Source organism: Pholcus phalangioides, unplaced genomic scaffold (assembly GCF_987345545.1).
Source record: "Pholcus phalangioides strain wild (caught in Gottingen) unplaced genomic scaffold, Ppha-v1.0 ptg000042l_1, whole genome shotgun sequence".
NCBI classification, from domain to species: Eukaryota; Metazoa; Arthropoda; class Arachnida; order Araneae; family Pholcidae; genus Pholcus; species Pholcus phalangioides.
In genome coordinates this window covers 31,656,293-31,717,240 of record NW_028301628.1, presented here as the reverse complement: position 1 = coordinate 31,717,240, position 60,948 = coordinate 31,656,293, and the positions used below count along the sequence as shown (strand labels likewise).

The following is a 60,948-nucleotide window of genomic DNA, read 5'->3' as shown; positions in this document are numbered from 1 at the left end:
AGTAAAATTTATTTGCTTCAATAATTGACGAAAAAAAAAAGTAATAAACATGAAATAATAAACCTGAAGAAGGAAAAAAAAAAAGCATCATTTGCAAACAATTCAATTAAAAAATAGATGTATCTATTTATATCCCTAATAAGGAATGTTTTCAATTTTACTCAAACGAGAAAAAATAATTAACGATTAATTATTTTTTTCTTAAATAATACACAATAAAAAAATTAAATTGAAATATTTTTATTTTAAAATTTATGAACATAAAGGAAACGATTTAGAATTTTTCTACAGCGCAACAAATATTATTCCCCATCAACGTGAATTGGCGGAAAAAATTTCTAAAATATAAAGTCTAATATAACGAGATAAAATTGGTCAAAATTGTTTTTTTTTCCTCTCTTTTGCGGTTTAATGCTATATTTTTTATTAAATTTTTTTTTTCTTTTTGGAGGATGAACTCAAAATTTCTGATCAATTTTTTTTTTTTTTTGGGAGGTTTTTAATACAAAATTCTTAAATTGAAAATTTTTATTTTTGTGAATAAATGCGAAATTTACGATGTTTTTTCGGGCGAATTCGATTTTTTTTTTATTTGCGAAATTTACGTATATCCAACACAATGACATTTCTAGTTTTAAAGATTTAAAGGAAATTTAAAGAAATAATGAACGAAGTTTTGTTTAATTTTTTTCTTTACAAAATAATTTTTAAGAAATTTCCTGTGGAAAGGTGAAATTTAATTCCACTAGTATGTTATTTCTTTCAAGAATACTAAAAATTGCACAAATTTGTGTCAATAATTCATATTTTATTTGGATTAAAAATATTTTGTGTTTTATAAAATTCCATTTGGCTGAATTAAATGAGACAAAATCAGAAATATATGTTTTCCTAGTATTTGCGGATACGCAAACATCAATTTTACATTTAATTCATATTTATTTAATAATGATTATGTCTGAAATTTACGTATGAGGCTATAACTACTTGCTTACTCTTCGTTATCTAACGATAGAAAAATATGTGAATTGCAAAATTTTATCCGAAAATATGCTACAATGTTATAATGCATTAGATTATTTTATTATTGAAAAATGAGGGAGTCTTTAGGTAAGGGGTGCACATCCTTTTCAGTTCGCGGGCCAGATATTCGGTAATTCTGCCGCTCGCGTTCCAGGACATTGTACATGCAGGGTGACCTGTATTTTACGAGATATTTCCGTTATTTGTGTGGTTGTCTCTCAACTTTTTCATAAACTGTCCCGTTTCTTCGCTTTATGTTCAACGAGTACTTTTGAGACCAACAATAAAGATTATATTCATGGCTTATTGTAGATTATTACGTTGGACTAATTTTTTGCAATAGTTTGCAACTTTACTTGCATTAAAGTTTTTTTTTTTGTGAAAATTTATGAGACATCGTTTTAATTGCTATAATTACTTGCTTTTGACAATTGTTTGGGCTGTATATGGTGATTTAGCACGACTTTGAAAAATGTTCTGGCCGTGATTAGAAACTTGACGTGCAGTTTAAATTTTTTTTGTGGAAAATTTGTGAAAGTTCGTATGGAATGGTGCGGTTGACAGTACTGTGCTTTGGAAATTTCTTTGGGCTGGCTGTATTTGGTGAATTTTTACGTGTCATCGAAAATTATTTTGACCGTAATTGACAATTCTGCTTACAATTAATTTTTTTTGTGGATAATTTAAAAAAAAAGTCGTATTGATCGTTATGATTGACAACTCTACTTGCTTTTAAATTTTTTTGCGCTGTGTTTGGCGACTTACATAGCTTTGAAAATTGTTTTGGCAGTAATTGGCAACTCTAATTGCTTTTGAAATTGTTTAATTTGGTGATTTTGGAAATTGTTTTGCCGTAATTGCAACTCTACTTGCATTAAAAAAAAAATTTGCGGCATTTGTAAAAATTTATTCAGATTGTATTTCTCTGAATTTTTATGAAGGAAATATGGTCAGGTTATCATGCAGTGTGTATTAATACTTTTGAACCGGAATGAAACCTCGTGGCAGCCCGCATTTGGCCCGGGGACCGGAGTCTGTGCAGCCCCTGCTTTAGGATCTTTGCAACATTATCACGAAAGCTCGTTTGGGTAGTAAGTTGATTGACAGTCTGATTCATTTTGGAACAGTTTTTTTCCCTTGTACTAATAATACACTCCTCATTTTCTTTGGCTCTTAATTGTCTTTTAAATCGAAAATTTGGTACGGGGCACAGCAAGACCTTTCACCGCCAATTCTCACAGCTCATTCACCTTGGCTACTGCCATGGACTTCGTACATTTCCTCACTACATAGTTAAGACCGACGGAAGCTTCCATAATTTCATTCGACGGCACGTCGACGGTATCTTCCACGTTGAACAAATTGGTGTTGGCTTCGGCTATATCGCTGTCTTCCTCTATCTTGTCCACGAGGTCCAGGGTTTGGATGACGTCGACTTCTTCGGGAACGTATCCGACGACGACGAGGCTGTCCGAGGTCACCGCAGATGGTTCCGTGACCGGCTCCAAATCTGGCTCGGCACTTTCGATAGGAACCGGCTCCTCCCCCGAATAGTAATAGTCATCGACTGGATTTGATTCGAATGAGCCCACTAATGGCTCCGCCTCAGGAATTTCGGGCGGCACGTAGGGTTCCGGTGGTAGTGGCTGTTCCGCCGGCTTTTTCGGCGAGTAATGGTACACGACGGGGCGTAAGACCACGGCTCTGTCTTGGAAAGCCACTGGGTTGTGTATGATTGTCTCCACAGTAGACTGTGCTTCAGGAACAAGACTTACTGGAAGAGTGAAATATAATTATATATAATTAAAGAAAGAATTATATATGATATATATTATATGTATAATATATAACCACTACCGGCATTACAATGCCAATTTAAAATTATCTGTACATATAATGCCAGTATAAAATTCCGACATATTGCTAATATGTAATAGATTTTTCAAAGTAATTTAAATTTATTTTGTGCGCATCTAAATACAAAAACATGAATTTGTGATAAATATGCAAATAATATGCTAATGTAATAACATGCTAGTATTTTTCTTTAATGTAAGAATGTAAAATACTTATTGTAAGCCCCGGAGGCACCAAATTGCTGCTCACGTGATTTTGATCATGCTCCCCAGGGTATGCTGTAATTTTTTTTTTTACATTGAGAAAATAAATACACCCTCCTGGAAACCTCCGTATGACGAATCATATTCGCCTGGCCGGGGTAAGTGACTCATATAACATAACCACTATCACGTGGACCGGTGATTCCACTTTGGTGGGATACCTAACCTTTACTGGTCTGGTCAAACCTGTGGTCTAAGTGACTTGAGCATATGCATATTTTTCTACTGAGCAACCGGGAGTTGAGATTTGGAAACCAACTCTAGGGGTATCCCTGGTCAGAGCGATAGGGAGATATATTATATTTATCATCTGAAGACAGCACCCATAGCGTGCATGATGGATTTCATATTTTTCAGTGTCTGTGCCGTCGTTTTACACCTGTGATTATATCAGGCAAAGGATTATTTACTCTTCCACCGCTAGCGATACAGTGTCGTTCACCCTACTCTCACGAATACAGTGACCTGAAAGTATGAACATTTTTGGTGACCACAGACCTTGTTAACAGTTTCAATAGCAGAGCATTTTATTTCAAATATTTAGGTTCAATAGAGAACACTGGTTACTGATTTTAGTGATTCTTCCCCATTCTACGTGGTTCGTCATCCGCGTTGCCTCAGTTTGTCCAAATTAAGCTTCATATTGTTATCGGCATTTTTTTAAATATTTCTTTTTATATTTAATCGTAGTGAGAGAATTTACACTCACGCGTGTGAAAAATTAAGAGAATTTGCACATTGTGTGCATTTGTGGCATCACGTTGGACGGAAGCACACCCCCCTCCTCCATGTGTTTGACAGAGGGTCCTTGACTGCTAGGAGGAATAGAGAGGAGATCTTAGAGCCGTATGTGTTGACTTTTCAAAGGCGCGGTGGATCCCCGGTTCTGTTGATGGACGACAACGCTCGTCCACATCGGGCTCACCTAGTCAACGATTATCTGGAACGGGAGAATGTTCGGAGCATGGATTGGCCGCCAGATCTCCTGTCCTAAACCCTATAGAACACGTCTGGGACGCTCTTGGGAGGGCAATTGCATCTCGCCATCTCTCTCCGAGAACCATCCCGGAGCTGAAAATTGCGTTACTGCAGGAGTGGGGCAGATTGCTTCAGGGACACCTCAACTGCATAGTGTGCAGTATGCCGTCGCGCTGCGCATACCCCATATGAGACTCATTTTCTGTTTGATCTCGGAACGTGGATTTTGAACATTCCTGCAATGATAAGTTTTACTGACAACCATGCGTGCTTACTATAACTTTTGTATGTGGTAAATCTCTTTCTGTGTTATAACTGTGTATTCATACCAAATTTAATTAAAATATGTCCATTTGTTTTTCATAAATTCGACCTAATGTGCTAGTTCCCTCGATTTTGCACACGAGTGTAGTTCAAAGTACCCGCTGTTTAAATGTAATGCCATTTGTGTGGACCAGTAGAACGTTTCCCACAGTCTTCTAAGTTATTGAAGTTTGCGATAAGATATTTTACTATTTAAAAATGTATTTTGCGAAATGGTTTTTATTTTGTAAATGATAATATTATTATAAAGTAAAAACGATTAAATATAACTTTGAATTCTATACTAATGAATGTATATCCCGGAACCAAATCAAATCATGAAATTCCTTAATGCATTTGATGAAACACGTACACACAACATCTGTTACGTTGATGAAATGGATCTAGAGCCAAATATTCCACCGCATTCATCGGAACGATGTTTTTATCCACGAGCTTATCTCATCAACTGATTCTGTTTGCTCGGATGAATTAGCTCAATATTTATTGCCGTCCCAATATAGGGAATTGTATCTTTCTTTTTCCTTGATATAATACCAGAACAAATAGTAATTTTTTCGATTACTTGACCTTCATGTCCTTGATATGTTTTCGATCCGATTTCATCCGTATCACATTTGGAAATTCCACCTGGAGACACGTATCACGAATGTGCTACCCCTTTTTATGGAGCAAGAATGTATACTAATTTGCTATACGGACTCTATAGCATGCCGTAACCACTATTCGTATGCGGTGAAACATTTGAATTTACAGAATTCAAACTGTATTTGAGAAATTCATTAATAAAATATAAATTTGGACGCTTTTACATTTTTCAAGACTCCTCTTAGACTTTGTTCACAGAAAAATATTTCAAAAAAACAAGTAAAAAACATCGGTATCCTCACTTTCTTGTGCGTGCTCTTTCATCATAGCTACCGGCCGGATCAGTAGTGCTACCTATATCGATTTTGTACTGCGTTTTTTATTGTGCAAATTACTTCCCCCCACATCTTGAGGGAGGAATGTGCAGAAGAATCTAATGCAATGCATTAAAATTTTTAAGGTGTCTGTGGGGGAACATAATTGTATTTTCCATTGGGTAAGGATATGCAAATTTTTCGTAGTTAACGAAATACATAGATAAGATAAATGAAAAATTTGCCAATTTTGATGCTGTTTTAATGATTTGGGTGTAACGTTCCACAGAATTTTTCCATTTCAATCATCATGTCGATCGGAGCTGGACGAATCTATTGCCTGACATGAACGGCACGAAAAAATTTCGACTGGGCATGCGTTTTTTTCGACCATGTGATCGACACACACACGCGGGCATATAAAAAATTAAAAACTTAAAACTAATTATTTTAATTAAACTTTCTTTAATAATCTTCCGTTTTTTTTTTAATTATTCATCGCCGATGATGTAAGTGTTCATGCTCACATACGTGAAATTCCACAGAAGTGCTCTCTTTGGTAGCCATGACGTTGATGTGTAATCGACGTATTTTGATCTCTTTTTTAGGCCCTAATATTTAGCAGTTCAGTGATATCATGGGTCTTCATGTAATGTAATTCATAGGATAAAATCTTTGACCATTTGCCGCGCTTGGCTTTTTTTTATAACTTCAGAGCAGCGATTGTGCGAACGAAAGATGTTTGTTAAACATAATTACTAAACACTTGTGTGTGTCAGAAGGATAAATTATGTTGCCTTGAACATTGATGAATGAGATCGAATTCTAAAAGCTATTTCGTATAGATAAAAGTTTTCCTTATAGAAGAGAAAAAACGCATAAATATTGCTTAAAATAGAAATATTTTGCGCTAGAAATTCTGCTGCCATCTATCGTAAAATTTACACCCGTATGCAGCATATACACTCATGTCCATAAATTAAGGATAATGCCAGCTCCGGCAAATAAAGGTTCAGAAACAAAACAAACGTTACTTATTCATAAAGCCCATTTATTAAACAAAAGATGAAGAACAAAAACGATGGTGTATGTATGATACCATTCATAAAAACTACGATTTTTGCTCCCTGGGGCAATTGTAAAAAATATCTCCTTTACAAAAACTTACTATTACATGGTTGGTATGATGGTTAATACATTGTATGTCTCCCATGCGATGAAATACAGTCCGTACAACGCCTAGGCATGCTGAGTATCAAATTATCGATCTGATCTTAGGGAAGATCACTCCACTCAGCAAGCAATGCTCTCCGAAGTTCCGGTACACATGTAGGAGGTGGTTGACGGGCTACAACTCGTCGGCCAAGCATGTCCCACACATGCTCTATCGGATTCAAGTCAGGGGAGAATGCTGGCCATTCCATACGGGTTATATCCTCAGATTCAAGGCATTCGTTTACGATGTTTGCTCGGTGAGGACGGGCGTTGTCATCCATAAACACAAACTCTGCGCCCATGGCACCCCTAAACAAACGTACATGTTGTTCCACTAATTTTAGATTTTTAATTGGTTGCCACATTATTTTTTAATTATCGTATTTCTTTCAAGTTTCGATTAAAAATAATAATATCACTTCCGAACTTCTCATTCTTCAACAATATCATAATTGAACGCACGCTCGCGAAATTTAAGATTGGAAATTGTTTTATGCGAAATTCACGTATCTCTATCGATTGGTTAGTCTCTAAGACTCAACACATTTGAATTTCAAAAATCATGAAAAACAGAACAATCCTAATTAAGAGTCACCATGAAATATTTTCCAACCATCTGTCGAACTGAATTGATTTTGGTCTATTTGTTATTATTTATATACGGATATAGTTCAAGTCCATTTTTTTTCGAGACCTAATACTAGAAAATACAGTAAAAGTCCGTTATAACGAGCACGGCTTATAACAAGATCCTCGCTGCAACGAGTGATTTGTAAGTGATTGTTAAATAGCTAATGTTAAAGATACAAGAAATATACGGTTATAGTAAGTTTTAAAAATTAAGAATAACGCTCGTTAAAACGTTAAAATGAATCTAAAAAAAAAAAATGTGTTTATTCTGTGCTCTCTCATTTCAAGAATAGAACATATTTGATTCTTATCATGGCACATGCTCTTCGTAAAAAGTAATCTGAGGTACTTCGAACAAAGAATGGACACAGAAAAGTGAAACTTTATTTTTAAAAACTCTTCCTTATTTTTGGGCTTTCTCGCTATACACATGGATTTTTTCGCTAAGCGGGAAAATGTGAACGGATCATAAAAGTGAGCAGCAGAACCGTCCTTGGGGGTAAGCGACCGATCTGTCGCATCGTGCCCCGCGTTTTTTTTGGGGGCCTGCACTTATCGTATATGTAATAATGATTTCTTTTCTAAATTTTCAATTTTCATCCATTCTGGAAATCTGTAATTTCATCTGGAAAGAAATAATTCTATAATTACTGCTTTTGGAAATTGTGAATTTTTTGATCGATTCTGGAATTCAGAATTTTCATAGGTGCTGGAATTATTTCTTTTATTTGTTCTGATTTTTCATGGATGCTGGAATTACCTCTATCGATTATTTTTCTTATTTCCGTTGTATGAATTTTTGGACGCCAACTCCCCTTTCCCGAAGAATACATAAAATTAAGGCTAAGGGGGGGGGGGAAAGCCGAAATTATTAAGATGCCTCTACCCTAGCATTTGGTAAGGGCGGCCCTGGGGAGCAGCGATATACTAACTGATAATTTTAATTTTTCAGTTTATTGATTAATCTTTAAATTAATTGTTAAATCTGTTAAACAATGAAACTCTATGTAAAAGTGTTTTAAACCGGCGTATTGCAGTATAAAAGTTTTATAAAAGACTAGTTATATTACCCGGCGTTGCCCGGGTTTTCCTCAATGAGGCTTTTTTGGATCACGTGATATCTCCCTCTTTCTTTGAGAGACATACAAACTGTGTCCAAGTTAACCAATATGGCAACTTCCCGCGCGACTCATGAAATAAACAAATCTAGATTTAAAGAAACGTAGAAATGAACATTTATTTCCTTTTTTAAAGGGCGCTAGGTAGTTGGTTCGATCCCCCCCCCCTCCCTTTTTGAACTTCAAGTTATCCATCTGCCTGTTTAAGCTTCCAAAAATGCTTAGTTAAAGCTGTGGAATTTTTTCGATGCTTTTTATGGGCCCATAATTAATTTTAAAACAACCTATAAACTATATGAATTTATGCAGTTGAATATTGAAACATTAATTTTCACGCTTGAGAAGATATAAATGAAAAGTTAAAATCAATGTTATTGCATGAATATCCAACTCAAAAGTAGGTCCGTCTAATCACTTCGTATTTAATTTTCTGGGCTTCGTATCTCTAAGCGAACTCAATATTTCAAAAATTGAGAATTCAATGCATTTTTTTTTAAATTATTGATGTGGCGAATAACTCCACTAAATTTCCGCATTTCTACAGTAAAATCGGCAATTTTAACACTGATTTCTATGAGGATCACCCTTTTCCTGGCCCTCAAAGCGATGCTGGTAATGATTACGACGTTATTCAAAAAACCTCATTACTGGGAGAATTGAAAATGTGGCAAACCATTATAAAGGCATAAATATTATACATATATTGACAGCGTTGAAGAAGTGGCAAGCCATTGTAAAGGCATAAACACGTCTGAAACGCATTGCTAGGGAACCACGGTAACCAATGTAAACGTTCGGAAAGTGATTTTTGAGGTCCAAAAACCATTGTTGCCCGACAGTTTTTTGCCCATTTGGGGCACTTGCCCTGCTCTGACGAAATTTTAAAGTAGCCTATCGTTCAAGTCGGGTCCCATTTGGTATATATACAAAATTTGGTGACGATCGATCTAAAATTGTAGATTTGTATAGAGAACATACATACACACACACACACACACACACACACAGACAGAAAATCAATTTTATATATATAGATTTGTATCCAAATTTTGTGGTGTAATCCCGGTTTTGGAGACCAGATCAAAATGAATTTTCTGGATATAGCAGCAATTTTCTACAATTTTATAACCTGAGAGAGAGCGAACTATAGAAATTCGCTTAAAACAAGAAGTCCGTTAAAACGACAATTTTCCTCGTGATTGCGAACTGTCGTGATATAATGGACATCTACTGTATAATATTTATTTTAGAAATTAGGGGGCGTAAATGGTTAGTAAACTTACCTGCTACGAGCCATGCGGCCAGTACTACAGAGGAAAGCACTGTTCTCATTCTGGCAAACTAATACGAGTTCTAGCTTCCTCAGTATTCAGAGCATTGTGGCTCGAGTCTGACAGGCCTGCAACAGAGGTGGTCATAAGCTTCAAAAAGAGGAATGATGCAAGGAATAGAGGGGATTTAGACTTTGGACGAGAAAAACAAAGCTTATAAATTTCACCAGGAGTTTGTTCACTTGCTCATCAATGTTGAAAACAATCTTCTTACTCTGCTTTGTCTCGAGTGCATGATCATGAAAAAAAAACATCCCGAGCACATGGATTAGCTCTTAAGTAATGGGTAACTTGCTGTACACAGACTCATTTCGTTGTACGATCATTTCAGTGTCGAACCGATTAGGGGAGGGGGGGGGGTCCTTGAATCACTTTATTTTGAAGACTCGTTTCCCTTTTTTTTTGTGACTAAAATAAGCCAACCTTAGCATTAATTTCATGTTAGAGCCATGTTTATCTAACTCCGTTGAATAGAATTCTAGGAAACAGAAGTTTACATTCTCTACAGTAGTGGTATATTGGTGATTTTTTTTAGTTGAGACTGGTGAGATGAAACGAAAAGGATAAAAATGGATGACAGCAAATTTGTTTTGATGGTATATATATATTTTGAATAATTCAAACTGTTTTATTTCCATCTTATCTATAATCGATTGTCTCATTGAATAATTCATTAATAATGCCGTCAACCTCTAGGTTCTGGGCGTTTGAAACGTATCTTTCGTCTCGAAACCTCTCTGATATCCAGATGTATTGCTTATAGAATATTTATTCTCCGTGTCTACTGATTTATTATTATATAACTTCCGAGGTATTCGATTATGCGAGGAACAATTCAATTGCCATTTCACACTGTATAGTTTGTACGCTATATTTCCGAAAGTCTGTGTCCTTTTTGGAGTTTAGGCATTTTCTTGAATTTCTGGACACATATTGGGTGAATCGTTCTAAAATTTAGGTTGTGTAAACCTGTGGCTGGTTCTCATAATTTCCAGTGAAAATTTAGTCACGAGTGTATTTTGAAGACCGGAAGAAAATTAAATAAGGGGAAAAAAGGTGTTTGGTCAATACTGTGTGATAAAGTATTAGAAATGATTTCGCAGTTTCAAAAACTATGGTATTGACTTTGCTTAATATTTGTGTGTATTTTCGTGAGAATATCACGCATATTCACAAGGATACAAATGTTTTCTACAAAGATTCCAATCCTTCTTCCAAATGTTTTCTACAAAATTCCATCGCATGTTTTTTTTTGCTTTTAACATGCAAAGTTTTCAACCAATGTTCACATTTTTCAAAATCGTTATAGATTTTCTGTTTTTTGCCTAATCACGAATTCGTTAATTAATGCATTATCGGCACTTTCAACATGAAAACATCGCAAATACAAATCAGTCGACACTGTTGAACGAGATTTTCTCTTCTGTTTTCTTATCCGTTCTTTCGCAAATCTTCTTCAATTTCAACCGAATTGTTTTGAATGCTTGCCACCGGACCTTAAGAAATTACATACTCTATAGCAGGCATCTTCAACCCGTTGCACTTGATCAACGTTCCAATAAAACAGCTTGTACGAATTGCATTCAAGGATTGAAATGATTCTGATTTCATGCATTCGTACGTCAAACTTATCGTAAGGGTGCTCCCCTTTTGATGATGGGTACATAGGCAGTGCTCGCGAGTGAAAAAACGTTGAAGACCACTGCTCAATGGCAATTTCATTTTTAATTATTTTTTGTTGCGTCCAAACATTTTTGAGTTTGTGCAAAAAAAGCCTTGAATTTAAAAAACATTGAACGAGAAAATTGAAAAATTGAGTCTGTGCAACCAATTAATTCTTTTTTTTCTACTTTAAATTTCAAAGCATTTCATGAGGCCATGGCGTTTGTACATATTTTTTGACTTGTGTGTAGAATATACTGGAGACACAACTTAAACAATTCGAGGTTAGTACAGACCTCCAAGTGTCTAAGGTTTTTCAAGATCTTAATTTTTCATAGCTTTTAAACGTTCTATCCAATAAAAATATCATGTCCATGGTGGTTAATACGCATATATTTACAGTTGCCGTGTAAATCTGAATATTCATTAAGACTTAACGATTAAGCCTAGAAATGTTTTTAAAATTATCAACTAGGGGCATCATAAGGGAAAAATCTTTGTTTCAGAGTTTTTTATCCGTACAAGCGTGGTATCCGTTATTCCTTTGCCCGATTAAGCGGAGTTGACTGTATTTTGCTTCTGGAATGACACCATAAAGACCTCATTTATGAAAGAAATGGCACCTTTTACCTCATTTCGTTAATCGGATTAAGTTGCGTTTATTTTTCCATACCTTAGTGTGAATGATAATGGTGGCCATAATATTCGACTAGGCAATAGTATTTTAATGAAAAGTTTGTGTTTTCAAGAAAGCAAATTTTTATCTGTAATTCCTTAAAAACGTAACCTCTCAAAGATCAACAAATCTTTTGGTTGTTTTATTTGTGCGATTATGAGAAAACCATAATTTTTTATGGACGTTATATTTATATTTTATCATAATGATTGGTTTTTTATTGTTCTTATTGGGTTGCTGTATTTTTTATATAGTTTAGATATGCATTCGAAATCCATATCTTTTATGTGAATCATTTTTTCAGCCACCTCGTAGGACATTTTGTATGGGCCACAAGAGATTCTCCGAGGCTTGAATGAGAGCTGATCGCCCCTTTAAAAAGTCTCGCCACAAACAGCGACAAACATACAAATGGAATTCAGTCATTACACTTCACTCAATTCACTTCTGAAATAGATATGACAGCACTGAAAAATCAGTCACAGCACTAGATATGCACACAGACTATTAGGTACTCACACTTACACTTCCGGCACAACTCACTAGGTAGTAAATTGCTCATAGATGGCGATAGACCTGAGTTGTAGTTCGTTTGAAAGAAAAAGATGAACCACATAAACATTAAGTTGATATGAGCGGAATGTTCGAAGTCAGAAGTTTTTGTTATAGAACAGTGTTTTTAATCATTTATGATGTCACGATGCCGGTCAATACTCCGCGGACCCTTTGTAGCGTCAGATGTTCGATTTCGACGCCACCAAAATGTATATTGTTTGTTTTTTTTTTTATAATTTTCATATCAAAAAAATGGAATAGATTACAATTTCACAGCACAAAATGTGTCATTCATGCATTGGTAGTAAATAAAAGTGATCCCGCGGATCAGCTTACACAGTGCTCGCAGACCCACGGACCACAGGTTGGGGAAACACTGCAAAAAGAAGATGAAATTGTGAATCGGACTGGAGTTAAATGAATGCCCAACAGCATCAGAGAGTTGATTATCTCTGGTTATTTTGGAATTAATGATGACGATTCAAAATAAGCAAGAAATACTCATCGATCACTGTGGAAAATCAGAATTCCGGATTAATATTTCGGGGCCGTTCAAGTATTACGTAAGCAAATTTTAGCCATTTCTGACCCCCTCTACCCCCTTGTCAGCAAATCTCTGATCCCCCCTCCCCTTATCAGCAAAATTTCGTCATCACTGCCTATAACCTCCTAACGGATAATGGTGGGATCAGAACGAGGGAAGGGGGCACAAGGGCTCGTGCGCCTCCCGCCAAGACGAAAAAAAATTATTATTTTTTTTAAATTCAAAAAATACTTAAAAAATAAAAATTTTGAAGGAAATACCTTTATATGTTATTATAATCGATTTCTATTAATTTCAATGCTATTTGAAGATGAGAACTCACAATTTCTCTTTAAAAAATCCATTGAGACCTACCCTTTAAGCCATATATGTTAAGCCATTGACCTGAGGATCAATTGTGGCCCTGAAAGTTATCTGATGATTCTTGCCCCCCCCTCAAACCTAATTTTGTGAAAATGAACTAAGCGGCACATTTACAAATCGCTTAAATGACCCGTGGCACAATTCCAGAACATTTAAGTGGGCCGTGGAACATTTTCAGATCACTGAAATAGGCCTCAACGATCATTTTCACATTCAAAGATCACCTAAGTAACCCGCGACACAGTTACGGAACACTTAAACGATCCGTGCCACAATTAGAGATCCCTTGAGTGGCATGTGGCACAGTTTTAGAGCACCTAAGTGGCCCCCAGTGTGGTTCTACATCGCTCAAATTACTCGCGAAACATTCCCAGATTACTTAAGTGATCAGTGGCATAATTACGGATTACTTGAGTTCCACAACACTTAAGCGGTCCAGAATCATTTCTATAGCACTTAAGCAGCCCGGACAATTTCCTGAGCACTTGAAGGATCTGTGAAACATTTACAGACACAAAACTGAAGTGGCTCTGTAAGGAATTTATCATTAGGGAAAATGTTAGTTCAGGTGCCCACAAACTAGCTAAAGTTTTTTTTTCGTTTTTGGCGCACCGAGTAAGATGCCATTAAGAATATTACATACAGTCGTATCCCGTTATAACGAACTCCAAGAGACCGGAGAAATCACTTCGTTATAACGAAATGCCGTTATAAAGGAGTTCCAGGGTTTCCTGCGTTGTTCCTATGTAAACTTATCTGGGGGATTAGAAAAGTGTTCGTTGAAACGAGATTTTCGCTATAACGGTATTCGTTAAAACGGGATTCGACTGTATTTTCATAAAGGGTGGTTTGATGACGTAAGCGTCTTCCAAACCCGCTCCCCCCTTGTCATCAAAAGTCAGCAAATGGGAACCCCACCTCCACTCTCATCGATACTGACGTAATACTTGAATGACCCCTTCAGAAATTTGCGTACATTCAGAATTGTTTTCTTAAATCCACACAAAAGAAAAGAAAAAGGAACTGAACAAACTGAAATTTTGCGCAAAAAAAAGAAGGCAGATGTTTCTCGATATGGAAGTTTCGGGTAAAACATTCCCTACGTAAATCATTATGAAGATTATTTAAAGATTGAAGAGAGAGAAATATTTCGCTGGGTATAAGCCAGGGATTTTCAAGGATGTTCTGATACTATTATCTTTATTCAAACAAAACTATTTGGTAATGAGACGGTCGTTTCGACATAAACATTAGATTAATCGTGAAATTTTCATCCCTTATCTAGAAGGAACAAGGCATATATAAAAAGAAGAATTAGAAAATGGCGACGCGTTTCATCTCTACGGAATTTATCAATGGAAGGGGGGTCTTTTTTCTCCTATTTTTTTCAAGGGCGTAGATAAGGCATCTTCAACCCGTTGCCCACCGTCGCCACAGTGGTGGTCGACTGAAGTTGGTTTTCTGTGGTTCCCAACTTCGAGGCGCAAATGCGAGCCGATCTCCCAATTAAAAAGTCTCGCCACAGAGAGCAACAGGCCTACAAACAGTACAAATATTCAGTCACTACACATCACTCACTTCACTCACATCTGAGATATAGATGGCAGCACTGAAAAATCATACACAACACTAGATACGCACTGACTGTTAGGTACACACATAATTCCGGCACAACTCACTAGGTAGTAAATTGCCTATGGTAATAGACCTGAGTTGTGCTCGGTTTGAAAAAGAAAAAAAAACCCGTTGCCGGCGAGCACCAAGTACCCAGAGTGCTCGATGCTCGTGTACGATTTCGTGCTCGCGAGCACTTGAGCAACGTTGCAATTTTAAACACCTCGGAGAAATTGCGTTCAAGGATTGAAAAAATCATCGTCATTTCATGCACTCGTATGCTAGACTTGTCGTAAGGGTGCTCTACTTTTGATGATGGTTACAGGCAGTGTGCTCACGACTTTAAAAAGTTTGGAAACTTCTGGCGTTATATAGATGCACACACATTTTCCCAAAAAACACCCACATTTTTCAATTTTTAAGTGCAATAAAACTTTTTTGCGTCTAACTGTGTCCGAGTTTTTGTTCTACGTGCATCAGACATCCTACGACAGTGGTGTCGTAGACCATAACACCACTGTATCATGAATAATGAGAAACATACGATAAAGTTTTACTTTTCATTGTCATAGATTCATTAAATCTAGTTTTTTGATCAAATCGAATTAGTTTTCTTCGTTTTGAACTCCTTATTCCTTATTACCCGAAAATTTCTCTTTACCCCCTCCTCCCTCGGGAATTTAAAAAAAACATATTTCTAAATACAAGATTCATCGGAAGACTGGTGATGAAGATTATAAGGAAGAAAATTCATCACTGCCCCCACGGGGACTCGAACCCTGGTTTCTCGCTTGCCGAACGAGTGCTCTACCATCTAAGCTATGGCATCAGATAGAATGTTTCAACCTTGGAGCGTATATATATGTTGAAAGGCACCGTACAAGGACGGCGTCAACAATCAACTAATAGCTCGTGAATTGCATAGGCCAACCAGATGGCCACATGCATATAAAAATATTCTATCTGCTGCCATAGCTTAGATGGTAGAGCACTCGTCCGGCAAGCGAGGCATCGGGGTTCGAGTCCCCGTGGGGGCAGTGATGAATTTTCTTCCTTGTAATCTTCATTTCCACAAATACCAGTCTTTCGATTTATCTTGTATTGACAAGTGGAGAGGACATTTCTATATGCAGATTTTTAAATGCCTTTTTCATATTTATAGTATTTGTTTTTACAAATACAAAGGCCACAACTGGCAAATTACTCAACGAGGTGGCAGAAAAGTCATGTCTATAAAATATATGGATGCCAAATATAACCAAAATGCAGCAACCCAATATAAAAACATATATTACCAAGGAAAAATAATAATTAATAATATTATACACTGCCCAAAAAAGAATGATTTCGGTTGTCTTATCTAAGAATGTCGATTTGTCTCACTGTGTTTATCGTACTTCTTTTTAAAACGTGGCAATTGCGTTAGAAGTCACGATTCCCCGGAAGTAAGCTATTCCATGTATTGACAACACTATTAGCGAAAAACTCCCTGGGGCACCACAACCTGAAATTGTCCCTTACTAAGGATACTGGTTTCTCCCTTGTCGAAGCACTTGACTGAAGGTGTATTAGTAACTCATGGTCCATCCTATCTATTCCGTTGAAAATTTAAAAACTTCGATTATATCCCCCCACGACACCTGCTTTCCTCCAATGTAAACATACTCAAGAAATCAAGTCTTTCTTCATAGCTGAAGCCTTATGTGCCAACAGGAGCAGGCGTAGCTCTTCTCTGCACCCGCCTTAACCAAGTCTTGGTCCAATGTCCCTCTGTAGGCATGGTCTTCAAACCTTACGGCATATTCCAGTGCAGGTCGAGCTAAGAAGAATGACTTTCAGGAGAACGCGAAAAAAAACCTTTTTAAGAATGAAAAAGGTTTTAACGTAAACCTTTTCCATAGAAAGAAAAAAACCTTTTTAAGGTAATGGAACAGAGCACATTCTATTCGATTTTTTTGACCTCCGACAACTTTTCAATGAGAATTCCAAATCTGTAACCCTAGTTGAAACCCGGAGAGTAATACCATTCAACCCGTAACTGAAACATGGATTGTTCGAACCAAAACGAGCGACCATGCACCTATCAACACTATAGGTCTTGTTCCATTCATTAGCTCATGCTGCAATCATATTCAAATTGGCCTGAACATCTCCCTATCGCTTGGATTCCCGACGATCCCCATTAGTTTCACGTCATCTGCGAATTCGCTAAAAATCCCATCGATACTCTGATCAAGTTTATATACAACCTCTGACAATGAAGTTCGGTGAATAGTCCTGTAACATTAACGTAGATGAAATGTTAACGAAAGTTACCTTACTGTCCTTCGAAATAGTCACCTCCCATTACTATGCACCGCTGAGATCTCCTATACATGTCATGGAAACTTTGCAAGAAGTCTTCTTTTGGGATGGAGTTCAAAAGCCTCGTCACGTTTCGTCGGATGCCAGGAATATCGTCAAATCTCTTTCCTTTCAAAGCGAGTTTGAGTCGTGGGAATAGGAAGAAGTCTGGAGGATTGAGATCTGGCGAGTATGGTGGATGTTCAATTTGCACCACGCCCTTTTTCGCCAGGAACTGTTTGACGATATTGGCGGAGGGCAAGCATTGTCATGAACAACAAACCATGAACCTTGTTGTGCGTACTGAGGTCGTACCCTGCGTAGACATTAAACGAGTCAAAATTTCAATGTACCTTGCAGCATTCATCGTCGTTCCCTTAGGTAGAAATTCCTTGTGGATAATGCTTTAACTATCAATGAAGGTGATTAGCATCGTTTTGATGCGTGATTTTTCTGCTCTGACCTTTTTCCGACGAGGTGATGCAGGAGAACGCCATTCCATGCTTTGCCGTTTCGTTTCCAGGATCGTACCTGAGACACCAGGACTCATCCTCAGTGACAATACAGTTCAAGAAATTTGGTGTTGCATCCACCGTTTCGACAAAATCCTGTGAAGCCTGTAAACGTGCCTGATTCTGATCGTCAGTCAAGTGATGTGGCACAAGACGCATCCCTAAATTCTGGGTAACGATTTGTCGCACGGATCCACGGTTAATCTGCAGTTCATCAGCCATCATGCGCACAGTTAATCGACGATCTTTCGTGATCATTTTCATCACTTTCTCAATGTTTTCGTCACTGACGGAGGTCGCCGGTCTTCCGCTACGGGGGTTGTCAGAAACATTTTCCCGGCCTTCTCTAAAACGGGCGAACCACTCGTACACACACTTCATGGACAGTGCTTGATCTTCATAAACACGTACCAGCATTGCGTGAGTTTCTTTCGGTGTCTTGTCAAGCTTAAAACAAAACTTTAAATTGATCTTTTGTTCGTTCATTTTCCTGTTCTCAGTTAAGAGCCAACGCACTGAACAAGCACTTTGTAAAACAAGTCTTTCACGGAACACAAACGGCGCTCAACTGAACAACGGTGGCGGCAGATGGTCAACACCTGCCGTTAGGCATGTGCAGCGTTTTGCTTCGCCAGTGTTGCCAGATCGGCCGTTCTGACTTCATTCACCGAACTTTATTGTCAGAGGTTGTATAAAATGTTCAAAAAGTATAAGCCCAAGGACACTAACTTGAGGAGACACCACTTTTGACACCTGTCCAATCGGAAAATTCTCCGTACATCATAACGCCATTGTGACCTATCTCTGAAATTAAATACGATGCACTTGTCAATGAAAAGACAAAAAGCCAAATTGTTTTGAAATAGAGGTTCAGGTTTCAAATTGGAACAATAAAAAAAAATAAATAAAAGTGGTATATTCCGTATTATTACCCGGATATACGATATGTTTCAAATAAGATATAGAAGCCATGAAACAAGCTGCGACTATCCCATAAAGACCTCTCGAGCCACGAAATCACCCAGAAGACAAAATGCAAATCTTTTCTTTTTTCTAGGCTTTCTTTCAAGATTAAATATTTAATTTTGCATATTTTCCGGACAAATTCATATCAACAGCTAGAGGAGAATATTTATTAAATATTTTGGCAGCTTCCAAACTTTTTTATGTGTGGAAGAAGGAAAAAATTCTATTAAATTTCGACGCAGCGAAACAAAAGTTGAATAACTGGGAGATGAGACTTGCATAATTCATAAAGAAACAAAATAAAATTATTCGTCAAATTGTTAAAAAATAAAAACCCACGTAGAACGGCTTCGGAAATTTTTAGATGGTGTAATGTCTTTCGTGAAAAAAAAAGCATTAAGAGTTTTCATTGTTGGTTCGCCATGTGTCGCAACATTTCGTTTTGATTTTGTGCGAAAGTTTTATCGCTAGTTAATTTGTTTCACGCAATCTGTTATCAGAAAAATTGCAATGAATTACGGGATTGTAATGAAAGAGGAGCGTGTGTTTCTCATAATTTGCATTCGAACAAGGCAGTTTTTTTAACTTACTTAAGGATAAAAAAAAAGAATAATACTGTGTGGAGAGTGCGCGCCACTTCGTTGGTTTGAAAACGCGCCGCGGGCCACTTAAGGGATTTGCAAATGCGCCACATAGTGCTTGCAAGAGAGGCGTATTTGATGATTTTTATTTGAACGAATAGTTTTTTGGACCTACTTCACGATTAAAAAGAATTCACTGCTTGGGCGCTCAATCTGGGGTGCGGGCCACTTCGTTGGTTTGAAAACGCGCCGCGGGCCACTTAAGGGATTTGCAAATGTGCCAAGGAGTGCTTATGAGAGAGGCGTATTTCGTGATTTGTATTTGAACGAATAGTTTTTTGGACCTACTTCAAAAAGAATTCACTGCTACTGCGCTCAATCTAGAGTGCGGGCCACTTCATTGGTTTGAAAACGCACCGCGGGCCACTTAAGTGATTGGCAAATGTGCCACATAGTGCTTGCGAGAGAGACGCATTTCATGATTTTTATTTAAACGAATAGGTTTGTCAACCAACTTCACGACAAAAAAGAATTCACTGCTAGGGTGCTCAACCTAGAAAGCGTGTCACTTCATTGGTATGAAAACAGTCACGGAAGTGGCCCCGGGATCTGTAACTGTGCCACGGAGTGCTTGAGTGATCAGGAACTGTGCCGCGGATTATTTAAGTGTGGATTAGTAAGTGTGGCGCGGACCGATTGAATGATCTTCACCACACACCAACGCCACCTATATAGCTATACTGCACTTTACGGCCATTAACGAGCTGGGGTAGAAAGGAAGACGCCATCTATCGGTGGTCAGTTCAAGCTCGTTTTTTAGGGAACGTTCTTATCAATATGCTTCCCGATTCGAACACCGGAACTCATGGCAAAATTCGAGTAGGTGAACGAGCATATCACTTAAATGCCACTCGGGCGCTCGCTCGGGTGATCTGGTCCCGCTTTAGTGCTATACTGCACGTCACTTTATGATCTGTAAATGTTCCGTGGGGACGCTTGAGTGATCTGGAACAGCATCGCGGGTTATTAAAGTGATATACAGCAAGTCACACACACTCAAGTGATCTGGGAAAATGTGCCGCTTAGTTGCTTTTTACAAAATTAGGTTTGAGGTCGCGGACCACATCAGATGACTCCAAAGGCCACATTTGTTCCGCCGGCCATAGGTTGATCATGTATACGCCATTTTGTATGGTCAAACTGATTTTACTCTTTTTTCCATGAAAAATATAATTTTTTTATATTAAATTTTTGCAATAAAATCTAATATTTTTAAGAAAAAAAGGGAATTTCATAGGGGTTCACAACAGTGTAAACACCGTCAAAAAGCCTCAGAAATTACGCTCTAATAGATCTATAATTTAAAATATATTTTAACTATTGATTTATTTCAAAAAAATTTAATTTACTCATATTTTTCGATTGCATATGCTATGTTATATACAATTTTCTACGACACATGATTCCAATACCTCTTTTTTTGCCAATTTTCAAAAATTATGAATTAAAAAAAATGCAATAATAACTCATCAGCGCAAGATGAAATAGCATAACATCATTGTAATTTAGTGTTTCTCAAAGTGTGCGTCGCTGCTAGTTGTTGGTAATGATGTGTACCTGTATGTCTTGACGTAGTCCTTTGTTGAAGTATTCCAGGTAGCTGCGGACGAGCGTTGACTGAGGCAAGGGAGCTGTGAAAAGGGGGCAGCAAAAGTTCGAGAACCACTGGTATAATTGCATAAAAGCCGATTCAAAATCTCTCGCCAAACGTTATTTATGAGAAATATTTGGTGATTTCGGCGACTGATGGCAATACTAATAACAAGAATTGGTGATATCACCTATTTGTGATCCTCATTTCCCGTATATTTCTCTCTAAAATATAAAGTCACCCCTGATTTTTTTCTATTAATTACACAAATGCACACATATACAATACAAACACTTTGTGTAAAGTTGTTCCGCAGGACTAAAGGAATAAGTAACTGAATATTTCTAATAAAAACTTTATTCATTGTACTTAAATGTATGAGAATGAAAATCCAAATGAATTAGCACAATGAAATGTTAATTATAATAAAAGAAAAACTTTACGCGCAGTATTTGGTAGCGTCTGAATGTATTTTTCCATCTTGAAAGTTCTAGAGAAACCCCGACGCATCGATTATAACACAAAAAAATTCGTAGAATTTCCAACCAAGTTTATCATTGTTTACGCCTATACGAAAATTTGACGTTAATATCAATTTTTTTTTCTTCGGGGAAATTCCTTATTTCAGAGATCCGCTCCAACTATATTACAAATGGAAATTGATGGGAATGAAAATTCGAACATTTTTCCCCATGTTGGAGATTAGTGAAGAAAGGATGTACAAATATCGAATATACATTGTAAATAATAATAACCCTGCGAGATCCGATGTTTCAGAATTCCACATTTTTTTCGGTTATTTTTAAAAGTACACAAATGAAACAAATATATATATCTAAAGATAAAATTATAAATATTTCGAGCAAAAAAGAAAAAGATTTCATAGTTTTTAATATTTTATTTCGCGTGCTTTACTTGAGACTTTACGATCAAATTATTACCCGCGTATTTACTTCGTTTCGTGACGAAAAGCAATAACGATTATTCCCGAAATCATTTTTAGATTACGACTGAAAAATAACAGGAAAACTATCTTTAAAAGCTTAAGATTTCTAAACAAGTTTTTACGCTGGAAAGATGATAAAAAGTCATAAAAAAAGATGCTTCATATTGCATGTCGGACATAACATCGTATGACTTTTTTGTATTCAGCCATTACGTGGATATTCGATTCTTTCAAAGGCCAGATTTTATTATGGAACCACGAGGCATAATAAATCCGTCTCAGTCAGTCAGACGAGACACCAATAATCATTCGGAAAAGGTAATGATAAAACATCTTAATACATTGAACATAAAATTTGAAAAACAAATCAAATTAATATAAAATTTTATTATGCATAAGGTATCCCACAATCTTGTAAAAGTATAAAAATACAGGGGATTTTTCCGGTGCGGAAAAAACTTATTTCGAATTTGTGCTGCACAAAAGGTGATCATGGAATTCTTGAACTGAACCTTCAATCTTTTCCGAGTTTGAAACGTTCAGCCAGTGATTTGTTGCTGGGGTAAAACAACTTCACTAATATATTACTTTATTCACCAATGTCAATATCGCAACGAAAACCTTATGTAAGCGGCAGCAACAGGAAAATTCAGAAATGAGCTGTTAATGTTACATTACCCTACATTTTATAGGACTCCGATTTGCATATCTCCAGTGATTTGCTTTCGTGCTTCCTCTATCGAGAAGAAGTGGAACAAAATTTTATTTTGTGTAGCAAGAAATCTCTTTTTTGTTGTGGGAATAATGTTTTCGCAAACCGTGTTCAAATAAGCGAATTTCCCTTTAATTTTTATGACTTTTTGAACTATTTACGAATTCATGAGACATCGTGTATTTTGTGATTAAAAAAAATATGTATATATATTAGTCCTAATTATTTATAATACTTTAAAAAATTATTTATTGCTAATTTTCTTACTTCTTATGGATTTTTGTCTTTTCTTATGTCATTTGTAGTGTCTAGACAACGGTCGTTATTTACGACGGAAAATTATAGAGTGAAATAAATAGAAGCAATTATTTGAAAAAAAAAAATATTTCCTAAATTCATCAACTAATGCAATACATTTTTTTAAATCAAAAAATTATTTTGTTCTATATTGTTGTACTATTTTGCTTATACTAATTTAGTACAACAATACTATATGCAAAATAGTACTACGATATTAAAAGAAAAATAGTACAGCAATTTATGTATAAAAAATAGTACAGCAATATATGTATACAAAATAGTACAGCAGTATATATATATATAAAATAGTGCAACAAAATTATAAGAAAGATAAGGTAACATTATAATAAGGTAACAACATTTGAAAGTAAAATAGTGGAACAATATTTTAAGAAAAATAGTGCAACAATATTGTAAGAAAAATAGTGCAACAATATACAGGGTGTTCCGTTAATGGACCGACAAACTCAGAGGGTAGGTATCAAGAGGAACAAAAATTGCAATGGAACATGGTGTGGCAAACCACGTTGAGAAGGTGAAAAAACGCATGCAGACTCCGAGTCCAGTGGAGGTCATGGCGGGGATTGTGATCGCTGCGGCAGACATCAAAATCATACCAGTATCTTCGAGCGCGTCGTTGCAGACAGTGACCGCCATTTCCAACAAATCTTGTAATAATTAATCAAATACAGTAAATCTTTTTGTAGTTATTATTGTACTTTCTGTCGTTCCAGTGTGACGTCCATACCTGCATGCGTTTTCCACGATTTTCACCCTCTCAACGTGGTTTGTGAATCCATGTTGCATCGCGATTTCTTTTCCCTCTTGATGTCTACTAACAGCCCTCTGAGTCTGTCGGTCCATTAACAGCAATATAGAACAAAGGAATTTTTCGCTAAAAAGTTTTACTGCTTTTTTTTTTCTGTTTATGATTTTAGGAAATATTTATATTTGAAATAATCACTTTTATTTATTTAATACTAATTTTCGGTTTTAAATATATCCGTACTATTTTTCTTGTCATTATTGAATAGAATTATAAATGTTCCTGTAATCAATTGTGACAATTCATTATTTTTTCCGCGGAGTCTTTAAAAATATTTCCTATTTCACTGAAGAATTTTCAAAGCTTTCTAAAATGAAATAGTTTTTTTCAGGTTTTGGAAAAATAATATATAAATATAAAATATATGCATATGTATATATAAACCAATTAATATTCCCCTTAAAAATGTTTACCATTATTTACATATTTATGGACAGTGATGAATATCGAAAATTACTACTTGATGTGAGTTAAATTATAATTTTTATTATATTTCCAATACAGTTATTTTCCATTATTTTTTAAAACGTAATAATCAGAAAATATATGGTGACTTGACGAATTGAATCACTGAATTATTTTCAGATTTTCAAAGAAAATAATCATTTGATGTTCAAAATGAAGAAAAGAGAATCGAATGAATTTTCCGAGTTCTAGAATCATTACATTTTCTTTTGTCGGTTTTTAGTGGAGTAAGTAAATTTAGATGTTTTAAAAATAAATTAAATCTAGGAACATCATAATATGAGGGTCTTCAACCTTTCGAACAGGAGGCCAACAAGTCATATTGCGGTATCTAGATTCACGCAGTGGCGTTTTAACGGGTAGGCCCAATGGGGCACAGGGCTCTGAGTCAAACAGGGAGCCCACGAAACTTTAAAACATTTGAGAATTTTACATCTTCTGACATTATTATTATTTTTTGTTAAGTATCAATTTTCATAAATTTTGGAATTATTTTTTCATTTGATATAAATTTTTAAAAGAATATGATTTTTCATTTAAATCCTGAAATTATTTTTCGTTGAATATGAGTTTTCATTTAAATCCTGAAATTATTTTTCGTTGAATATGAGTTTTCATTTAAATCCTGAAATTATTTTTCGTTGAATATGAGTTTTCATTTAAATCCTGAAATTATTTTTCGTTGAATATGAGTTTTCATTTAAATCCTGAAATTATTTTTCGTTGAATATGAGTTTTCATTTAAATCCTGAAATTATTTTTCGTTGAATATGAGTTTTCATTTAAATCCTGAAATTATTTTTCGTTGAATATGAGTTTTCATTTAAATCCTGAAATTATTTTTCGTTGAATATGAGTTTTCATTTAAATCCTGAAATTATTTTGTTCTGTTTTGAAAAATTGTTCCATTTTTTTTTATCCGAACAATTTATCTGGAACAATTTTTCCATCGAATATGAATTTTCTTTTATTGTGGATAGGCCTATATACTTGTTCCATTGAAATTTCAAATTTCATTGTGTCCGGAACCATGTTTGTTATCCATTCTGAAGCTACTTTTGTTAATGAATACGGATAATTCTGAAACTATTTTTTCCATTGAATGTGAATTTTCACCAATTCTGAAATATTTTTCCATTAAATATGAATTAATAGCGAAATATTTTTAGTCCCACAAATTTCAAAACAATTTCTTCCACCAATTATTAAATAATTTCTCTCAAACATTCTAAAATCTTTTCGTTTAATAACTGTCAAATTATTTCTCATTAAATCTGAAATGTTTTCTAAAAATGAACTTGAATTTGCTTCTTTCACCCATTCTATATAGAATAAGTTTTTTTTAATATTAGAAATTTTCACAGGCATTTCAATAAATTCTGTAATTATGTAAACCTTCGCTTCAGCGGGCCACTGTAAAAAGCTTCGAGGGTCACATACGTCTCAAGGATCCTGCGTTGAAGATCCCTGTCTTAATACAGCTCATTTTGTCACCGCATGTATGTTATATATTTTTTGTCAGTAATTATGTAATCCTTTTTGTCACCAGGCAACGGCAAAATGCTTGGAGGTCACCCGTGGCCCATGGACAATGTGCGTTGAAGATCTCAAGCTCTACCTTAATACAACTCATTTTGTAATTACATATATGTTATAAATTTTTTCGGTAATTACGCAAACCCTTTCGTCACCGGGCCACGGCAAAAAGCTTCGAGGATTACATGTGGCCCATGGACAATGCGTTGCAGATCCCTGTTTTAATACAACCCATTTTGTAAATATATGCATGTTATATATTTTTGTCGGTAATTATGCAAGCCTTTTCGTCACCGGGCCACGGCAAAAAAGCTTTGAGGGTCACATGGAACTCACGGGCCATGCGTCGAAAACTCCAAGTTATTTCGTAATTACATGCGTACTATATCTATTTTTGTCGTATATAGAAAATATATTTTGTTGCTATATGTTATGAATAAAAATTGGGAACTTGCGTGTGAGAAAGGACAAATCTGTTTTGACTTCGTACCGTTTTTTTTGGCAAAATTTTCTCATGCATCTATAAATACTGAATTTAAAATTTTCCTTCGATCTAAGACTTTCCCATTCGAGTCAAGAAAATTGAAGAATATTTCTGTTATGGATTTTCTCAGTGGTGGGAAATAAATTCTAAAAAATGAAATATATTTATATTTTATTCTTTTTTTAAGTTAATATATTCCTCTGAAATGCTTGAAATTTTTGCTGGGGGAAAATGTAAATCGAATTTTGCAGTACAATGCCAGAGATTGTTGATGAATCCATCGGTCTCAAGTCCTTCTTTCCCTGCCAGCTCTACACAATGAGAATTAAATTTTCGGGAGCTCGAAGTATAAACTATTGCTTCAGAAATCGCAAATGTCAGGAACGTTTCATGACAGTGAACAATGGAAACATTTTCTATGTCACTCTCTCTCTTTCTCTCGCATATGTGAACGTCGGTGCTTTATATTTGTCGTTGAAGAATGGAAATTTTGCTCTACGTGTTCATAGAGATTACTTCTATAAGAATTCTTATTCATCAGTTCCAGTATAACAAAATGTGGCGGAGAAAGTCACGCAAATTCAATTCTGTCAGGTTTGAGTGTTCATTCAATCAATATATACTGGACAGATTTAGTGAGAGTGAATGCGAGGTGGTGGCGGAGAAGTTTTTTTTTCCCGCATCTTATTGCTTGAATAATAATTCAATAATCATTTTTGATAATATTAATAAAGTCACGATCCAATCACAATATATTTATATTCTCAATATAAAGAATAGTTTAGAATCCATACTACAACAATAATGGATCATAAAACAACACAATTAAAATAATTCATTCTAAAAACATCAAAAATATAACCATTCCTGTAATCAATTTAAAAATACATGTGAATACATACTGTGCGTAAATTGTGTGTTCGTCAACTAACTGATTTTATATGTTTGGATTTAAATATATATATGTATATTTTCTTTGTTCAGATTAAAATATCTAAATATATATATATGACATTATAAAATATTAACCAATTAGTAACAAGGTTGTTGCATAATTCAATTAACTCTCTGATTTAACTTATATTGACCCACTGGAAGGACTATCAGTCCCTTGGGGTCACAGAGTGTCTGTATCATCGTAATGTTACTTTTTGTAGAGTTTATTGTTTTGTGTTTTTCTAAGTTTGATTGTATGTTTTATATATTGTGTCAGTCCAATAAAAAAAATGAATTATAATACATATTAAAAAAAAGTCGGCTCCCCTTAGTCGGATAACGGATAAACGGATACCCCTCCTGAAACAGATAAAATCTTCATTATACGGCAGCAAACTTTCTACCATAGAGGCAATGTTAATTTTAACGACATTACCTTGCTCAATGGAATATTACGCTTCACACGTCAATTGTAAATACACATCATCCACTATATACATAATGTTTTTCTTGAATGAAACATTTGATATTAATGGAAAATATGTTGCTAAGTTAATATTATATATATATATATAGTATTTACTGACCTCCAAGTATACAAGTTGTCTTCAACACCTACATTAAATAATTTTATTTAGTGTCATAAATCAGCCTAATTTTTCAGGTTCACGGAAATAGGTCAGACTTTGAATGAAAATAACTCCTGAACAACACTAGCGAAAATAATATTTTGTATCTAGTTGGAAAGACATGAAGATTTATAGTGTTCAGCGGCACATTTGATCTCAGTATGACGTCATCGGATGACGAAATAGTGTCGCAAACATAAATCGGCATATTGTTTGAATGTCACGAAAATAAGTTAGATTTTGAATGTAAATGACTTTCACGCAACACATACACATGCGAAGACACAACGTTTATAATCTCGTTCGGGAGACAAAAACTCAAAATTTATAGTGATAAGTGTTGAGTGTCGGTATGTGATCAACGACAAGTACAATATTGATGCAAATATGAAGTATGGTTTGTTTTAGGGTAGTGAAAATAGCTTAGACATTGAATCCAAATAGCTTCTGGGAAAACATGTGCGAAGACAATGTTGAATATCTAGTTGGAAATATGGAAATTAGAAGTTTCTAGAGTGATGAGAGTTCGATCTCGGTATGCGTCGTATTGGATAACACAACAGTGTCGGGAATATGAAGTACGGAAATTCTCGTATCACACACCGAAAATTGGTATAGCTTGGGACTGTAAGATCAAATTAAAACAAGAAGAGAAAGCGATCTTACTACAGAATATCCTCGACTGCTGTTTCCTATTTTCCTGTTCCTAGTCCCGAAATTGACTTGTCCGTGCCTAAAACGGACATCGTAATCATTTTCCCTAGGGGGTGCTAATGAAAAATAAGCTTCTACCTAAATATGCACAAACGCTATGGCTTCATGCAACCATAATGTATTGATAACTAAATACATAATCTTGTAATCTAATTACACAGATACATAATCTATTTAAGTTATATAATCTTTCTAAAAACTAGATTATTTATATTCCATGAAAAGAATTCAAATATAAGAGATTTTAAATTTTTTTTAATTTAAAAAAAAAAGGGTAATAAGTGAATCAAAATTTTAAATTAAAAACTTTTGTCTGATTTTCTGTAATTATCTGTTATTTCCAGTCACAGACATGAATAGAATGAAAAAAAATCTGACATTTTCTGTGCAGAAAGTTAAATCACTCCTGCTGGACTTAAACCCCTTTTGTTGAATCTCTTCTGCGTACGAAACGTCAGCAAAGCTTCAGCCGGCGATACGTGGCTGTGTTGACCCTTTAAGCGGTTTTTGAAATTTTCGTGATCTAAAAAAAAACTTTAACGCTCGTTTATAAGATGAAATATTTCGGGGTGTCTTAAATAAATCAGATCAAGTTTGACGAGATAGCTCGGAATCGCCATTGAAAGGGTTAAGACGACTTCAACAATTAGCGCTTTCCTCCCCCCCCCCCCCAATGTCAACACAATGAAAACCTTATGCTAGCGTCAGTAACAGGAAAGTTCAAAAATGAGTTGTAAATCATAAATGCTGCGTATTTCTCGTGAACTGCTTTATAGCAGTGTCCTCTATTGACCAAAATTTAAACTGATTTTTGTTTCTATGCAAAAAAAAAAAAATTATTATGTCTGAAAATAAGATTTTCGTAAACCAAATTCTGATAATCATACTAATTTTTTATGTTTTTTATAAATTTGAAAAATGTTTTACTAATTTATAGGACTTACTATGTGTTACTATGTAATAAAGGTATATATAATTATATACATACTTAATTAACTTTCTGAAAAGTAAATGCATATCGACTTTAGTAAATGCTTGTGTAAGTTATTTGGTGGCGAAATACATGTTCTCAGAATTCTTCTGTATATTACTGTATTCTATTTGCTTAAGAGCGATGCCACCAAAACAAGACCGCGCACACACCCCGCTTCCCATGTTAGAGAGATATCGAAGCGTTCCCGAAGGATTGGTGTATCCGAAAAGTTTTATTATAAACAACAAAACATCGTCGCCTCAGGCGAAGGCAATAAAAATGAAAACGATCGTCAATCTGAAATCATATAACGCATAATTAAAATGTAAGCAACAAACGCCAATGAGCAATCAAAATTATAAAGAGGATTATAAGATGATGGCGTATATATATAGGCCATCCGATAAAAGAATCTAGCAATCGGATCTAGTTTATCACACAAACTACCGCAGAAAATACACACACAGGAGAGGGTGATACGCTAACCGCTGGGTCATGTGCGGATTCAGAGGTGGAGGGCAATTGGGGTTTTCGCTCCTCCCGCGGGCCAAAGCATGAGGGAAAAAGTTTATTTGCCCCGTAAAATAATGGGTGATTCAATGAACCTAAACAATAAATCACACCTCGGTACGCATCGCCCTAGACTCGCGCCTGCTTCGGCTTCATTCGCAGACATGACCACCCAGAGTGACCATCTTGGGATGGTTTGCGCTCTTTCCCAAAGGGATGGACGGTCTCGGAGAGTCATTCGCACACAGCTGAGGATGTCAGCCTTCGCAAGTTCCGATGTTGAATATATCTGCCTAGGCTATATTCACAGCTCATGGCGTCAGCCTTTACTTCTTTCGCAGCTGAAGATGCCTGCCTCGACGTTCTTCGCAACTAGAAGTGTTTGTATCCGCTTCATTCACAGCTGAAGATGTCAGCATCCACTCCATTCGCAGCTGAAGATGTCAGCACCCACTCCATTCGCAGCTGATGGTGTCTTCTCTACTCCATTCGAAGCTGAAAATATGTCTGCCTTCACTTCATTCCCAGCTGAAGGTGTCTGCCTCCGCCTCATTCGAAGCTCAAGATGTCTTCCTTTACTCCATTCGCTGCTAAAGATAACTGCCTCTACTTCATTCGCAGCGAAGGTGTCACATCTGCTCCATTCGGAGCTGAAGATGTCTGCTTTCACTTCATTCGCAACTGGAAATATCTGCCTCAGCTTCAATTGCAGCTGACGGTGTCTGCCTCGGATCCATTTGTAAATGAAAATATCTGGATATAGTCTTTCTTCGAAGCTGAATATATCCACCTTGAATCATGCACGGATCCAGAAGAAGTGGAGGCGGGAAACAGGGACAAAATAGCCCCTTCCAAAAACCAAAAACACGAGGAAAAAAAAGTTATCTGCCACGTAATATATAAGATGATTCAACGAACCTAAATAATAAATCGACCCGCCGAACACACCGCCCTAGACCCCGCGCCTTCTCTGGGTATGAGGCATGTGCGAAAGACAAATGACTCGAAATCGACTTCAAACTCGTGTGCCTAAAATGACATAATGATCTCTCGGTTTGTGAAATTCACTCTGGAACGCTCACTCGCTAGCTTATTTCCCAGGCCAATGTTTCAAAATGAAATAGGGAAAAAGTATTTTAGGGTGAATTCAACGAGTTATTCTTCATTCTGTCAATGCTTTCTCTTTTAGTCTAAAAAAAAAAAAAAAAACACGAATTTCCTTTTCTTATCCGTTGAAAAAACAACTTTGTATCTAAAGTGAAATACGGATTTCTTGTTCGTGTACTTGTAGCGAAAAATCCGCCAGCTGCAGCTGATGCACAAAACAGAAGCTTTGCAAATGTTTTGAAAAAAACAGCAACAGCAAAAAACCAAATCTTTTCTCTTTTTTTTTTCAGCTTAGAAACGCAAATACGCTTTTAACAATTTTTCAAACCTTTTAAACATACTTGAATTGATCGTGAACATATTCGAAAACCAATTAGAAACTTGAAAATTGTAGAACACACAACAATACGTTGCTATCACTCACACCGTACGAAATCTTTTGGCCATCTATCTTTTTTCTTACATTTACTTTGAAGGAATATGAAAATTTACTACGTGAGTTCATACGTAATTTAAACAGACTTGCTTATTTATTGTTTAGAGTATCAGTCAATGTCATGAGCACGTGAATCTGTGCACGCATTCTTTCACTTTCTGTTTAAAAGAATGAAGAAATAAATGCATTATATATTTTCTTGAAACAATTAGAATTTACAGAAAACTTCGCTGCGTTTCTGCTTAGTAGGGAAAAACAATATAAGATTCTAAACTCTCTTCTGAACCGTTGTTACAACCAGGTTTCTATTACCGTAAACACGGACAACTTTGGTCCATTTTTTTTTAATTTTCAAATTCACTTTCTAATAAATCCGCTGTGAGTGCTGGGTGAGTGGTCACAGTGACAGACTCTCGTCGTGAGGACCAGGGATTCGAACCCCAACGTCGCCACAGTGGTTGAACGTCGCTGAAGTTGGTTTTCTGTGGTTCCCAACTTCAAGGTGCCAATGCGAACCGATCTCTCTATTGAAAAAATGTCTCGCCACAGATAGAAAAGAACTTTAATCATTACAGTCTTCACTCACAGTTCGAGAAACGGATGGCAGCACTGTAAGGGGGTTCAAAGGTTATACAGAAAAATCATGCCAAGCCGAAACAGCTTGGGGGAATATTTACGAAATTTAGTCGGTGGTTTTATTTTATGATGTAAAGACCGACTCAGAAGGGGTTTTACAAAATTTGACCCGTGAGGAGGGTCATACGAGGGTTCAATGGTTACATAGAGAAATCACGCATAAACGAAACCAGTGAAGCCATATTTATGAAATGTGGTCAGTAGTTTTATTTCATGACATAAAGACTCACTCTAAGAAGGTTTTTTTAAAATTCAACCCTTAAAGGGGTCATAAGCGGGTTCAAATGCTATATAGAGAAATCATGCCGAGTGAAAACTGCTGAAACTGCAAATTTGGAATTTGGTCAGTATCTTCATTATACTTGTATAATGAGACTCGCTAAGAAGGAATTACTCAAAATTCACTCACTAAAGAGGCCTCAAGGAGAAATTTTTGGACTACCAAATTCACGTGAGTGAAGCCGCGGGTAACAGATAGTCATATTATATGATGAATATTCGCAGAATGATATGATTTCAGAGCTCATACCTATCATGGTCGAAAATTATTGCTAATGTTAAGTGGTGACGGTAGCGCAACTGACTCCGTATGAATGAGACGTAGTTTCAGATATACATTACATTTAATTATGATGTATAAAGAATATATTTACATGGTACATATATTAAGAGAGAGAAAGACGACGTGAATGCATCTCGTGTGAGAGCTGGAGCTGATCTGATGTTCTCACACACATGGCCCTTCGGACCCTCCGAAGGGGCATCCGGTCACGTGATCATCTCGTGTTTCAGTACAGAATGTACTGAGATTCTTTCACGTGACCAGAGCGTGCTTGTTAAGAGAGAGCCAATGTGCAAAGTATAATAATAATAATAAAACATAAGAATATTGAGGCTCTACAGTATAAAAAACTATTCCCTTTTCTAGAAATATCATTAAAAGTATTATCAAACCATATATTTGATCTATTTTCATTTGTTTATACACATTTTTCACCGTACGTAATATGCTATACTAAGTCACTAACTACGTTTGGACACTATGAATAATCATCGGTAAAAATTATAAATTTTGCGAAATTAATCAAACTTACCAAAATGCTTGGAGATTACGCATAATAAACGGATATATCACATTTACCGTATAAGATACAGGTTGCATAACAAACAGGGGGATGGCATTTAAAGGTGAACCGTTGATCTTAGAGAAATACTTCCGATTCGAAAAAGTTTACAAATAACGTGTAGTACTCAAATATGTCATTCATGTTGAAATGGGTTGTACAGTTATAAAAAAAACCCTTTTTATAGATTCCCCGTTTGCCGCAAAACTCAATTAAAATGTTGTTGCCCTATCTCGCCTGATGCTAACAAAAGAAATTCCATGTTTCTTAGTGCAATGCTCACTGATAATTCGAAAAAACGGAGGAAGTTAGGGAGAAGACAGCGTTGAATGCGGATGAATCGGTTTTTCCGCATTTAGAACAGCTTTTTTGCCAAAATTTCCTTCGGTTTTTGAATTCTCAGTGAGCATTGCACTTAGACACATGGAATTTCTTTTGTTGGCATCAGGCGAGATAGGGCAACATCATTTTAATTGAATTTTGGGGCAAACAGGGACTGTGTAAAAAGTTTGTTTTTTATAACTGTACAACCCCTTGCAACATGAATCACATATATGAGTACTATACGTTATTTTGAAGCTTTTTCTAACTGGAAGTATACCACTACTAGGATCAATAATGCCTCTAGTTTGCTATGCAACCTGTATAGTACAAAATCTATACTTAAAAGTAGAACTTTTTTGTTCTTTAAATTCTAATAAATTATGTCTCTTTTGAATTGAATACAATCCTTAGAATTTTGATTCATGAATCTGATTGCAACCAACAATAAACGAAAATCTATTTTGATGTACTAGAGATGAGAGTGGCAAAAAAGTGGTTGGAGGACTGTTATGCAAAATTCCTTTTCTATTTCGAAAAATAATTGCCAATTATCCAACGTTATTTGGCTTTGAAATTCCAGAATAACAAGTCCTTATAATTCGCATACAATATGTCTGGACGATGAAAAAAAATCAAAATAAATTTATTGATTCGATTCTTATTGCATCAGAGATTTAAAAAAAAAAATGGTGTTTTTTCTTTATAAAAGAGTTTCAAAGAGAGAAAACACTGAATAGTATTATCTGTCTGTCTTATGTTTTGATGATTCCTGATTTTTTTGTGTTACTTTGTGGGTTGAAAAGACTTTGTGAGTATTTGCTCTACCGAATATTGTGTTTGATTGCGATCGATATCCATAAACATTTTGGGACTGGATGTATGGATATAACTATATAATTTGGAACATTACATTGTTAGGTAATTTAGGACCCAAAAGAAAATGAACCGCTCGCAAATGAAAAATGGAGCTGCAAGAAATACAAAACTATTCGAAAAATGCAGGCTTTGAACAAAGCTTTTCTTTCAATCTTAGGCCGCTGAAATAGCCGGAGAAATAATTCTCTCAAAACGGCAGTGTAAAAAAAAAAAACCCTTTTCTTTAGCTATCTTTTGTGAAAGATAGATGGCAATCAAATTCAATTCATACACTACACTTGCCGTTGCTAGTTGACGCGAAGTACCGAGCACTGAGCTCTCGTCTTCTCCGTCTTGGTTTCTCTACTTAAGGTATATTATATTTATATTCATCACACATTACACTATGGAAGTTAGATATTTACGGCACTTTTAAAAAAAAAACAATAAGCCTACATTCTCTACCTTGATTACATTCGCTCGAATATAACCGATATGCTTATTAGGCGTATCTTGAAAGTTTTACAAAAGAACATTTATCAAAATTTTATTGCGTAATTCCTTCTAAGACGGACGCAGTATGAGACGGAAACCTGTCTAAAATGGAATATCATTTCAGTCTCATGATATTCCATTTCGTACATATTTTACAGTATACTGCAATCGAAAAAAAGCTGCGTTGCAAACAGAGAAGCAGGGTTCGAACCCACAATCATCGACAGAACAGTGATTGGTGGGGGGCAGGCACTCATCTCTAGTCAATAATATACATCCGCCTTTTATTGTTAAAAAGCAAATCTGTCAGAAAATAGAGAAATACAGTAATAAAAAAACAGAACATGCTTACGCCATCTATACGACTACGTCATTTCAATAACCTCATGTCAAAAAAGAAAAAAACAAATTCAAATAATTACTAAAATGATTGAGCAGGCTTCTACACTGATCATCTGTGGATTATAAGAGTATTCTGAGGGTTAAATAAATATATATAGAAAGGTTCCGTGTCAAAGAGCCATGGTTCAGACGAATTTTGACTTTGTAAATGCCCACAAATGCGATAGGGACGGAAAACATTCAAATGCACTCTTCGTTACTGAACATGTACCACGACATTGCAGAGATAGCTTCGGAATAACGTAAATTATGAAAAAGTATCGTAATATTCGTTACACATATTAGATAACCTATTATAGCAATACTCAATTTCTGAATAAAAAAGAGGATTTTAGTTTTAAGGGGGGGGGTGGGGTGGAGCAAATCCTGTTTTAGAACAATTTAAAAAAAAATGCAGGGTTTAACATTTTGAAACTGGTTATGCGTGATAGAAGAACGGAGTTATCCCGATCGATTAAACAGGACATGTATTCAACATACTCACAACCGGGATTTTTCCAGGTATAGTTATCAATCGGTTATTCTCGTTAGTAGAGCCCGGGTTATGTGCACTTAAAAAAGTGTTAAAATATCAACTGAAAATCATGAAATTTATTCTAAAATTGCTGAAATATGCCAGGTATACAGTATCATGAAATCAAAAATATGTGCGGAAAACGAAAACAAATCTACCTATCATATGCGAAATTATAGCACCAAAAATGAAAAGTGTACACAAAAAAAATGCATTTCAAAGTATCGAAAAATGGAAAACAAATGTATAAAAATTGTTAAATATGCATTTAAAAATACCGAAGTATTCATGGAATGAAAAAAAAAAAACCTTAAAAATTCTTCAATATGCCCTATAGTGTATGCACAAGTATACCGAAGAATATACGTGAAATTAGAGAAATATACATATGAATTTAAAACTGCCGAAGTTTTCTTATTGGAAAAATAAGCACGAAAACTAAAAAAATATCCGTATTAAAAGCATTCAAGTATGGCCTAACGTAAGAGAAAAGAAATATTATATATGCCAAACTATGCGTCGCGGCGCCCCCGGTGCTTTCCAACCTTTACAGGGGCGCCAGGGAGCAGTGACTCTGACAAACGTTTTTCGAAAAGACTCTTTGTTAAACAGCTCTGGGGACACGACGGAGCTCGCGGATGAGTATTGAATAGGGAAAGGGGGGGGGGGGCTCCGCGGGTGGAAAATGTTTGAGAACCCCTGCCATGTACAATGAAGCTAAAAAATATGCGCAAAAATGAAGAAAGTGCAAAAATATGTACTAAAATACTCAACAGTGAAATATTTTCTTCAAAAAATTGAAGAAATTTGATGAAATTCGAATTTGATGAAAGAACAAAAAATAAAAAAAAGTAATTCTGAAAATTTTAGTATAATGCGACTATTGGGAAAAAAATTATTATAAAAAAATATATTAGAAAACCTGTGAGAATTTTTGAATTTTCTGGATGTTAATGCCGAAACTGATACTTGGAAAGAAAAGTGATTTGCCTCCTCCGCGAATCGAACCCTGGTCCCCTTGCATACCGGGCAAGTGCGCTAACTAACCATTCTTTCCGATTCCTTTTTGTTTTATTGGTTAGCGCACTTGCCCGGTAGGCAAGTGGACGCGGATTCGATTCCCGGAGGAGGCAAATCAATTTACTTTCCAAATATCAGTTTCGCCATTAACAACCAGAAAAAATTCAAATTCTAAGTATATTTCAGGCCGAACAAAAAAACCATTTCTGCATTAGAAAACCTGTTAAAAATTTTGCCGATTTTATGCATTTGCATACAATAAGTTTAAAAAGTGCTAAAATATTCGATTGCATATGCACTTAGGCACTTGCATATAATCCGGGCTCTAATTATCAGAAACTAGTTCCCATGTGATCCTATTAAGCGGCGCGTGCACTGTATTCTGCATTTATTGTGCCAGAAAGTACGGGAACTCATTTGTTCAGTAATAAACATGGAATTTACTCATCTATGCTTTATGAGACAAAAAAAGATCATTACGTGATCTTCATTATCGAGCAATCATAATCTCTCTGAAATTACGTTTATTTGCTATGTTCCCAAGGTACCTTGAATAACAGTTACTTTTTTTACTAGCTATGTAAATAAATGTCGACATAATAGGATTATATCCGATAACGCGAACATGAATGTTTGTCAGAGGATTATATTCCCACGATTCATTTCTACGTTATGTATAATACAGAATTCATCAGCCGTTACTTATCCAACGAAATTTCTCACTAATCACGACTAATTCTTCTGATCTCTCTCTCTCTCTCTTTCGCTGATCTGATAGCATCAGATGATGTACTGAGTATCGATCAATGTGCCCAGACCGTTACATCAACAGCAAGAAAGCTACAGAACGAGCTTTTGATGCAGCAAATAAAGAGCGTTCATTTCGTGCTTACCTGCTGCCACCAAAGTAATCTTATATACAACGAAGCAAAAAAAAAAAGAAGAGCGATAGAGCTTAAGTGATCTTTTTTCGGAGGGATTTACTTTTCTATTAGAGTCCAAGGTCGGAAATTTTGTTCGTTCTCTGTTACAGAGAGCTCGATAACTCGATTTCATCCGCTGCCATCACGTGGCATGCGATAGATCGCATCGAGTTCTCAACTCCTGAGAAATCTCATCAATCTTCTCGAATCGCGCAATAGTTGCCGAGTATAATCTCTTTACTGACATAAATCCAATTTATAATGGTGCTAAAAAAGAAAATTTTTCATCATCAAGTACACCAGTCACTTTTAGTTATCCGCCCGGTACCGAAACATAGAAATATAAACAAAAATATTCGCCGGAATCAAATCCATATGTCAAAGAAATGGAAACAAAACCCCAACAAAAAATTCATTTTTCGCCACGCGATTGAAATCTATATCGAATTACCCACAAAAAAAACCTTCGAAATCCTCACTAAGGTAAGGTACTCTAGAAAAGAAGCATCGAAAAGTTTACGAAGAGAAATAGTTTATTATTCCTAATCGTAAAAAAAAACCAAATTCCACCGTTTTGGTGAAGATTTATTAAATTTTGATCCTCGTTGTTGCCACGCAGGACTGAAGTTGAATAGGTGCTACGTCTTAAACTTGGGACACTTTTGACAACCGGTGATGTGTTAATTAAATCTGCCAACTCAAGAAAACCAAATAAACATTATAACAAACATAAAGTACTCTCTGCTATAATAGAATCTGAATTCTTTCCTGTATTGATTGACAAAGCTCTCCAGGTTTTAAGGTATATTTCACTCTTGGCCGGAATTTGCAATAACCAAATTCCTCTACTGTAAGTACAAAAAAATGTAAATGAAAACAAAATTGCAATTGATGATGGTCTTATCTCCAGATGGAGTTTACGTACATACAAAAACAGACTCGTACATCAAAAACGCTACTTTAAGTGATTATATGGCATTGATTACATTAAGTGATAGAGATAATTCCTGTAACCACATGAAAATTCAGAGCAGAGGAAGGAAGTAATTTCATTATTCATTAAAATTAAAAATAAATTAAAGAAATAATTGCAGAATTCATAAAAATTCATTGAGAAAAAGTTATGAAAGTTTCGAATTCAAATTCAGAAGAAAGATAATAATTCAAAATTGCAAAAAATTATGAAAGTTCAGAATTTTTTGAAGGGAAAATATTCCAGAATTGGTGGAAATTCATAAAAATAATTCCGGAGTTTTTTTTGTAGATGAAAGAATGCAGAATTCCATAATTATTTCTTTGTAGGTGAAAATTAGGGTTTCCGGAATTGACAATGACTCAGACTTCCAGAATCGATAAAATTCAAAATTTATAAAAGATATTATTATTACCATAAGTGCGGGCCCCGGTGCTACCACAGCTGTCCCCTCCCACCCCTAAAGGGTGGCTCGGGTCATAAATAATTTCTGAAATGAAAGATATGAAAATATGTACCACAATTCTCCTCCTTATTGCTAAAGCTCTCTCCAGTTTTGACGATTTATTTCACTTTTAACCGGACATTGCAATAGCTAAATTCTTCGATTGCCGGAATAGAAACTTTAAGTATGTAAATTAATGACGGATATCTTATTGAGATGGAGTTTATGCAAACGGTATTTTTCTTCTAAAACCCTACTTAAATTGATTACATGAAAGTTACATGAATCCTACCAATGTTGAATGAATCTTGTTTAAAATCAATGTCCGGAATGGATTTGTAGCCGCAAAAAAACATACTTTTCACAAAAAGGTGTGAAATTATAGTAATAATATTCATTCATATATTTCACAAAAATATGTTTCGTATTTTACATGCGTATAATTTTGTGGTTTATATGTTAAAAAAATAAAATTATGTGGATTATTTGCCGTTGTTATTATATGAACCTTTTGTTTTTGTTTCGAGAATAGGAATACATTTTAGATATTTATTTGTGGAAATACATATAATCTTTTTTAAGGTAACAGATGACGTATAGATTGCGATTCGAAAAAAAAAAAATTCTACAGGACACAACATCAACACGTCATTGAAATTTTCCATTATTCGTGAATTCACTTAGATTATACGGATTATACGCAAAAGAATTATGGTGGCTCTGCCCTCCTACGCAAGAAATAGCGAAAAGAACGCAAGGAATTCTATAGCAGAACGGAATTTCCTGCAACATGATGACATAGATGACAAGATTCATGAGTATGCCTTGTCGTTCCAGTCTTGTATAACCTTATGAGGTCATCCGATCCATCATCCCAAGACTTCTTCCATATATAAACGCTGTTTTCCTTTGGAATTGATATTAGCCATATTTTGCACCTCGAATACATAAATGTTGCATAATTCCTAAATGTGTTAAAACCAGCTTTCAAAACTTTTACACTGAATTATATTCATTTTTTTTCGTTGATTTTTTTATAATGTTTGTTAATATTGTTCGTATTTTAGACACGAATGCATTGGGTGTCCAATAAATTCAAAATGAGTTCGAAAATCCATAAAAATTCAAGAAATTGTTATATTTGAATGCGGTTTGAGCATGTTATTCTCACGAAAAAGAATTTTTTCTTATTACACACACACAAAAAAAAAATAATAATAATAATTCAATTTTTTGTCGATAGACGGAGCTGCATGAATGTCCGGCGGGAGGGATTGACCTGGATCTTTCTTTAATCTCTTCTGTGATCGAACTTTTCGTTTGGCTTCAGTCGGTGATTCGTGGCTAAGGTAAAAGGACAATAGTGCTTTATCCATCAATGTGACCATCACAATAAAATCATTCTATGAGCCCAAGAAACAGAAAAATTCAGAAATGAGCTGTACGCCCTGCATTATATAGGACTCTGATTTACATTTCCAGTGATTTGCTTTGAACAGCAATCCAAACTAAAATTTTCTTATGGATGAAAAACTCCAATTCGTGAAAATAATCTCTTTTATTTCAATCCGCATATTCAAATGTACCAATTTCTTCAAATTTTATGACTCTAAACTATTCACGAATTAATTGGACAGCATTTATATTATTCACTGAACTGTAAGATTGCAACTCAGCAATTTCATGAAAACAATTTCTAGCTGTACAAAGGGACTAAAATTATTAAGTACATACACAATTCATTTACGAGGAAATCTTAATTGTATCTCTTGTCTGTAGAAACAACATACAAGATGTACATAATTAAATTTCATCTATTCAGAGCTGTCTGTAGCCCGTAACTATTCATATAAAGGTTATGAAACTTTGCAAATGTCTTAATGAAGGGATTGGGCTGAAATATTGAGAAAAAGAAGAAAAAAAATTCATTCCGATACTCATCATTAGAGGCGTTTTCTATGCCAGCATGCTATGCCCCTGCTTTTTTTGCAAACAGGGGAAACCAAACTGCACACGTTGCATGCCAGGTTATTTGAAAATCTTCAGCTTAACCATTTTGATTATCATTTCTCTACTAAATAGTATGACGTTTGAGTTTACAACAACCGTGGTTTTTTGTGTTATACCAATGTTCTTCCACCTGTTTTACAAATGCGGGATGGTGAAAATTTTCGTGGGCCAGGGAAATGGGAGAAATAATTTTACGGGCAGAAAAAAAAAGGATAATTACATCAGAGATAAACATTTCTGGTCCACAAAAAACGCATAAGAGGGAGAAATAATTTGAGGACGAGCAAAAAAAAAAAAAAATACAGAAACAGGAGGAATAATGTGAAGCCCGGAAAAAACATATATCAAATACAAATACAAATACAAATACAACGCCACAACAGGCAAACCGCCCAACGAGGTGGCTGACTTAAGAACATCATGGATCCCCGAGCCCCTACCTACTACTGCTACACCACACATGCACCCCCCTCCCCCGCGGAACCCCCCAACGAATCGGTACATGCGGGAATGTGCGTGTACGTGTAGTGCAACCTGACGTAAAGTTTGTTTCTGTGTAATGCTTGTTATGTGTAGTGCTGTGATCTGCCCCCAGTTTTACTAACTATGAGTGAAGTGTTATGGTTGAATGATTTACCGTTGTAAGACTGTTGCTCTCTGTGGCGAGACTTTTTAACGGGGAGATCGGCTCGCATTTGCGCCTTGAAGTTGGGAACCACAGAAAACCAACTTCAGCCAACCACCACTGTGGGGTTCGAACCCGGATCCTCGCATCACGAGTCCGGCACTATAACCACTCGACCACCACAGTGGCATATGTGAACAGGTAAGTAATTTGGCACCGGAAAAAAATATGTATATTGATGGAATAATTTGCAGACCAGCAAAAAGAAAGTACAGAAACACGAAAAATAATTTGTGGCCCGGAAAAAAAATATGTAAAAAGGAGAAATAATTCTAGTACCGGCAAAACATATTCACGGAAAGTGAAGGAATTATGAAGGAGTAATAAAGTGAAGGAAGACCAGCAAAAAACACATAAATAGGAAGAATAAAATTCGGACCAGAATATCTAAACCAATCGAAAACATAATTTGCGGACCGGTAAAAGTACAAAAACGGAAGTAATAATTAGTGGAACAGGGGGAAAAGACACATATATGAGAAATAATTTGCTGACCGAAAAAAAAAAAATATGCAGAAACAGGAGGAAAATAATTTGAATAAAGGCAAGAAACTGCAAAAAAATAAAATAATTTACAGACCGGCAAAAGAATGCATGAATTTCAGTAATAACTTGAGGACAAGACCAGACAGAGAAAACCTCTCCATACTTCCATTATAGCTTTCCCAAAGTTTCATAAATTTCTGATGAATAGTTACGGTTGCAGACAGCTCTTGAATAGGCAAACTTTAATTATGAACACCCTGTATGTAAGAAAACAAACACGAACGTGGTTGTCTAAACAGTATACAGTATATTTAAACAGTATATCACTGTGAAGCACATACATAGACGCAAAAAAAAAAAAAGAAAGAAAACGTGGAAGCATTGTTAGGAAAGGAAAACCAGTTACGTTTGAATATCTCATGAATTATGCAATTTCTGGGTTTTCCCGGCTCAAGCCAGCGATAAGCACGGAGAAAATACAGATCTGAGGAGTTGAAATTACGGGGAAGGAGAAGTGAAAACGCTCATAAACCGAAAGTTATGGCTGACACGACCAGAACAATGTACGCAAAAAGTTTTTAAAAGAAAGCGGCAGCTTGCACGTATTTAAAAATATCTAGAGGGAATATCTAGAGGGAATGAGGGAATTCGAAGTTACGTAAGTATATATACAATAGGCGGCATTTCCTCGTATCACATACACTATAATTAGATTCATAACATTATAAAGAGTCGTATTTATCACGCTGTGTCTGAGAATTCATTTCAAGAAATGTTCAAACTTTAACTCGGGAAAATTTTATTAAAGAAATAACTAGATACTATTCATAAGGTATTAAAATTTTTACTTCGAAATAATTGTTAACAACAGCTGCTAAACGTTTAAAAAGAGGAATTGTCTGATGACCGACTCTTTAAACCAACTATAATATTTTGAAAACTTCTTCGCGTTATTCATCATCATACCGTTTTTTAACAAGGCGTATGCGAAAATTACCGCTACAAATTTTGAGTGGTGGTGTGAAACGTGAATATTCATATAGGAAAGCATGAATGGAAGCGCTGTCGGAAAGTGGAACTGTTCACCATGTTTGATCCTTAAACCTTATCCACATCACCAGAATTCTGTAAAATTTTGCCGCGCTAAAAACCCGACTGTGTTATTCGCTCTTCTCGGTATGAAGAGAAGTAATTTCCGACAATGCAGGGGAAAAAAATAGAAACAGAAGGGAAATATATGTTTCTCTTAACTATATCTGAGAGAATAATTTATAATTTTTTACTTATAGTAAATCAGATATTGACATATCATCAGATATAGTACTGTATCTGATCTTACTGAATTTTTCACGTGGTTGTTCACTCATTCATACAGATGAGCAAATGAAGGAATAAGTGAGTGGGTGAGCAAATGAGTGAGTTAGTGAGTGAGTTGGTGAGTGAGCGAGTGAGCAGGTAATCAAATGAGCAAACGAGTGAACACACTAGCAAGTGAGCGAGCAGGTGATCAAATGAGCAAACAGGTGAACACACTAGCAAGTGAGTGAGCAGGTGATCAAATGAGCAAACGAGTGAACAGATTATGAAGTGAGCATACGGGTGAGCAGGTGAGAAAATGAGCAAGTGATTGAGCGAGTTACACCATGTGGCTTTCACTCACCCTCATACGGTTACTTACACACTCACAAGCTTGTTCATTCTACCTTATTCACAACTTGTTCGGTCAGTCAATCACTAGCTTTGTTCACACTTGCTCATTCACCAACATATTCGGTCGCTCACTCACTCACACATTCACTCGCTCGATCACTTGGCCACGCATGCACTAATGACGAACTCTTGCCGATGAATTTTCCATATTTTCTTTTGAAGCCTCGGGGTACCAATAACCTCGATTAAGAAAAAAAAACCTGATCTATTTCTCTTTTCCCCTCTATTATCAAGAGACTTGATAATAAAGGTATAATAATATGTAATCATGAATTACATACTTGGTTTCTACATAATACATGCAAGAGAAACCACGTTTGGTTGGATTCTTCTGCTGCCATCTAACGAATAAATAGTAAACTACTCGTTATAGATCTTCCAAGTGAAGAAAGTTGATAATATAAAACCGGTTCGAGGCATGAAAATAAATGTATTGTATAATTTTATTTATTATTCATTTTCACGCTGTGAACCGGTGTAAATTTATGCGCCGTGCCATTATACCGATCAGCATGATTTCAGATTTCAGAAATAATTTTTTGGTTTGTTGAACATAAAAATAGTTGAAAAAGATATTTTGTATAACCACTACGATTTACATTTTCTGATTTTTTTGGTTCCAATGCAAAAATAGGATATGGATCCTATAGGATATATCCCCCTGCTGTTACCTATCGGATAAAAAAAACAAAAATCTCTTACCATGGTTCGAGTGAACTTGGTTGTTGTTGGTTTTAAATCGGTATTATAGGGATGACAGGATATTCTATTGGCCTGCCGGGGCCCTTTTGTGATACCACAGATAGACCTAGAAATGGTCGCTAAAATTGTCTGATTGTCATTCAATAAGATATTTTGCTGCAGACAACCGACTATGATATGTAGTTTTATTTATGTTTTGTAGATGGCAGTAGGTATTCTAGTGTAACAAGTTGGGACACAATTTCTATTCACATATTCGAGCCCCTATTTCGTCTTGATCATTGATATCTGCTGTCAGATTGAATGAAATCAAAATCTTAACTCTCAAATAAAAGTTCCTGAAAAAATTCGCAGTTTTGCGGACAGTTAAGAGGTGCATTTCAGAGGCAATAACAATTTCGTACGACCCAAGTAGCACAAACATATATAGATCTATATCGTAAAATTTCAGTTTCCAATATTGATCTATATCGGGCCACGATATCGGTCTGGCTAAAAAAGGCATAGTCAGAGATAAATAGATTTATATCAGTAATTTCCAACGTGGGCGTTAATGCCCCCGGGGGGCGATGGAATGTTCCAGGGGGGCGTTGGAAGCTACGGGTATAGCATAGGATTCTATGTGTTAGATTGCGTTGGGGGCGCTGGGAGAAAAAAAATTCTGAAAAAGGGGAGCGATGGGACAAAAAAAGGTTGGGAAACTATGATCTATACCGTGGATGTGATATATGCAAATACTTCAAATTTTGGACGATAGATGGCGCCCTTTCAAAAGAGATAAAAAGAAAGTCTGCAGATATCCTGTGGGTGGGTTTGGACCTATGCACCCTGAAATCTTCTCAACTCTGACTCCGTATCTTACCAACCCACCACCACAGCAACACTGGCTGGAGGCTGCCATTATAACATTAATTCACAAGTAATGGTTTTTACTTGTATTTCCAATCATTTCCATGTATGCACACAAATTACAAAAGAAAAAATGTGAGACATATTTATCATCTAGAGGCAGATAATTGAAAAAATTATATTATAATTAAGGAAATTTTATATATAATACAAAAAAAAAACGCAAGAAAGACAAATTAATATATTGTGCGTGCAATATATTAATTATTTATTTAAAATTATTAATTTTTAAACTAATAGAACAAAAAATACAAAAACAATACGCAACACATAAAAGTTAAAATCCCCAAGGTATGGTAATACCCCAAAGAAAAAATAATAATTTTAAGGAAAACACACATATACAACGAAAACAAGAGCAAATTTTTCTAAATTAAAAATTATGTGCAATTATAAAGTGTCAATTAAATTTACGGTGGATAAGTTCTTGCTCTCCTCCTAAAATACCAACATCTACGAAGCAAAACATACGCAGTAAGGATTCAATTATAACTGATGAAATGATTTTGATGTATCAACATAATTAATGCTATTAAAATCGAAATTTAATATGAACAATTGTTCATTCAAACATTTTTAATTTCCATTCAAACAAAAAATTGTACACTTGACTTTAAATTTTCTCCAAATTTTTATTCGAAGGCAATATTTTTATTTGAAGGCACTCAATATGTTGATACATCAGCACATTGTGTGTCTGATATATCTTTGTCAGGTTCATGATGTAGATGTATGTCATGTTCAGTATATATATCTCAGGTTATAGATCTATATCAGGATATAGATATAGTCTGCTAAGAAACATCTATATCAGGTCTATATCGTAAATCTGATATAGATCTTTGTCAGGTTCACGATATAGATCTATGTACTTCAAACTATATTAAAATAATTTATTGTCCTTCAAAGTAAAGATTATTCACATGGAATCAAATTCATATTCGACTGAAAAATTAAAGACTTGATCAATTAATGTCATAAATAATTTGCACCATATATAGGACGATATCGGTCTATATCATATTTATGACATCTGATATTCCTCTGACATTTCGATATATAACGATATGGTCCAAGTATTGTTCTATATCGTTGTGCTACTGGGGGAATATAATCTTTTTGGATCCTATACACAATAAAGGTCCCAATCACCTATCTGAAACACTGGATTTCTGTTGCTTCTGAAATACACCTCGCGGCAAAAAATCGCCATCCATCATCTTTGCAAGTTCAGAACAGAGCAGACCGAGTATGACCAGGCTCTGTCGCTTACGCGATTGTCGCTGATTACCGTAGAGGGCGCGGTCATGACGAAGAAAATTCTGAAAGACAGAGAGGGAGATCGCTGCCCCCTTCGTAAGGTTATATATTCGTTAATCGTTATACATCGTATAATTCGTTATACATACAATCGGTGCGACAATATACATTCATATTCGAGATTCCAAAATATAATTCACAGTGTGTAAATGCAAAATTAGAAAAAAAAGAAATCGGGAGAACTATCGTGGTCTGAAAGGAGGGGGACTTAACTCATGTCATTAGTGGCTATACGTATGTTCTTCCAGGTCCTATCCTTCTGCGTCCGACTGGATTTCTGTGTAAACCTTATTGTCAGTCTAGCTGATTTCCGGGGAACCACTGAGTATCCGAGCCCACCGTTTTTTCGTCATCGTAGGGGCTCCCCATTGGCTTGGCCTTCTGTGGGTTGTATTGGTGAATAGCGTTCCCTATCGCCTCCAACTTACGTTATACGCCATGTTTTACAGGGAGGAAATACGTTTCAATTTGGTGCTCTATCTATCTTCCCTCGAAATTTTTGCGTGGAGTTTCCAACTACCATTTATAACTCGAAAAATGAATAGCCAATTTTGAAAATATATTTTTAGCGGAAATGAATTCCACTAATTGAACTCGGACCTGGTGCGAGGCAGAAGCAGATTGAACAGGGCAACTAATCGACATCTAGTTTAAGAACAGCGTAATAAATCTTAATATGGAGGGAGACATTAAAAAATAAAGCACTGCTCAACTGCTGGAATTTTAGATCGATTTCGGAATTCCTCTTGAGATTTATGGGTGCCTAAAGGCAACTATTTCTTACGTCCATTGAATCCGAATCGTATCTTTTACTTTTATTGCTTTCGTAATAAGGGTATTTCGCTCGTATTTTTTGATTCCCTAATAAAAAAAAATGTGGGAAAGATGTATTGCATCGGAATAAAAGACTCATTCTTCTATATTGACGTTGCTCCTTTTTTTAAGAACAATTCTTTTCTTTTATTTCGGCTGGTATGCCTCAAAGGAACCAGGCAAAAATGAGCCTTTCTTCTCACGTTAACCGTAATCTTCGAAGTAAGGCCATTTGAGGTCCGTGGAATGGTCAGTTGAGAGCGAAACAGAGAAAATTGGCTTCGCATTTTTTTTTTACTATATATATATATATATATATATATATATATATATATATATATATATATATATATATATATATCCCTATATTTCTCGAAATATTTTCTACTTTGTTCGCAATGTCGAGCTATGTTTCGGATATTTTCAAAATCTTGCAGGTTCGGGAGCAAAATAATGTGGGTGGCTTCTGACAGCTCTACAGAAACGAATGACTTCCCCCCACATACCGATGGCGGTGGAATGTGTGGGTGATGTGATGAAACATCCTAGTTTATCCATTTGTTTGGACGACTTGAAAGAAACAAATGGGTCGTCAAAAATGCGTATTCTTTCCTGTCTGTATCAACACTGCACCATGACACGCGGACTGGTAAAATGAATACTCAAAAGACCGGAACTAACCAACGGCTAGTAATCCTCATCACCTTCCTGAGCGATAACCCAGACAAGGCCATGGGGAGCCCGAATGATGACGAAAAACGGGTGCACTCGGGCACCCCAGTACCTCCCCCGCATTCCGCCCTCAAGCTAGGCTGAGAACACAAGACGTGTTTACACAGAGTCCGACGCAGAAGGATAGGACCTGGAACTTAGGCAGAGCCACTAACGACGTAACTTAGGTTCCCCCTTCGTTGGGTCCCACGATAGGGTACCCGATTTTTCTTTTTGTAATTTTGCATTTGCACACGGTGAATTATATTTTTGAATCTCATATGAATATGCTGTATATTGCCAAAACGATTGTATGTATAACAATTAACGAATGTAGACTTCACCCTACGAAAGGGAGGGGAGGGGGCAGTCTCCCCCCTTGTCTTTCAGATTTTTTCCCGGCGCCTTCCGTGGCAATGAGTTAAAATCCCGAAAGCGGCAAAGCATGGTCGTGCTCGGACTGTTAGGTGTGTTTTAGCAGCACATCCCACCGTCCCACTGTCACCAAAGTTGTGTTCCGCTGATGTTTTTTTGTGATTCCCAACTTCGAGACGCGAAGGTTAATCAACTTCTCCGTTAAAAAGTCTCGCCAGTATTGCTCAAGAGAGCAATAGACCTACAACGATACACATATTCAATCATTACATTTCAGTCATACTTGGAAAAAATTTATGGCAAATGGCAGAACCCTACATAACAAGCATGAAAATAGAAACAAACTTCACGTTAGGTTCACAACACGTACACGCACTTCCGGCATGTAACAATTCGTTAGAAATTCCGTTAAGGAAGGTGCACGAGGTGCATGTGCGGTAGAGTAGTAGTAGTAGCAGCAGCATATCACAACTTGAATAATGTAGACACACTCCGACTCGATGTTTGTGCAACGTACGTTTAGAAAACTTCGGAGCATCTAGATTTTCTTGGATTCCCACCTTCTCGTTATCATTCGCTGGAACATGTCATCCACACCGATTCTCATTCTGCTGGATTGGAATTCCCGGATTTAAAACTTCGGGAATTCGTAGATTTGTTGGTTATGGAGTGAGAGGCTTTTTCGTAAGAGAATTTTTAATTGCTTTCACATGAATTTATAGAGTAGAGAACACTTGATTGCTTCTTTGTTGTGCTTTGTCGATTCACGGCCTGGATGACTTCTTATCTTTGGCGAAAGCCTTTTCAAATTCAAAAATGAAAGAAACCATCATGTTTCTCGTCACAAAAATTCCAAAGCATTAGCGCCTACAGGCCGAAGGACACTACACATTGTGAATATTCTGATTCGTTGGGAGTCACAATGTCTCTGACTTGAAATCACGTCAGTGTAGTGCGCGTTCCGGCCTTTCTACGAAATATTTTCTCACGCTTGGGGTACTTTACCGCACACCAACTCTGGTCATATGTCGCCATACGGTAGAGTTGGGTGGGATATGGGGGTGTCATCTATCTGTGGTCGTCCTAGGGTCTATAGGTAAAGAACTTGTTTCCGATGTTATTCTGTCTTTGCCAGGATTCGAAATCGTGGACCTTGACGGTAACCTTCAGAGTAGAAGACGAGCATCTTACCACTGTGTCACTCGGGCTCACGTTTGGACTCACGTCATTTGATTGATTGCCAAGTTATAGAACAATGAATTGTATTATTTACATATATCATAATAGTCAAACAAACTTATATACTGAGTAATTTTATTCTCCCGTGGAATTACATTACATACGGGGTGTTTCTGTGCGTAATGATTCGGCGTTTAACTCGTCAACTGTTCATCGTAGAGGTATGGTTGCAATTTCGAAAATGCGCAAAGTGAACTACGCAACCATTCTGTGTGTACAAGTTTGTAGCGGAAAAACACAGTAACACATAAAGTAAAAAACGCTAAATTTTTATTCGGTCACCCGTCTTCTATATTCTAATTAGGAAGGTGTTGCCCTAACTCTTGTGAAGCCAACAAAAAAATTACACGTTTTTAAGTGAAATGTTCGTTGGGATATTTGAATTCAAAAAAATATATATATCGATATATATGCTGTCCTTTCTCAACCTTTTCCTCCAAGATTTTTGAATTCAAATATCTCAGTGAATATTGCATTTGGAAGCATAGAGTTTTTTTGCTACAGAAGAGACAAGGCAGTAACTTTTTAATTGAAATTTGGTGGACCGGGGTGACCGTATAAAAATTTAGATTTTCTTTATTTGAGGATACACTATATTTTACTATTTAAACTGGTACAAGGTGATCTCTGAATGCATTTGGAGCATGATATAGACTGAAATCAATGCTCTACAACGTGATGAGACAGAGGTCGAATTACGACATACTGTACACCCTGTATATGAATTATAATTTAAAAAATAATAATTAGAAAATAGCAATGAATTTAATCAAAGTGCTCGAAATCTAGATTAGTTTCGCCCTTCCCGGTGGGAACCCCATTGAGAGTGGGGAGGTGAAACTGTCTCTCTCTTACCCGACCGACCCGAAAATTTAGTTTAAATTTAATGTAATAATATATAATACACATAGACGAGCTTTCCTACCTCGGAGTGCTCCCAAGGGAACACTATAGTGGGTGCCAATGTTTTGTATTTTCAGTGGCTTTTGACGGGGTTATATATTGGTTTTGTGTCAACTTTTATCAAAATTTCTATTTTAAGTGTGGCTTATAAAATCATTTTTGTTTTGTTATGCGGATTTTGGTCTTATTTAAAGTGAATTCCTTCATCGCGGTTGAAGGCACAGTTTAAATGTTAAAAATGGTTCGATTGATGAGTTTGTTAATGTTATTTTTGAAAATGATTTTATGCTTAATAAATGATTAAAGTCAATTGTGGTTGAGAACGGCGTAAGTTTGTTTGTTTTATTTTCATTTTTAATATGCTTATGATCAAGCCTCACGACACACACGTGAAGTACATCTTGACACATTTTGAAAACTCAATAAATCAATACACATTGCAGTGAAACTTCAATTATATGGGAAATTTGAATTCTTACGAGGGAGTTTGGTGAATATACGTGCATTTTGCATCAGATGCTAAGTTTACGGAACAAATTATGTTCATAAAGTGAAGTCCCACAGCATTTAAATTTTTTTTTAATAATTATAACATAAATTGCGTTAAATGCAACTTTTGAACGCGTAAAAATAGAATCAAAAATACGTTATAACAAAAACCGAATAGAACATTTCAGTTGACATTAAACTTTCACGTGTTACAACAAAAATTTCACTTCAAAAAAATTGAAAGGCGCAGCAGCACAGCTGTAACACAAACCCTCTAAAACGCTTTTACCATCGCCGACGACCTAATAATCTGCAATGAGTTTATAATCTTTCTTAACGTTGGAGCTTGTTTCATCTTAAGCAACCGCGCAGAGAAAAAGATACTGAGATTTTTTTTATGCAAAAATTAATTACACAAAAAGCAAATAATTTCTAAGATATAGATAGAAATTCTGTTTATTCGACTTAACAAGGAAAAAATACGTTATAAAAATATCATATTACATGGGACTTGAACGACTACCATCTACACGCTTATAATGGTTATTTCGGGAGTAATATGTCGCAATATTTTTAATGACTTCGATAAGCACAAAAACTTTCAATTAATGAAAATCTAGGATTTCATTTTCCTAATTTTCTTTCATGAATAACTACCAACAAAAAAAATTAAATAAAAATCACATGAAAATTCAATCGTCTCCATTGATTAGTTGACCAATTATTTCTACTCAAGCCCTTTGCAACATTAGAAAGTTGTTGCTTCATTTGGCCTCGTTTTTCGACAACTATTTCTATTTTTAGAAAAATAGTATCAAAATCATGTTTTTATACATATAATTAGGAAATATTGTACATAATGTTTCATATGACGAAAAGCATCCTATTTTTTGTTCTTGTGACTGAAAATAATTAGTTTGCAAGACGCACATATTAATAATTAGCGAGTTTTTTTATGTTAATGAATGGAATATTAATATGTGATTTAATTTTTTTATGATAAACTATTTACTATATGTAGCGGGCTATATATGTTTTTTGAGTATTAAAATGTTCAAAACTGTTTTTTCATGCAATTTTACTTTTATTTGTGAATTTATCTCTGTGTGGGGGGGCATTCGTTGTAACCAATAAATTCGTAAATTTACTCGATACTTTTGCGATTTCACGTTCAAATCAAGAGGACGCGTGTGGCGCTGTCCGATGGTCCGACTCTCGGCTACCATCATAAGGGAAGCATTGAGGTCTGCAGGTTCGATACAAAAATCGGAAAAGAGGAAATCTCTTCTCCTGAGGCGACCGCCGATGGCATACGTCACCAAATGCTGCCGCCGTAAAGTAAAATCTCTCCGTTCACAATGATTGAGAGTTCGGTAAGGCGTGTGGACGGAAGTGAAACTTGACAGGCGTCACTCAATGCGATCGGATGAAGTTGGTTTTCTGTGGTTTCAATCTTTGACTTGCAAATACGGCACGGCCTTTAATTTGAAAACGTCTCGCCACTGAGAGAGTACATTCCCCCTTTCTTCCTCTCCCTTTCTCTGGCAGTACTATAATTACTCTGCCGCACATACACCTTGTAGACCGTCCTTTGTTAATCTTCTACCGATTTGGTGCATGTCTGAACGTGCCGTGTATGTGTCGTGTACCATCTGTGTTCCTAAAGACTGCCATCATATGTTTCAGCGGTGATACTACTACTTTTAACCGTACAAACACCTCGTGGACATTCCTCTGGGGAATTTCTATTGAATCGCTACAACCATGAATGTGTGTGTTCAGGGTGTATGTGAAGCCCTTACGTATTTATAGCATTAGAATAAGTGTTTCGTGTTATGCTACTTTACCGCACACCAACTTTTGCCATATACCGTCATACGGCGATTTCCAACCAGAGGAGTTGGATGGGAAATGAAGGCGTCATCTATCGGTGATCGACCGAGGCTCGCTAGGTAAAAACTTGTGGTGTGCCGGCGCCCTCAGTTCATATTTCACTCGCCAGATGGCGTCGCCATACCATAGTGTACTTCCATACTCAGTACAAATTTTTCCTTCTTGTATGAAGTGTACAACTCCACGATGGCATGTTATTTTTAAATCAGTTGTCTACGCACGCCAGAGACGGAGACACGTTGTTACCTCGGGGTCGCGAAACGATCCTCATGTTGTAAATTATTAAATACGCTTTAATGTAATCATACTTCTGATTCTCTTGGAGTCAATATGCCTTACAGACTTGTTTCTGATGCTTTTGCCCGGATTTGAACCAGCGGACCTTGACTGTAACCTCCATAGTGGAGGAGGAGCACCTTACCACTGCGTCACTCGGGTGATAATTCATGTTATACTGGTACTGGCATCTGTTTTCCAAATTTGAAGAGAATGTTGCGAATGTCTGAATTTTCATGTTGCGTAAGTATCTTGTTGAAAGTCTATCCGCTCACTGCGCAAAAGGCTGTTTTGAATGAGAGATAGGCTCCTCGCATTCCCGTCTTAAAGTTAGGAAGCTGCAGAGAGAACCAACATCAGCCAACAACCACAGTGCCGTCAACGGTGGACCCTCGCATTGAGAGACAAGCACGATGTCGACACGGCTGCACAGCAACTCTCTGGCTATACTGCTACTCTTCAACCATACATGCATAAACATTCTTCTGCTTCCATTGAAATCCCAAGCTGCGGTATCCAGCCCTTATGTGCCCCAGCACGACGCAACACACACGGGTAAAAGGTTTACATCACGGAAGGGACAGAGCCTGGGTCGTGCCTGGTCTGACAGAACCCTTATGTGCCACTGGGCGCATGTGAAATTTTTCTCCCTGATCATTGGGTTCAGCTATCTATTTTTAGTCAAATGTGGAGAACAGCGCTAGTGATTTGATACTTGCGAGCACGGGGCAAGGGGAGAGCCACTGCTGTAAATCTTTGGTAACTTTTTCCGGCACAACCCTGCTTCTTTTGAGGTAACGGAAGTAAGCTGCTTTGCATCATTCCGTGGTTGTATGTGGCGTTCTGTCTATCACGGAACTATATCTATGTATTGCCTAAATAATGATTGTTTCGTGTTCTTTTTGTGCTGCCATCTGTCGTGCATATTTGTGCTGCCATCTGTCGTGCATATTTGTGCATATCTGTCGTTAATATGTGTGCTGCCATCTGTTGTGCAAAAACAGCCATTCTTAATAATACAGGCTAGGTGAAAAGTTCTGAGCACATTTCAACAATACAAAGGTTTTCAACAACTGGCAACCCACATCAAGTGAGACGATGTGGGTTCGATTCCCCGCATGGGCAGTTGCGTTTTTTTCTTCTTTCATGAATTCATCTTCGCATCGGTCAGCTGTTGAAAATCTTCTTAGGGATAGCGGAGAGCGGCATCATCCCTGTCCATTTCAACCAGTCATCTGCATAAGACATCATGTAAAGTGCCAATTTTTGGTCTAATTATTCAATTTTTTAAAACTAATTAGTAATTATTTCAATCATTATACATATTTTTTGTCGATGATTTAAAAACACAGTTGGAAGAACATGACGTGAAGGCAGTTTCAATGTATTCGGAGACAATTGGAATCAGAAAATATATTTCATTAGCTTCAAACTTTTAAAAAAAGGGAAAAATGAGAGAGAGAGGAGAATTAATTGGAAAAATGACGTAAAAAACTGATAAAAATCAATTAATCGACTTAAAAAAGTATTGTTTTTTACAAAATGCTTAGCAAAGCGTCCAGTTTCTAAATTTTTTTCACAGACGCTGGCAACACAAAAACCGGGCATCTGAGTTTACGTAATACAGCGCCATCTGTGAACAAAACTTTGAAACTTTCTTATCTTATATATAAAAAAAAGAAATCTCTAAGCCTTAAAAGTATTTTGGTGCAATCCTCACTTTGTTATGTTAATTGGTTAATTTTTTTAATTAATTTTTTCCAGGATTTTTTGCCCACCTTGTATAATTGTATTATATATTTTTTCCTATTCCCGGGATTTTTATATTCTCACGGAGTACTAGTAGCTTTTTAACAGTAGGTCGGTGATAAATTAGATTTACTCTTGATCCGATGTCGTCCGACGTCCCATTCATTTTTAATCGTTACCTGCAAGATTTAGGTTTGTATGTCGGCCTTGTGCTCGTATTTTGGGAATTACGGATACTGTGCTAGTTTTGTTGTCTGTTATGAGATTCCTTATATTGAAATAGATATAACTCTGTTGGATTACAATACGACGATTCCCCAAGTGTCGTGGGAAACATCTTATACACGAGAAAGGCTGTCTTTAGATAAGATTGCTTCATGTCTGCAGGATAATATAGGAAAGAATACATAACAAATAAATAGAGGAACGTAAAAATAAAGGCAGGCGTTCGTAGACTGGCACACAGAATATTTCTTAGCAATAAAAAAGAAGTTTATACACGAATAACCAAAAATACCTTCGTAAATAGATATCGAAGGAAATTGAAATCTTCGATATAAAAAATTAGAATAAAATAAAAATATTTGACTAAGAATTATTTTTAAAAACAAATAAGTTGGGGAAAGTTTTCGCGTATTTCAAAAACTCACGGTTACTCACCGAGTAAGTACATGATCTACTGCATAGTATACTCGTATTATCTGTGAAAAGATTATGTGAAGTATTTCAAAATAAGGTGTAACAAACTTTAAGAGGAGAGAGACACTGTTATAAAATTTATCGAATTTTACTATGGGGAAGGTGACAAAATCACGTTCCCCCACAAAAACCCCAATTTCTGCCCTGGGTTGAACACAATATTATTCCAGGCATTATTATTATTTTTTTTTTTTTGTTGCCATAGATGCATGATTAGAAACAACGTAGAAACGCTAGAGGGGTACAGCATAAATTATATTTTGCCGTATTCCAGTGCAGTGCTCATCAACCGCTTGGTCGCGGACAGATGCCGGTCCGCGAAACATTTCGCCAGATTCTTAAAGACGACAGACAATACATGATTGAAAAGCTACATCATTGCAGAGTGCGGAGGAGATTGCATTTAGCAACAAATTTTAGCATTTATCAATATAATTTAGCAGATTCATTTGTCTGCTTGTACAAAATGAATTATTTTCTCACGAAAGAAGGGCTCACTGCAGTTTTTAACAGAAAATAACCTTGTATACACTTTATTTATAGTTCGTTTCATTTAAACGAATATCAAGTACTATATGCGTCCATTCGTATAATATGTGTACGTATAGGTCATTTCTAAATATTTTATTCGATAATTAACTACGATTAAATTATAATAACCTATCTTTCGAATTTCTTCATTGTGAGTAATTTTGACAGTTTTGATAGTTTTTACTAATATGATATTCGTATATATAGCTCTTTTATTTTAATAAATCTTTCTTTTTCCCACTCTAAAATTGGAATTTTCGATAACGATAATGTTTCTGCCGGCCGCTGCACAATCGACTTATTGAGATTTGACTGTATTAAAAAAATTGTAATACGATCCACTAAAGTAATTGGCGACATTCTGCGGAAAACATACCTAAACATAGTAACCGGTAGTACAGCGCGGTGCTGAGTATAAGAATAAAGAACTTCCGTTTTCTACCCAACACTGGAATACCAATAAAATTCTACTTCAACACGTTTGCTTCGTAATTCCGTATTATAAAACCATATGCAATCCGGTGGAACTAGTCCGGTGGAAAAACGGGACAGCTCCTGGCGCTGTCTCGTTTCTTGCGCAATATACGACACCAGTACAGCATAGTTTTTCCTTTACAACTATATGGCCGCTGCTTAGAGTTGCATGGTTCTAGCACCAATTGATAGGGAATTGTCTCCTTTATAGGAATAGACACAAATGAAAATCAGGAAAAGGTGGAGCTTCTGATTATGATGATAATAAGCCCGGCACTTTTCCTGGACTCTGGGTGATATTGCCACCAGCTCCAACTGAACACACGGCATGTTCGAGTTATTAAAGTCCTGCTTGGAGTAAGCTACGAAGTGTTGCTAAAAAATGGATTAATATATTTAAAAAATTCCAGACTGAAGTCGGAAATATTCGCATGAATTAATGACTTTGATTCCGAACTCAAAAAGAATTATTTATTCAAGAAATTTCTTTCTCATCGGAACTCTTATAATATATATTTTTGAAAAATTAATCAAATATTTGAATTTCCTACTACTAGCTTTTTTCTACAAAATTTTGTGAACCAGGACCTTATAATTTCACGATTTCGACAAAAAAAAAAAAAATCTTTGTCTCGTACACAACACATCCAAACACAAATTGCATACACCTTCCTAGGCTGCTTACTAGGGGATCCGGCAATTCCCCCTCCGACATTTCACCCCTATTAAGTTTCGTTCCCGAAAAATTCGCATCTGACATTTCACCTGCCATGAAAGTATGAGTGACTGATTGTGTTAGTGACCATATGAATGATGAAGTGAGTGACCATATGAATGATGAAGTGAGTGACCATATGAATGATGAAGTGAGTGACCATATGAATGATGAAGTGAGTGACCATATGAAGGATGAAGTGAGTGACCATATGAATGATGAAGTGAGTGACCAACTATCTTTCATATGTCCGCTCATGCGATTATTCATACGGTCGTTCATATGGTCAGGGGAGGCGAAATGTCACAAGATAAAGGTCCAATTTGATCATTCATATGATCACTCACGCCATCATTCATACGTTCACTCATGCGGCCACTCATTCTTCCAGGGCAGGCGAAACACAGTGGCAAAGGTTTGATTCTGATCTAGTCTGGTTTGCGTTGCATGTAAATTTTAACTTTAATATTCCTTCAAAATTTTATTTCACGGGATTGAAACCACCATATCTCAATTTCCCCCCTCTCTTTTCATTTTTCATATTTCACCATAATTTTAGAAGCACAAACATTTTTATTCTTTTTCGTAATTTCTTTTCCTCGAAACACCTCACTCATATACTTTCATATCACAATTGATGCAAATGGAAAATTTCTCTCACGCATAGTTTATTTTTTTCTGTTCAAATCACAATAAGAGACAAGATCGTTTTCCATGAAATGAGGCAAAAAAAATGGAGATAACATGTTCTTATTTTTACTTTATAGCTTCTGGGGATTTTATTTTATTTATTTATCTATTTTCAGTAATGGGAAGGGAAAAACTCTCTAATATTTTCCCTGCAATTGAATCAGAACAACAGATCTTGAGCAAAAAACGGAATATTCGTCGATATCTTTACGGAATTTTTTAATAAAATATTCACTTTGTGGGAAAATACAGGAGAAAAGAGGTAAAAAATATATAAGAATGTTCTCTCGTATATATTTTTTTTTCCCCTATTCCTTACATTGACATCCTATGAATGTATAATGTATTCTAAAGCTGTCCTCATGAATAACAAGAGCTCGTATCTCTGCCTGAAGATTTCTTGGGTTATACAGTCGGTAAATATTAGCGGAAGGTGTATGGTAGCATGTGTATGCAATATAGATTACTCGAAGACGATAATAGGGTCTCGAGTGGCGTAAACCAAACTTGGTGAGAGTCCTAACTAGACGGAAATAAAAATTTGTGGGAGAAATTCTGGGAAAGTATTTTCGTTATAAAAATGTCATCGCACATTGAATGAAACGCGTCTCGATTAGAGAAAATCGTTTATCTTTTATAAGTAGTGAATTTTGAGAAATTTATCGGGGTAAACATATTTTCTTTAGCTTCTGATGAAATTTTTGCTGCAATTAAGTTTTTATCATTTAAAATGGATGTAATTTCGGGCAGTCTTGTGTGTTGGTAACGGAGGCGGATTCTGATTTTCTTGACAACTCCTTCCTGAAGAAATTGGTTTCCCCCTGGACTATAGTATTATTTCCCCTTCCGTGAATATACTCCTGTATCTATGTTAATGTTTGTTCATTCACATGCTTTTACACTCTCTAAGTCACTGTTTGCCTTTCACTCACTAGGTCAATCTTTTGGTCATCCCAAGCTCACACACAATCACGGTCACTATTTTGGTCACTCAATGACGCATCTCTTCGCTGTCTAGTTCATTGCCCGTACGCTTGCCGGGCTCCGCTTTGGAAATAATATACGGGGTGGACAATAAGTCCATAGAAACTTTAAAAATGAATAAAAACCGGAAAAATAACTTAAATAAAAAACGGTTTGCAGGGTTAGCATCGCTAGGTCGCGGGAATTTTTTGAGAGGAAAAAAAATAACTAAAAAAACAGCCGATAAGTGGCGCTGGTACAAGCGACTTCGGTGGAAATATGCAAATGAGACGGTTGTAATAACTTGCCAATCCACAAGTTCATCGTCGTAAACACAGTGTATGTGGACCTCTGCTGCACTCTGAAGTTGCTGGATTTATGATTCGCGTGCAATGTGTTATCTCCCTGTGGTGGTGGTTGGTGGTTATGTGGAACACATACTGCTGTAAGGCTAAGCGCAAATTGAGTCGCGTGCAGCGTTCGCGGGTGGGCGGGACCTGAGTGCGATGACGTCAAAACACGCCTCAGACCAGACTCAGGCCGGACCAGACCGGCCGTCCATGTACGGTCCCTTTCAGTGTACACGAGCTCCAAGGAAAGATTGAGAGATTCGGTGCCTCTGTAGTCTAGGGGTCTAGGGCGTGGGTTCGATTCCCCGCAGGGGCAGTTGAATTTTCTCTCTTTCCAAAATATATCTTCGCAACATCCAGTTGTTAAAACCTTCGTATGATAGCGAAGAGTGACGTCATCCTTGATCAAGACTAATGCCGTTAACACAAAAAATAACTGTAATTTACAAAAATTATCATAATTGCCATTTACGGCTTAGATCACAATTCACAAATGCCCACGAATCACAATTCATAAATAAAAATAAGTGTTGTATCTTATTACTTGGCAGAAAGGAATGAAAGAGAATATATGCGAATGGATGCGGTTAACACAAATTAGTATAAATGGGAATAAATACGGTTTACTACATTTCAACAGAGTACTGAGATGGTGAATATGTAAATTATAATATTTATATTTATTATTAATTATATTTCATTATTTCAGATTTTTTTTTGTTTTCATAACTAGTTATTAAAAATTTAAATTGATGAATTTATTCTGTTTTTGTTTTTCAACTTAATAAGATATGAAGCAATACTGAATCTGAAGATATGAAATAACGGGAAAATTATATAAGATCATATTTGCAAATTTTAAT

The 60,948-nt window shown here is 36.0% G+C and overlaps 1 protein-coding gene and 1 long non-coding RNA gene across 2 annotated transcripts; one reads left to right on the top strand and one right to left on the bottom strand.

Moving 5' to 3' along the window:
- Positions 1–475: 475 nt before the first annotated feature.
- Positions 476–9,749, bottom strand: LOC149064805 (uncharacterized). Its single transcript, XM_089254963.1, has 2 exons — positions 9,594–9,749; positions 476–2,797 (listed from the first exon to the last, which is right to left on the bottom strand). Exons 1-2 carry the CDS (start codon positions 9,640–9,642, stop codon positions 2,259–2,261), a joined length of 588 nt encoding a protein of 195 aa, XP_089111089.1. The 5' UTR covers positions 9,643–9,749; the 3' UTR covers positions 476–2,258.
- A 369-nt stretch (positions 9,750–10,118) lies between these two features.
- On the top strand, positions 10,119–27,587 carry LOC149064804 (uncharacterized). Its single transcript, XR_016195718.1, has 3 exons — positions 10,119–10,237; positions 24,478–24,584; positions 25,907–27,587. It is a non-coding gene; the product is annotated as an uncharacterized LOC149064804 (long non-coding RNA).
- The last annotated feature ends 33,361 nt before the right edge of the window (positions 27,588–60,948 follow it).

What these genes read in the sequence shown, in the direction of transcription:
- LOC149064805 (XM_089254963.1), bottom strand. Translation starts at nt 9,642, where the DNA reads ATGAGAACAGTGCTTTCCTCTGTAGTACTGGCCGCATGGCTCGTAGCA. An exon ending in GGCCGCATGGCTCGTAGCAG is followed by an intron (nt 2,798 to 9,593) that starts GTAAGTTTACTA and finishes TCACTCTTCCAG; the next exon opens with TAAGTCTTGTTCCTGAAGCA.